The 72,089-nt window shown below is 40.1% G+C and overlaps 2 protein-coding genes across 2 annotated transcripts; both read right to left on the bottom strand.

Moving 5' to 3' along the window:
* Nucleotides 1-3,795: 3,795 nt before the first annotated feature.
* On the bottom strand, nt 3,796-5,798 carry LOC118785566 (ADP-ribosylation factor-like protein 4C). Its single transcript, XM_036540321.1, has one exon. It carries the CDS (start codon nt 5,088-5,090, stop codon nt 4,512-4,514), a length of 579 nt encoding a protein of 192 aa, XP_036396214.1. The 5' UTR covers nt 5,091-5,798; the 3' UTR covers nt 3,796-4,511.
* Nucleotides 5,799-25,536: 19,738 nt separating this feature from the next.
* LOC118785942 (SH3 domain-binding protein 4-A-like) lies at nt 25,537-56,920 on the bottom strand. Its single transcript, XM_036540896.1, has 5 exons — nt 56,815-56,920; nt 43,737-43,944; nt 40,461-42,820; nt 26,517-26,705; nt 25,537-26,075 (listed from the first exon to the last, which is right to left on the bottom strand). Exons 2-5 carry the CDS (start codon nt 43,855-43,857, stop codon nt 25,851-25,853), a joined length of 2,895 nt encoding a protein of 964 aa, XP_036396789.1. The 5' UTR covers nt 43,858-43,944; nt 56,815-56,920; the 3' UTR covers nt 25,537-25,850.
* Between the last annotated feature and the right edge of the window lie 15,169 nt (nt 56,921-72,089).

Below are 72,089 nucleotides of genomic sequence, written 5' to 3'. Positions count from 1 at the left end.
CTAGCATACTGAGGATTACGACAGTAGTCTTCATGTGTTTCACCCAGTTCCCACAGTGCACCCCATGGTGTTTTTCCTTTTTAAAATAAAAATGTTTGACTCTGATATTTTTAACTTGTACTGTTTTATGCTAAAGTATTGAAAGTATTGCTTTATTTTTTCTAAAGTGTCTGCTCAGCTTTCATGATTAAAGTGAGTGTCTTGCAACTGTGAGGAAATCAATCAGCCACCAGGGTCTGGTTGGACAGGTGCGGTTATCCAGGACAATTTACATTTATTCACCGCACACAACTTTGTACCACCCATTTTAAGAGACACATGAGTGCATAAGTCTATCTCAAAAATGGAAAAACCTGTGAGGCACACAAAAAAAGTGCTCAGCTCCCTTAAGTCTGAATTAGCCTCTTAGTGACTAAGCCTTCTGCTCTTCCATCACAGTTTTACAGTCACCAGTCTCAATCATTCATGTTTCACGCAAAGCCTTAGGGAATTTCAGAATCTCAGAATACACGCTATGCACTTAAACCCTTGTGTCTGGAGTCCATCTTCATCGCTCGCTCAGACCTTCCAGTTCATGGAAATCAGAGTGGAAACAGGACATTTTGGAGCTGATAATCATGGTTGCCTCCATCAAGACAATGTCAACTCTATGGCTCCCTCTGCGCCCGTACCCACAGTACGAGGATGCTAGGTAGGAAATGAGGGTGGTGTGCTCCTAAGGAAAACCTCTATATTCATTTTAGCTCCATCTTGGTTGCACTCAGAGCATGCCTTTCCAATTGTTTCTCAATTACTGCATATATGGTGAAACTTTATGTATTGATGTTGACATACAGAGCCTCTTTTCCAGCCTAATGTCCAAGCAAAATAAAAAGGAACCCCCTATTTCCAAACACTAAACAATTTTATTAAAAAGGTGCAAAGAGAGACACAGATTTGTTTTTGAATAGCTAAATATTCCATTTCCATATACTTAATGAACTATTGAGCCAACTAGATCTTAGATCACATTTTAGCCACTTTTTCCCTCTTAAGCACATGCATCCCTGAAGGAACTGCAACCAGCAATGCTGCCTCCAGACATGCAGCGCAAAGTGATCATTTGACAAATGACAAAGCAAAAGCAGAATATGCAGCAAAAGCACAAATACACAAATGGAGGTGGTTTTACCTGCAAGCAGGAACATGTGATGAGAAAGGCCTTTTCACTTGAACATGCGTAGATGTTTACTCCTTGCCTATCCCAGGCTGGCATGAGCTGGAGTGTCAGCTCACCCCAGCTGAAGAGGAATTGCCTTTGGACTGCATTACCCCAGTCTATATCTACTGTGTGTAACATGGCAAACTAGAAAATCCTGCAGGATATTATGCACCAAAATCTACAGGAACAGAAAAGAGGGGTGATTTTGGTTAAAAATGCTCTAACTTGAATTGTTTTTTTTTTTTTAATGATGCAAAGACTCTTCTCTTTCTCTTTCCCGTTTTCAGTGCCAACAGATGCAACATAGTTACACAGCTTGCTGACCCCGCCTACATTTCTCTTGTAAGTGGGCCAGCAACGGTGACAACAGAAGGCTGAGTTGACATTGTTAATTCTCTTCTGGCTTGAGAAAAAATATAATGGAATTCCTCCTAGAATGTGAACTAAGTGAGCCAGCCTAGTTCTAGCTCTATAGTGGAAAAGCACTAGAGCTCATTAGAGCTCAGCGACAGGATGCTAGTATGAGGTCCTCTGGAAAGGTCAGCAGGTCAGTGTCCTGTTGTCCATACAACCTGCATCCAGGCCGCCACCATACTCATCTGCTATTGCAACACCTGACCAGACTACAGCTGGTTAACCTTCAAAAGAGCATTCTTTACCCTGTGGCTGTGATGAGTGGTCAAACCAGGTCAGTACATGTCACTTTCTCCTCTATAGCGGTGTCAGGACTTGGTTTAATTTGATGACCATGAATCTCACCAAATATCATCACTTTCTTTTAATCTCATTTTGGAGCCCAAATGCTGTTTGAAATCTACCTGGTGTGAATTTGGTTTTAGGTATATCCCACCCTTCCAAAAGGCTCAATAAGTATCAGATTCGTAATAGAATAGAATACAAAAAGCATATTATTTTCCCATTGTTTTCAAGGGTTCCCTTTCAAGCATTTTACCTATCCTACATATATCAAACTGGGAAATCTTAGAAATGGTAGAAACGTCAGCTCCTGATATTAGAGTCTTTTATGAGGTTATGTTATTTTAAAAATCAAATCCAATTTTCAGTAGTAGTAAGAGATCATCTATGCTTCTCACTTCTCTTCTTGACAGGGGTATATGCAGCACAGGTATGAATATCACAGGCAGCCACATTGTCTGGCTTGGCCAGTGGTCATTTTGATTTTTATTCAGCGGCCACTTGTTTCGGGAAAGCTGTGTACTGCATGCGAATTCCTCTCAATAACACCTTCCGCTGAGTTCAGTGTTGGGTCTGTGAAGACTGTAGCAGAGCAACTTCCCACTTGACAGCCTTCCCTGCTACCACTCTACCTGTCTGTGAGTCATTCAGCCTGAAGAAGAAATGGATATAAATGCAGTCACCTTTTAAACAATGGCAATGACTTAAACTCTTGGAGAATTCTTGTATGCAATGAATGAAAAAGAGCAGGTTCACCAGGGAACCCACAGAAAACCATAACATGGTAAATTAGCCAGTATATGTAATTCTGCAACAGTTATAATCCTGAAGCTGTTTACAGTACATGCAATTGTTATTCAATTTAAAGGCCTCTTCTCCTTTGTAGTCAAGCTCCACAATATTGTAGCACTACTGTTTGGGCCTTTAATATTTGGTAAAGAGGTACTAACAAGCAGTACAATCACAGATACTGCAGCCATCTAAAACCTGGACTTCACTCTCTTCCCTTCCTGGGAAGAGAGTGATATATTTTGGAAATACCACTCGAGTGGTATTTCCAAATACAAGCAGAGAACGGGGATCTATAGAACTGAAGAGTTATCGGTTCAGTTTGTCAAAAAATCATTAAACCAGGACCCAAAAAACCTTGCTTCACTGTTCTGTACAGTACCAGAACACAAGAGTAGGCCAATGGGCAAAACAGATGTTAATTTATGCATCTTGTTCTGTTGTGGGCTGCATATTATGATAATGTACATGTGTATTTGATCTATATGCTATGACAGTTATGAGTATATGCATGAGGTAAATGTATGAGTGATGTATGAGCAGGGTTTATGCATTCAGTGATGTGAGTGCATGTATGAATTACATATTCTAATACTGTTTGCGTGTATATGTGTATATAGGAGCTATATGTTGTGACAGTGGGCAAGGGGGAAGAGATTTTGGACATAAAGCATATTTATGTGATCAAAAAACAATGTATTACCATATGACATGGTATTGGGATGCACAAGAAGAACACCATAACCATTATGTTTTGAACAAATCAGCATCAAATCATTGATGTCCCTGCTCTCAATAGGTGCTTAATACAACCTCTTCCACTTTTGTTTCCCTTGGTATGTAGTGAATCTCTTCTGAGAGGACCCTCAGTAGATCTCAGGGCAGTTTAATCCACCACGTAGACAGCACTACAAAGCAATACAGCAGCCCTGCTTATTGCCCATTCATTTCAAATTGCAGAGAGATCTTTCAGAGATGTAATAGCCTCTGAGCTCTGAGCAGCACCCTGGAACACATTTACATGGGTTTCACAATAACAAGAAGTAACTGCAAACAGGTCATTTTTAATCATTTTAATAAAAATATTTCAGAATCTTTTTTTTTGGCTGTACTGTACATAAACAGTCTCACATTGCTATACAGTGTAGGACTTCATTGTTTTATTGGAAAAAGTGCAAAGTAGAGTTTGCAACTGATGTGGACTATGTTGCCAGCAAGATATATTTCTGGTGAGCAATTCTCACTATACTAATATAATTCAGTACTTCTCCAAGGTAAGTCCAATTTATAGGCGAAAGAAAATTTTAATGCATTTCGCCCGTCACCTGAATCTGGTGGAACACAAACGTGCACGTTTCCATGGCATCACTCATCCCTATGAAACTGCGATAGAGTAAAATGTACTTCAGTATTGTCAACGTCCGAAAAACTTCTACTCATTTCTAGTGAAGATCAGCAATAAGGAATGTCCAATGACCGTCACAGTGTTATATGAGTACTTATAAACTAAACATTGTTCGGCTACATAATATAGAATCAAGAATAGAGCAGCAACAGACTGGGCCCAGCCCATTTTTTTTCGATTATTTTTAAGACTACTCAATGCAGGTTTTGGTTTACTTCGGTGGAACATCCAGCACCCTCTAAAGCATCTTCTTGCGTGCAATGCAGCATACTACAGAGGGTATACAGTAGCAAAAACTTCCGTCAAACCAAATGAAACGAAAACGCGTCACTGCAAAGTAAACATTTCGTTTGGGGCAACAGTGGCATTATCCGAAAACCAGAGTTATGGTACTCCCGGGTGGCAAGGCGAGGAGTGTCGTTATCGCTTCTTCTTTTGTTTTAAAGATTTTCTCCGTTTAACAATCATTTCGTATAATTTGTCCATACCCTCGTGAAGGCCCTCGCCAATTATGGCACAGGCTGGTTGGACGTGATATGTGGTGGACGGACCAAGCTCTTGAAGTGCCAGCTGTTTTTCAATATCAGCAACGGAAAGGGATTTGGGAAGATCTTGCTTGTTGGCAATCACCAAAAGTGGGGTCCCCTGGTTCTCTGCGAATTTGGTGACTTTGTGCAATTCCGTTTTGGCCTCTTCTAGTCTATCCACGTCCACCGAATCCACCACGTAAATAATACCATCCGTGCAACGGCTGTATGATTTCCACAAAGGTCGGAGTTTCTCCTGTCCGCCGACGTCCCAGAAGTGACAGCTGATACCCTTTGCGGTACCATTACTCAGCTTAATCTTCTCTGTGTTAAAGCCTATTGTGGGCACCGTGTTTACAAACTCGTTGAATTTCAGTCGGTAAAGAACGGTAGTCTTACCAGCGGAGTCCAACCCTAGCATGACAATATGAAGGGACTGAAAAGCAGATATATTGGAAAAGCTGTTTCCCATTGTGTATAGACCGTTTGATCATAAACCGTCTCCGACAGAATATCACGTGTAGAGCAAGAAGTAATATCACGTGCAAACGAATGGCTGTAATTTCACAACATTCGACGTTAGATCCACTTGTCGGATATTTACTGGAAGCCAGTTTCTGTGACTGCTGGAATAAATTCGGTGCCCGTAGAAAATCGCTGAATGACAAATTCAGTGGACCGGTCCCATGGTGCAGTTTTGCGGAACGAAACCTCTCCCTCCTCTGCAGCTGTGATGGGGGGATCACTGGAAACGCAGTGGAGCGGTCTGCGTTTGCACCTCCCGCACAAACCAGTTAAGATCCAATCTTGCTACGAATAAATATTGTATACAGCGGCTGGCTAACTCGTTTATACAGTGATGAAAATGTTGCGGTCGTACAGAGCTGTGCTCTCCTTTTAATCGCCTGTAGCTTCTTCAGTGGGAGGGCGAAGCGGTCTACCGGTCCAGTCAGCACGTTGGCAGTCAACATTGAGACGCGGTATGAAATTACGGTAAAATACAATCCATCGTAAGCTCCGTGACGATACAACGTTCCCCGCTTCGCAATTAATTCCGAATACGGAGTTCTCTTACTTGTTAGATCGTGGTAAATTTTGTCATTTCAGTTGTCGTCAGGGAACCGCAGTCTCCTGCTGACGCTGGATTCACACCGCGGTCGAAGCCCGGCTGCTGACAGAAAACCACGCGCAACTGAAAAGTCTGGAGCTCCGCCCACTCCAACCAGGAAAAACATCCCATGGCTGTGAAGGGGAAAATGATCTGATACAATTATTTTTTCAACTGAAGGTGCAAGCAGTTTTGGCCTTTATACCTAGGAGTAGGTACAGAGTATATACTAATAGGAGATTTATCATTGCGCAAAAGCCTGGGATCATGATCGATAGGAGGAAGCTTTCCTCAAATGTTACACACAACGTTTATGTGGAAGTTGTGTGTCAGGAACAAAAAAAAAATGTAATTATATAAATTATAACATTAGTCATTTGGTTTGACGATGCCCTCATACAGAGGGATTTAAGGAGGATATTGACAGATACATTCCTGTTCAAGCGCCATGTAGACTACGGGTGGAGGCGGAACTGACATGCGCTTGACTTTTGTACTGTTCGGCTTGTATGTTTAACATTTTTGGATTTTGGACAGGTTACTAATGAAACACATCATGTAAGTGTATATTTCCACCTGCTGATAAGGCATCGACCTGAAAGCTGACTCTAAAGTCACTTGGGGCGCTATGCCTACCATTACTGCTACTACTACTACTACTACTACTACTAATAATAATAATAATAATAATAATAATATAGACTGATCATGAGTCAGTAGGCTTTGACTACAGTGACCATAAGTTAAGTAGATATGCCATGTATTCTGTTTTGTCAGAATACTTAAACTGCACAAATGAATTCTCATTTAAGAATCTGTGTTAACCAATGTCAACTTGTTGGGCTTGAAGCAAATTAGGTTTCATTAACAATGATCACATATGCATTCCTGCAGCTCTGTGCCATCATCAAACCTGGAACAGCACTTCACCACACAGAGCAGACCAGTACCTCATAAAGAGGCAAATTATATTTACACATAATTCCCTGGCTGCATTATATTTATGTAAATTATCATGTAGGCTACACTTTTGGAATATATTATAAGGCGGATTGGAGGCTTGCTGAAATATATGACTAAAGCGTTTTTGGCCATTTTCTGGATCCAATTGACAAGCTATGGTAAGGTGAAATTTGGTATTTTCCTTACATGGACTTTGTCGTCCCCTTGTGGACAGTGATGGAATAGTAACACGCTGCTGCAGTGTTTCCTATGTTTGCTTTCGTGATCTAATAGACGGGTGCGTTGCAGTGGGGTTTTGGGGAAATTTCCTGATCTATAGCCTCATACACAATGTGATGCAGTGATGCAAGATTAAATGCAATATATATTTATGCATGAGCAGTTTATTGTTAATTCCATTTCCCAGTGATTATCATTACAAGTGCTGCAGTATATGAAATGGAAAAATAACTAAGGGCAGTCTGTTAAAAATGGATGATGTGTCCTCCAAATAGTGTTTATTAATAAATAAATAACAGTCATTTTTTGGCCCGTTTCAAGCATTTAATATATGATGTCAATGTGTAATTTAAAGAACTGGTTGAGATAAGTTCATAAAGGCTCAATTCTGTGATTTTGCCTTAACTTTTCCAAATGATAATAATTTATTGCTTTATGGAGTGACTGTGTACACAAGTACATGCAAAATATAATCAAGTCAATCAATGGTAAATTAGTCCACTTTTCTCCAATATGTTGGCAAATGGTTCTCTATGGCTGTTATGCATTTTGTTTTACTTCAGTTTGATTAAGTGCATAATGGACCTGTTGGGGCAGCATTAATAGATGTACAGTCTGCATATATGTCTTTTTAAGTAATTGAACTGCAGTGGAATGGGACTGTCCCTTTCAGTACTCACCAGTAACTGAAGCTGATTAACAAACAAGATTTTTCAGTACCCCTCAGAGCTTCACATTATGTCCTGTAAACTCTGGTACTCTTGCTCCTCAAAAATTGATTGTACCCCAAACATTGACCTGAACACTAGGAAATTATATAGTATGCTAATGGAGTGGGAATTTGCACAGATAATAATTATGGGTCATTAAAGCTTTATTTAAAAACAGTTAATTGGGGTGCGATATATAGAACTTTCTAGCTTTATGCTTTTTGATTTAGCATGCAATTTGGAAACATTTATTTCTAAATGTTTATAGTTGACAGTTTTATGACAAGTAAAATGAAGTTTTAAATAATGTCAGGATGGCAACGGTTTCAAATTATCTCCACTAGAGGGCAGAGGAACACTAGCAACAGTCAAAATGTCTCGTTCATATTAAAAATGATCACACTAAAGATGGCGTACGAGCAACGGTGTCAATATCTCATTACAGTATTAAAGAAACCAACCAAACCAACCAAATTAATTTGTAGTGTGCTGTAGCCAAGGCCCATGTGATCATCATTATATCAGGAAGTAATGTTTAAGATAAGACAAAATATGTGTGTGTGGTTGTTGATATTTTTCTCTCATGTGGGGAAAAAACTGAATATCAATTATTTGTGACTACTTCTCATTGCAGATTCCACACACATTTTCCAGCAAGCAGCTGAGATCATCCAGATTGTACGCAATCACTAAACTATGTTTACACTGCTCAGTGATGGAAGTTAATGTGAACAGTCAGTTTATGCCCGGTAGTTGCAAATCAACAAATCTTATCATCTCCAAACCGCAGCAAAAATGGCGCGTGCCTTCTCATCGACTCCCGGCTCACTGGGAGATAATGGAGTCTGTCTGTATCAGTGCTGTTCCAGGAGGTAAATGAGCTGGCAGTGCTTTTCAGCCTCACAAACACGTATACCCAGAGAGGCTGCCATCCCTGCAGCAGCCCCACTGCCTGGGTGGGGAGCCCGAACAGCAGGGGTGAGGGCACTGCCTGAATCCCATCTGTCTCTGAGTAGACCAGCAGAAAGCTAAATGCTGTATTATTACCTCCACTGCATCTCCCAGCATCACTATACTCCTCTTCTGCATCTACAATACCTGCATCCCTGTATTCAACTGTGCTGCATATATCAGCATCACTGTATTCCACTCTCATGCACTTCTGTTACTATCACCACTACCATATTTTATATGTGTGCTAATGACATTACAGGAAATTTCCATTACAGTATAGCTTTGGTCATGGTATACTTTATACCAGCAGTATTTACTACACACAGGCAAGGACTAAATTGCAACAATAAACCACCCTGCTACTGTAAATTGTAGGCCCCATTTAATGCGATGTCGTTTATGAACGGATAAAGGAATGGAAGAGAAAAAATAGCAGTGTTAAAAGGCTTCTGAAGGACAAATATGATAAAGGCCATGTTTTATGCTGAAGTTTAACTGGCCTGTCCCGGCAGCACACAAAGGTATAAACACCGCCGGAGATGAGGGGTGACCAGGGCAGCCATTACCAACTCCTGTTGGCTCCTCTGTGTCACCAATACCCATGCTAACCGACGAGACGGTTTATTACCAGACTGCAAACCCACCACTTCAAAGGGATGATCCTGTTTCTCTCCCTTAGGTGTTGCCTGTACGGCTTGTGCTTTCAAATACAGGAAGAGTAGATGGGGGAACACATTCCTTTCATATGCTTCAAATGTGCAAAGAGGCACAGATATACCACATGGGAAAGATGTGAAACATTCCGAGGGAAATCAGAAGGAGCGGGGCTGCATCACACTTCATTGGCATGTGAGGTGATCCCAAGTATATATCTCGAGTGGTGTTACCTTTTTGCAGTTTCGAAGCAATTTGCGGTTGAAACCATGCAAAGGGGCCTCTGCAGGTGACCCGGGCAGATTGTGCGAAAAAGTGTGCAGTTGTGGGGGGGTCAGGTGCACACGGAACAGACTGATGAATGAGATCACTGTTTCTTCCAGGTGCACATTCACAATACTTTAACAGGATGAGGGCTTTTTGTCTTTTATCGCTCCTCTGGGGTCGTGGGGAGGAGGGGCCAGATCTCAGGGGCAGCCATCAAATTTGAAAGAGTAGACAAACACTGCATGCCACAGAAGGCACTCAAAATGAGTCACCCGGGCGGAACAGCATCAATTCTCTCTGGACATCTCTGGAATTATGATTGTGCATTATCCGTAAAAGACCTGAAGGCAGACCTTCACTTTCAGGAGGGTAATTTTAGAGTAGACTAAAAACTAACAATATCAAACATCCTGCTTCAGGCATCTCAAGTGCATAAATCGTGTAGCACGCATTATGGTGCTGACCATCCAACCCAGTGGATTTCAGTTCAGCAGCTAAAATACTGTCTCATCAAATAGGTACATTCAGAACTAAAGTGACCCATGTTATCTTGTTTGTAAAATGGAAAAAAGATTATTCCCAACCTTTGTTTAAAAACCTTACAAACAGTAACCCAGTAACTGTGAACATGCACTTTGCAGATAGCAGCCTCAGCTCTAGCAGGGCTAAATGCAAGACTGTACTGCAGGTAAAGCTTGTCTGTGAATTTCTAATGAAATAGAAAAGAGGAGTTCATTCCACATTCCCCTTTGGAGCCTTGTAGTTTTAAAGTCATTATGGTCACTGTTCTTGTCTTAACACCCTTTCGAATAATACAATTTCACAAGGAATCCACTTGTTTTTCATAGATTCCAGACTTTTGCCCCTTTGATTATATTCATACCATGTCCCTTTGATGCAGACAGACTGGTTTAAAGATGGAGCCAATGTAATACCCTCAGGGTGAGGGTATCAATATAATGATCATTGCAGGGGCTTTGATATTAATATTTTCACTTCAGAGGAGTCTGAATATGTCAGGAGACAAGTCAATGTTTTTTGTATTACAGAGATTAGGAAATACCATTCAGTAGAATTAATTGTGACAAAATCTCCTCAGAAGACCTCAGAAGTTAGAGTTTAAAAGGGAGCTGAAGCCTCTTAACTTGGTATTCTTGAGCAGGTGTTTATTGTCAGACTGTTCAGGACTAATCAATGTGCACATCACCAGCATACTCCTGAAAGTACTCTACCAGTTGAAATGGGTGGTAGTGTATCATAGTGGTGAGGAGCAGGACTCATAACCGAAATGTTGCCTGTTTGCTTCCCTGCTGAAACACTGCTGCTGTACCCTTGGGCGAGGTACTTAACCCAGAATTGCCTCAGTAAACATCCAGCTATATAAATGGATAACACTGTAAAAATTGGAACCAATATAAGTTGCTCTGGATAAGAATGGCTGCTAAATGCCATTCGTGTAATGAAATCTTAGCTGTATTTTGTTTACATGCTGAACTACAATATCACTACCCTGTTGCAGTGTTACAAAAAAAGAACAAATGAGAAAAAACTCTAGAGAAGTCTCAGTGATTGCTTTCTGTTTTAAAGGCCTGCATAATGAGCTGTTGCCCTGGTAACAGTGCTGGTCGCCCAGCACTCTTGCCAATGGTAAAGCTTTTTAAGCAGGTGAGAGTGTCTTAAAGATATCAAAAAGGGACTTCTCGTTAAATGAAATGCATAACCTGAGACACTGCCAGTAAGGAGCGGTAACCATCCAAGGGGAAATTTCTTCACTTCTCTCCTCTGCAGCGTGGCTGCAGGAAGGTTCTGCTGGGTTTCTCCCTCCCAGCTCTCGTACACATCAAAATAACTGCAATGACATCAATGGCAGTTTTGAGAAGAGAAAATCCATAATGACTGTAACTTCAAGAAGACAGAACTTTCAAAGGTAGAAAGAAGAAGTGTAACAAGAGAGAATGAGAACAATATGTACAAGAGATTAACAAGATAAGATTTTAATGATGGTTTTCATTCATGAGATTGTTTTAATGGCTGCAGAATATTGCTGTTTAGATGAATATTAACCAAGCAACTTAAATGCCTAATACGTTTAATAATTAGCTTCCTTTAAGGGAAATGCAATTAATATATGACATTAAAAATCTGTGTAATTTGCACCTGCTTAAGCATACTTGTACCACAGACAGTATGTCATTTTGTCCCTAGTGACCAAATTCCACTGATATGCCATAGGGTCCAGTCGTCGTGCAGCTTGATTCAGTGGGACCATGTTCCAGACTAAATTGCTTTCCATTTCTGCATGGCCCATTGATTTTGCATGTCTCTTGCTGGATCAATAAGACAGAATTAAGTGAACAATCCAAGCTATTCTCAAACCAGGTAAACGACCTTCCTCTGTCAAACCCTGTTTCTCACAGTAACAAGGGCCTCTTGCTTCTTCAGTTTGACTTTTAACTGTTTATAACCTGCTATGTGTTTTAATTTAATCAACTTAATCATATTTGTAGTGCCATTATCAGTATAGATTTTAGTGTGTGTACGTTACGCCCTATGTAAGTTGTAATGTAATGAGACAATATACCTTTCAAGCAGGTATAATTGCATCAGAGCATTGATTTTTTTTTTTCTTAGGTAACTTGCTGACACAATGACAGATGAAATCTAACACAACTATGACATCTGACAGGCTGCACACTTGTATTTGACACTTAGGGCACCAGAGCGTTGTTCTGTTTGAGCAACCAGACTGAAATGCTGCAATTGAAAAGGGATTTGGGGTGGTAGGATAAAAAAATAGGATCAAGTTATTGGCATTTTTCCAAGTCAGAGATTTACAGAGAGCATATGCATTGTGCATGTAAGGAACTTGCCATTTTCTTCACTGAAAAAGGTACTGAAAAAGTTTTTAGTTGAGATTCAAGAATGCAAGGATGCTGGCATGATTGCATGTGGTGAGTCACTGTCTTATTACTGATATGGCAATCTAGATTTAACCATAAATGTTAGATTTTGCAGAGTGTCAATGGTGCTGATTGCAAAACAGTGAGAATACCAGAGCTGCACACACACGTACCCCGGCTTACTCCCTTACTCCGAAACAATGCTTTCCACAACATTGGGCAATTCCAAACTGGTATTATATCAGGCTCAAAATAGTTATTATTATTCTTTATCCAGCACATTCTAAAAGCTTGTTAGGAATATACACTACAGTACTTTATAAACCAGACATAGTAACACAGCAGGGGAAAACCATTATGTGCTGTTTTTTGTATCTGGTTGTGATAATGTGGAAGGGTATATCTGTGGGCCAACATAAACAGATAAACAATGCACATGTGCACACATACAGATGAACAAAAGTAAAGCAGTAACTCCCTTAATATCAGGATGAGGGTGGCTCTGAGCCTCTTTATCGAGCGGCTGCCATGGGATTAGTCTTTAGAAGGTGGACTGAGCTCTGTGTTTTCTTTTCTCAAAGAGGTATAAAGTGAGATTTCAGATTTTTTTAAGTCTTCCACATTGCTGAGTTTTCCCTTCAGGACACTTCAAAAAAATACTAAACTCTGCATCAGTAATATTGTGTCAACGTTACTGAGGACTGTTTCTCAAGGTCATTTATTCCCCTCGCCATTTCCTTTTCTTCCCGGTGAGCGCTCCTCTTCCCTGAAATCTGGACTATTTGTCTGCAGGTGAAAAACAGTGACAGTGGGGTGGAAAGGGCTCTGATCTTTGAGTCGTGTCAAGCCATGCCCTTTCTTCTTCACTCAGGTTAACACTGCCAGATCTGCATCCCGCTCTGATTCCTAATCATCCAATCCCCAGTAAGCTTCCGTCCTCGTTCTCACTGAAGCAGAAAACAGAGGCTACCGAACCATTCTCATCTCCTAATGGACACTGATAAAAACCGAGCATTACAATGGGTCCCTATCCTAACTGTAAAACTGTCAAGGAATGCTGCTTTTATACCTATAAAAATATTGTAAACAGGTCTTTCAGGTGAATTATAATGTTTTGGCTTTCTTTGTGGGGCAAGATCTAGGCAACATCAATCACTGCAAACAAATCTAAGGTACTCAATAATGCATGTCAAATACAGGGGAAAATGAGTGATCTGCAGCAATCTGTGAAAACTAAATACAAATACACTGATAACACAAACCCAAGAGCAATCCCTGTGACACACCAGACACATTAAGATTATTTCATATTCATTTTGGTACACTATAATGCTGTAACAAACCACCCCCTGGCATTTGTCCCTCTGTATGCCGCACTGTGGGTGGACCTAGGCAAAGGGGTTCATCTGGGGCCATTGTCAGTCTGAAATAAAACTGACTCTGGCCCCACCGGCCCCAGGCTCCGTACATAGCGGTGGTCTAATCCTGGGAGACGCTCGGCTGTCACCTCTCCCCACGACAGACTGCGCTGCCACCCCCCCCCCCCCCATCCCCAGAGCCCAGCCCCCATTACCATGCTGTCCAGCCTGCGACATTTGATAGGGACACCCGATGCTGTCCCACTCCAGTGGGGCAGAGGCAAGTTGGGGGGAGATCAGGTATCATACACTAAAACAGAACAGGGAACAGATGAGTGTAAATTCAATATTTTCAATAAATTATATCTATTAAATAAATTATTAAAAATGTCAGAAGTCTCCTGGATAGTGCAGCATGAAACTACTACTACTACTACTACTACTAATAATAATAATAATAATAATAATAATAATAATAATAATAATAACTGTTGCCTTATTTACAGGAATGCATTGATAGAACCTTTGACCATACAACATGACTATTAAATGTCAGCCTTTAAATAATTTATTAGCATACTATGAAGAGTCCAGCAGTACTGCCCAAGTGCTCCCTTGAAGAAGTGACTGTTCCCCTGTAAATGGTGGGATGTGACTGAGTGCCCCTGCAATAATATTCAGTCAGTGCAATTAACAATAAAAAATGAGATTAAAATAGCGTGCAGTACAGAGAAGATCCACAGGTGGAGACGGTTGCCGTTATCATTTAAAATCCTTTACAGATGGCAGCGATTTTGGACTTTTGCCTCAGTAAACATCACTGAAGGACCCAAGGGTCACTAACAGAATTGTCTTAACGAGGGTTTAATAAACTGCGTCTTGTGAGATCAGTGTCACTGCTGATGACTTAAAGGCATGGGCCATTAGGCCCTCCCCAACAGCTAATGAGACAATTAACAAAGTTTCTGTCAGCGCTTCTGAAAATCTCCTTCATCTCTGAAGCTTTCTGGGGTTTTTTACGCTCCATGAAGCCTGACGTCTTTCCCCTGACACTTCTTTTGCCTTGAAACATTATATAAATGGGATGAAACACAAGTAAATGGCAGTATACAGACACTAGAGTTTTGCTGTTAACTTACATCCATTCCACCGCCCTCCAGTTGTTTCTGAGGGCATTGTGTAAGTCGAAATATCCCTACTAGCCAGACTCACATCTCAGAGGGACGGATCAAAGGTCCTTGGGCCTTGCCATCTCTGCCTCTGCCTGACTTACCCAGAGGAAGTGACTTTGGCATGGACTTAATCGGCACCTTGCTGAACTTAGCAGGGTGACCAGAGGCAGAGAAAGGTCTCCATTTTATAGGAGTCAAGTAAACAGGCTGGATTTCTCATGATTATCTCACCACAAAAATTTCACATCTGATAAATTAAGGCAATTTATCAATCTTTATATCCTGACAGCCCAAACTGCTCAGTTTTTTTTTTTTTTTTTTGGGGGGGGGGGGGGGGGGGGGCTCTCATTTCAATTTCAGGGACATCATTGTAATAGCCAGTCTCATCCTTCTTATAGCATAATAGAAAACAAAAGGCATAGGGACTCAAAGCGTAGGAAATTCAGATAGTTAGCAATTTTCAACATGGCTCAACTTATGGCCTGTGTAATGTAACTGGAAACACGTAACGTTAGATTAAATGTAGAAACCCTAATGCATACAGTATGACTATTGCCTACAATCTAAACCTTGTTGGTTTTCCTCAGCTTTGATGGGTTCAAACTCCCAGATGAGAGGAAAGCTGAGGAGTGCCCAAACAGGAACATTGTCCACAGAGGAAGGCACAGTCCGCTCTCACCATGATCGATATCAAAACACAAAACCCAAAGCAGCTTTAGTCAGTGTTAGCTATACATGTCATGAGAAAAAACATGGCCATTACTCCATGTCACTAAAGGAAAAAGTGCCCCTCTCACGTTGAACTACAGAATGCGTCAAAGGCATACAAGAGGTCTGAAGTACAAAGAGGGGATTCAAAATCAGTACCTACAGTAGGCAATTTTGCAGAGGTATTTTTTTGAACATTTCACTCGGAAATGTGGGTTGCTCTTTCCCATGCAGCCAGGTATTCCCACTCTGATTAGCAAGATGAAAAGAGAAAGACTAATTTATTCAAAGCACGGTTATTCACTCTGTAATCAGCTGTTGGACATTTGATTAAAGACCTTCTCCCCATTGCCAAGTGCCTTGTGCACAGAGTAGCTTTGTGATGGGTCTCTCTTCTACCTTTCAGATAACTTCACTGACTGTGACACAGATCAAGGAAGGGTCAGAGAAGTGCAAGCAAATGTAAATGGGTTAAGATAAAAGAGGTATTTCACAGAATGACATTAGCATATATTAAGGATCCAGGTGATTTTTTTGTGAGATTTCATTCTCGATCAAGGTTAATTGGATTCTGTGGGATACATTTCTATGTTTCCAAATGGCAAAACGTACTTTGACTCACAGTGGTCACATCAATAGCTATCGCTCTCCTTTCAATCTGAAAGCATCCACTTTACTCTCATCATGTGGTTTATGTATAATGGACAGAAACCCGCTTCTCAGCAAGCAGTGTAAACACTCCCCTCATATCCTTGACAAGACAGCAGGTGTGGAGGGGTTACTAAGGAGACAGCCAATCCTCACAGCAGACCATTCAGCCGGTGTGTGTGTGTGTGTGTTTTTTTTCTTCCCCTTCCTCCATCCCTGGAAATGACAGCTGTGGCTAAAGGACGAACGCTCACTCCCTGGGGAGAGCAGTGACGTTCGGCACTTTGAGGAGACAGGACATGATATTGACCATTCGCTATCACAGACTCCCAGCTCCCTCCGTTGCACTATGTTTTCAAATTGCCAGCCGCTTCCTATCACCCAGAAGCTAAGATCATTACACAAATGAGGGGGAGGAGAAACCAGGCAGGAGGATAAATCTGAGTGAGCGTGAGCAAGATTAGTGTCACTCTGAGATGAAAAGTGGACCTCAGGACAAGGACAACCTAGACAATCAGGTGTCACACAATTGCTACACCTCCATTTAAAGACTGAAATGGGCAGTGACCCTGATAGCAGTAACTTCACTCAGAACCCACTGATACCCAATATTTCTTCAGTTCCACCTAGCACAGAGAGCCCAGGTTTTGCGCCGCATTAATAAGGCTTGTCATGTGCACCCCACAGGAAATGCCGGCCAGGGTTTGGGCCATATGATATATCATAATCTCACTATGAAAAATTTAATATTACAATCATTAAAAGGGGGACGCCATCCTTCCTAAGGTGTGCAACAAATTAGGTACATACTTAAATGCACACAAGCATGCAAATCTATTTCTAGAAACATGTAAAAACAGATCATTCCATAGTAGAGCAGGCCATTCCACACATCTGAAGTATTAGGATAGCAGGATAACAGGCCTGAGTCACAATCCTGTTTCAGACAATCAATAAACGAAAAGCCTTCACCGCTGTAGATAAATGCTAATGCACCACAAATGCCCGAAGGCCCTCATGAATTCACACACGTCTCCACTGCAACAGTGCCACACATTGACATTCTGTATTTCTCCTCTCAAACACTGCTTCAATACCAACACAGACATGCCAAATTTATGTTATTCCAAAATTTTGGACCATGTTCCAGTCAATCCTCTACATTACCATGTGTGGAGAGCATGGAGGAAAAACCTTGGCTTCTGCTGAACATAAAAAAGTTTAAAGTCACCATTAGTTAATTCAGAGTGCTTCATTGGAGCAAATAAGAATTACACTTTTGGCATTTAGCAGACACTCTTATCAAGAGCAAATTACATACATTTATTTTTTATTTTTATTTTGCTTGTTACCCATTTATACAGCTGGGTATTTGCTGAGGCAATTCTGCGTTACGTACCTTGCCCAAGGGTACAAGGGTACAGCAGGGAATCAAACAGTCAACCTTTTGGTTACAAGTCCTTCTCCTTATCACTATGTTACACCGCCACATTGTACTGCAACCTGGTACATTTCTCTGAAGGAAGACCATTTTATGGGCAGGTTGGAGAAAGTGTTGGCACTGGCCTTGCATGCTCCTTACAAATGACCCCACTTAAGACTTCATTGCACAGACTGCAGCGGAGGTGATCACAATGGCTGAGCGGGAGCTGTGAAAGGGGAGTAAGTGCAAGAGTGTTGATAATGTTCCCTGTTTGCCAGGTTTCGGGTCTGGCCTCTCTGGCCCATTTAAACACCCACTTATCAAGTCAACTGTTATGATATGGCTGGCAACGGAATGTCTGTTTTATGTATGTCATGTTCCGAATCATTCACACACAGCAAAAAGTGTTTACGGAACATATAGACTGTGAATGCTGGCTACTTGTTGCAAGAACGAACGGAATGTTTCATGACCCACACCCATAGCATTAGCATTGCAAAAGAAGCCAATTTGAAATACATTTCTGTTCAAAACTGAAAGGGTCAAAACAAAGAAACTGTAGTACGAGCACAAGACATGGGCATATAACCTTTAACCATTAACCTCCCACACAGACCCCTGTCTTACCCTCACAGCTGCTTCTATGATTGATCAATTGATTGAGCGATTAACACAGCGAAATTTGAACGATGACTAATAAACACATGCAAGTACTGTCACTGACCAGCAGGGGGCAATTACACAAGGCTTATTATCATTAAGCACTTTTCTTTCTCAGTTTGTTTCCCTTTGTTTCCCTTTGCTAACATCAAGCTAGGCTAATCGATTGAAAACATTGATTGATGTTTTATAGTTTATGGAAATTTTAAAGGCCCAAATGTGGGTGTGTTCATTTCTTTACAGCATTTTAGGTACCTGAAAATTACTGTTTTAAACATACAATCACAGAACTGATAAAGATTTTTAGCTTTATACATACAAAACATACAAGCCTTGAATATGCTCACATAATAATAATGGATAATGATGAATAATGAATCACATCTGGTTCAACTTTTTAACATCAAATACTGAAAAGCTGTTTCAAACAGTAATTGATAATTTAATAACCACTAGATAATGTAATCACTAATAAATGTAATCATTTCAAACTAATTATGTAATAACATATTGTTTATTGAGTAGTTATTATATTCTTACCAATCTGGTAAAAATTTTAATAGATAATGTAACAACTGTTTAAAATCACCCCAAAAGAGAACTTTCATGTTAACACATATATTTTATGTTTCACATTTATTTTTCTAAAATGATTATGATGATGATTCAGTGTTCTAAATTTCAGAAGCATCTCTGATTGTTAATTAATTCAGTTGTTTATTTTCAATTTTGGTGAAAATGAATTATTCAACTGAGGTGAAATTATTATTTGACAGGCTTCCACTACGTTTTGGAAATAAAATGAGAAAAAGAAAAGAGAATTTCTTTTAAATCCTTATATCAACACCATTTGTCTTTTGTCTCACCATAAATTGAAAGTTGACAGTGACCTACTCCAATATTAATATTATTGTTTAACTCAGCATTATATGAGCTGCCTCAAAAGACCCCAGGATAGGGCTGTGAATGAATTTTGAAGTAGGTATAATGTGATGCTGTTAGGCCAAGATACCCAACATATAACATTGTTTCAAAATAGAGAAAAGTGCAGCAATAAAAATGCTCAGCTTCTGGAATTCTCACTATCCACTAAACTCTAAATCATCATCTTTTAAATATTATGTGATAAAAATAATATGATAAAAACACTGTGGGTGAAATTTCATATTATTACAAAATAATGAGTTACTAGATTATCTGATGGTTATTATATTATCTGCTGCAACAATTTAGCTTTCAAATCCATGCATCAACTATGACCAAAAATGCCTTTTTCATCTCTGAAACATATCTAGACTTAGACCATTGCGAACACAGGCTAATATAGACAAGCTAGTTCACACATTACAAGCAGCCTAAGCTATTGCAAAGCTCTGGTCTGCCTAAAGACACCACTCAAAAGGTGAATGGTACAGAACGCTGAATCCAGAATATTAACCAGAACTAAAAGGAGAGAATCACACAGATATTTTCTTCGCGGCACTGTCTGCCTGTGAGTTTTAGAACTGATTTAAAGTTTTAATGGTTTCCAAAGCACAGAGTGGTTCAGCATCTCAATGCAAAACAGATCTTTTACCAGCCCAGATGCAATGTCAGATTATAGCCAACTAATATGACCACAAATAAATCTACAGAGAAGTCAAGAGGCTACTCTTTGGAATTCCCTGTCCAAACATAGTGGACAGCCATTGTCAATACAAAATTCTAAAAGCAAATTGACTACACACTCTTAAAGTTGCTTTTGAATTACCTAATTTTTGCTGTTATCTTATTTTATTATTCTTTGCTCTTATTTGTTGTTTTTAATTATTTAATATTTGTCGTTATTACATAGTAATTTTACTATTTTTGTTTTTGAAAGAATTTGTATTTATTATATCGTATTTTAATGTAATACTTGATTGTATTATATTTGATTATTTTACTACTCATTTTAATATTTTAATAAGCACTTTGGGCTGATTCATGTATCAAAGATGCTTTAATAAATAACACCCTGAATATATGAAAGGTATATTTTATTACACATGCTAAACTATATTATTATTATTATTATCAATGCTTTAATATTAACAGAAAGCAAACTAATGTGGAACTGGAAGGGTGAGGGAATGAAACGAACTCACTTCTACTGACTTCACTCAGTCCAGGATCTGTCCCTTTTATACCATCACATAAACACACAAAAGCAAAAGGATTTCAGATTGTTTGCCTCTACTCTCTGCCCCCCCTCTCTGTTGACACAATTGTCACATGGCATCTGTCAGTTGATGCGTGATTCACAGGCAGAGGGTCACCCTGTGACAATGACGTGACCCCTACGTTGGAGGTTAGTGGGGACCTGAATTGACACGTAACCAGGCGACCGGGAGGCACGCTGTCTCATGTCTAAATCCCTGTGGACAGAAAGAACCAAAGAGACCAAAGTATGGCCTCATAGGGCACTCAATACACTTGCCATTGTGATGTGCACATAATTATGAAAGTTCTAATTCACCCCATTATGGGAAGGGAGCCATGTGACAGCCAATTACGCCATCAGAATGATTTATTCCTCTCCCGTCTACCACAGGAATGTGGCTAATTGTGAACCAAGCAGGGACCAAGAGAAAAAAACAGCAAGAGATTGAGCAGCTACATCAGAAAACTTTTTCACAAGTTTAGAGGATATTTCTTAATTTTCAAGTGTACTTCTGCTCAGTGGGAAATGGACCAAGTGAAAAATGCTTTCCAGGAAGTACATGGGGTAAAAAGAGAGAAGCGAATCAAGACCACAGTGATGTTCTGAACAACGGGACGTGGCATTTTCCCCTGGTGTTTATGGAACCTTACTCACATGATAACTGTAGCCATGACAACTGACAGCCCCTATTCAAACTGTAGCCCCCAAGTGGCGAATGACAAAAGAAAGGATAAAGAAAATAAATAAATAAGCAACATTTGCTTATCTATTCCATTGTGTTTTTTTATATAAGAAATGAAAGCCTGTTTTGAAGTGAGAGCTCAGAGAGGACCCATATATACAGGGGAGATGCATCTTTTGGGCTTTTATGAGATGAGAGAATGTATGTGGAATAGTGATGAGTAATAATGTTGCAGGGAAAGGTGTGAAATTGGATTGTCATTCAGGGAGAGATAAAAGCAGATGTGGGACATCTATTACTTCAATTATTTTCCAGACCATTATGTATTCACATTATATGCCCTGTCAACAATTTTCCTGTAACATTTTTTTCTATAACCTGGTCAGAAAACAAGTAGATGACTGTAAAAGCATGAGCAGCAGATTTAATCAAAGTAATAATTTTCCCTATAAAGATTGAGGTGCTATCGCCCTGAAGACAGTCGTGTTAAAAATAAAACCACAAAACCCCATGCACCTCGACTAAAGCAATTGAGAGATAAAGCACATTTTTCTGTGCTGATTAAACACCTACATTGATTAATTTTGACAAGCTTTCCAACGGACAACACCGTTGCCAACAGCCATAAGAGATTGACTGAATTTCACTCTCCCCCGCTTTCTAAAGTGATATCGAACAGACTTGCAAAATCTGTGGTGCCAAAATGTTTGCATTTTCCAGTTCCTTGGTAGTTGTTCACTATCCATTATCCAAGCACACAAATGGGGTTCAATGCATCTGCTTGCGTTTGGCTTTAGATTATTTTCATTAATTCCAGTCCTTTCCTTTTCCCCCTCATTAATTTGTGTATTTAATTAAGGCCTATTAATTTCATGGTGTAAAAGCACTCTCGATAGGCTTTTTTAAAAGGCTGTAAATTATTCCGCAATTTAAATATTGCATAGGATTGATTTTTTTCAGCATCAGCGTGATTGAAATGGTAAGGAATGCACCGATGATTTAAGCAAAGGTCTGTTAGAAAGTGTCCCAGCAGGAATGGTGCCCCTCCCCTCTTCTCTCTGCTGAGGTCTCAATACCAGAGCACAATCTAACTCCACTTCCAATAGAGTAAAACTCGCTGAACTTCTGCTGAACTCACAACGTGGCCATCATACTGTATGTCAAGATAATATTGATAATATTGATGTAACTGTTATGTATCACACTCTTTTTTATTTTATTTTGGAATCAGAAAGACATCTTAATGAAGATCATGCAGCGCATAGGTGAAAACTGAGCTACAAAATGCATCTCTTTAACTTTGACACAATATCACAGCAGCATTACATGGTATATCTCCTTCACAACTTTTATGCCATAATTGCCCTACCGATGGAAGAAAAAAATTGTAAGAACTTACATAATTCACAACTAAACAAAGGCCAATGTTTGTTTCACACTACGTGGGAGAAGTGTTGGGGTCAGCCTCACCGACCCCTTTCAGCTGGGATCTTCTGTTTCCTGAGGTATATAATGAATGTGGATTAAATCAGTAGCTTTGTTTGCGGAAAAGCTATAGACCTTAAAACACCTCTAAGATGACATGTTGATGGGATTTTTGGATCCCAATAACAATAAACAAAATAATGGTCATGAAGGTGTGAAGAGGGTCCATAATCGTCTCTGCTTCCATCTTCCACTGATGACATACTTGGAAGCCTCTCCACTTGGCAATGCATTTTCGCGACATATCATGTACTTATTACTGTTGCAGTCAGACTACAAGTGAGGCACTAGTTGTGGCAAAGATTCTTTTCTCCAGTGTTGTGACCAGGACAATGTAGTTTCACAGTCAAAATGTCAAAATGTCGGTGCACACCATAGTGTACAGGAACTAATGCATACACAACACAACGAAGGCGATTATTTTGTTCGTCAGTGAAAAAGTTACTCATGAGCTCATCCAGTCCACTGCAATGATTACAACAACCAACATACCACCATGGAAGTTAATGGCTTTGTAAGGACATTAAAAAACATGTAGGGTCAAATTTTCAAAAAGCCATGTTTATTTTTTTTTACCAAGCTTCGGTACAAAATATATAAAATCTGTTCATAAAAAGTGATCTTAAGTGGTAGGATTACTGAATTGAAGCCAGGGATTTTTTTTCTAAGGAGCTGTGGTAGGAGGTGAGGGAAGCAGAGACCCTTGAGGCTGTAAAAACGACCAGAATTATTGTCTCCTTTGAAAGTTTTCATCCATCCTTACAGGCCCTTTTTCATCCTTTTAATGCCAGTTAAGTAAAAAAAGGAAATGGAAAAGGACCATCGCAAGATGAATTCCTGAAGCTAAATACTGCAAAAAAAGCATTGTGCTGTCAATATAATCAAAAGAAATGTTTATAAATATTCACACAGGCCTACACATGTAAATGTGAGCATATTGTGGGGAACAACAACAGCATAAATAGCGTTTAAAGTCGTAATAAAAAAGACTGGTGAAACTGCAGTGAGCACCCAATAGCACATATGCACGAAATCAGCCCTAACTTCACATAAACAAGCAACAGTTTGCTATGCGAGTGAACACTTGAGTTTGGGCCTCACAGTTTGGGTCTGTAAAGTGAAGGACTTTCCCTTACTGCCACAGGGGAGAAATAACAATATGGTTCTGGTGTCATAAACAACTTTCCCAGTATTCATCTAACTTATATCACCCTGCACAAGAAGTTTCCAGAATGAAAAACTCCCATGCATGTATGGTAGGTGAAGCAGTGAATTTGTAGAATTTTTTTTTTTATTGTTTGGTTTTGAATGTCATAATATTGAAGATGGTGGTGGAGATAACATAACATAAACTAAAATATTATCATTGTCTTGTATAGGAATGTTTGGAATTAAATTTACAAAAGGCATAAAATTGCAGGTTTGTGACTTGAGTAAAACTAGTATTTTTAGGGGAAAACTGATAAACCTGAATGCCTACTGATTGCATTTGCTTCATGAGACTTAATATAGATGAGCATAGAAAAAGTAACTGCAATTAGAAATAATAACCAATGTAACAAAGTAACGTATTGTAAGTTGACTTTTCCTTAAAATTAAGTTAGAAAGGTTGCCGGGGGTTGCTCTACATTGTAGGAAGCAATCAAATTTTAGGTACAATATAAACTAAAGCTGCGACCTCACATCTTACTGGAATGCAATTATTATTATTATCATTTCTATTATTATTGTTGTTGTCATTATTGTTATTATCTATTTCAGAACTGTGTAAAGTCATGCAGGTGTTTGTTGTAATACGCTCAAACAGTTCACAACAGTATTATTCTTTGGGTGGAGGTGGCACACTGGTAATAACGTTAGGCAGGTTTCCATAATGAAAACAGATTCTGTAACTAAGTGGTTATGTTCCCAACATGAACTTCCCCTAAAAAAGGGACTGTGCCACATGGTTGAGGCTGTTCCAAACTGGAAAAGGCCGAATCTCACTCCCCTGGTTTGCCTAACCTGCCCACTTAGTGCTGACATCACCTGCAGCTCTGTAGTTCTGTAGCTTTTACAATTGGTGATGCCCTGCCAAGCTTTAATGACAGAAAACATGTACCTTCATCCCTCATATTCAGATCTGATTAATTCAGATACACACAGCTTTGATATTGCTGACATGTAACATTCTAGGAAATTACTCACCTACAAATGTTACATCTATTAATGATAGATGCAGACATATAGACCTCAGAAATGTGCAATATTTACAAAAAACACAGAAAATCACTAGCAATATATGTATCTGCAACAATAGTTATCTAGCTAGGAAAAGTAACCTCCATTCCTGGCTAGCTAACTAGCTCACCTGCCAGTTTTCTCTTGGGAAAAGTGGAGTATGTACCATGTTTACATTTCTGTCACACAGTGGAACAGGTCCATAAAAGCAGGTCAGGCAGGTCAGGCAGTGGCTCAGTGTGGAAACTGAAAGGAGACTTAAACTTTGCAGTTTGGAACCAGACACCTCCGCAGCGCCATTCATCTCATTAAGACGGCAACTGGCAAAGGATGGAGTGAGTGCAGTGACAATTGCTTAGCTAATTTTTAAAGAAAATTATCTGAGTAACCATTGTGAGTATAGTTTGCACAGAATTAACAACTGAAATAATGTTTTCTCTGTACACTTCCTAAACTTCAAAGGAAAGGAAAAGGTTTAAACAAAAATGTGTAAAAGTGAGTAAAAAATATTAAAACCCAGTTTCTGATTTGTGTTTAATGGTTCTCAACTATGTTAGCATTATACAATTCCGAAGTGATTTCCAAAAGTCACCGCCTCTGCTGTTTCCATGGTTTTGTGTAAAGCAGTGTCCTTCTTTTTCCATCATGAATAATGGCGTGCAAATATGACAGCAGACTGTGTCCTAAATGCGTTCCCAAATAACACCCTTCCCTTTTTTCCTGAACCTGTGTGATGTCATTTGAAGTACAGGCTTGTTCACTCACTGCCTCCGCTTTCTTTCAGATTGGGATGCAGCCTGACAGTGTCAATCACAATGGAAGGGTAAGAAAGTAGAGTGAAAGTCTAAGACGGGGCTTAAATGGTTAAATCATCCTGAGGGGTGGGGATAAAAAGCAGAGTCCGGACAACAGGATTGGTTTAGATGGCAAAGTCGTCCTGTGCGACAGGGCTGAAGGCAGAGCTCCGGAGTGCATCCAGGCAGTTAACGAGGATGAGCGTGCCCGTTAGGTGCTTCCAGCGCTTAGTGATGGGGCTCTTCATCCTGTCCAGCCCGATGTGCAGCTCCTGGATCACATCCCTGTAACTGTCCCCAATCTGGGCAGCCCACGTCAACAGAAAGTCATAGGCTGGCTTCCACATGGCCTGTGACAGGAAAAAGAGATGGAGATGCAACAGGATTTTAGAACAAATGGTCCCAAATACCTCATCAAAACTTGGAAATTGGAAATTGATTAACATGTGTATATGTACACACACATTTTTTGATTTGCTGTCTTGGCTATGTATGTATGTATAACTCAAAAAAGCAGATTTCACGTACTACCTTATGTGAAGCCAAGACAACAAATAAAAAACCCCTTAAAAAATAAAAGAAACCAGTGCTGTATAGAAAACCCTGTTAATATACCCAGAACAGTAAAAAAACTGGCTGAAACAGATGAAAAGCACATTAACCTATAAAGCAATGTATTATTATAGTAGTAGTGTTAGCAGTATTAAATAAACTACACAGATTTTTAGTTCAGAAAGTTCTGGTCATCAGGATGTCCCAGCATGCTCCTGAGAGTAGAAGATTACCCTCACCTCACTGTCCAGCACACCATTCTTGTCTCTGTGGGGAGCTTCATAAGCTTCCATCTGCTGCTTGGACACCTTGGCCAGCTTCTCAGCCAGCTCCCTCCAGCGAGTGGCTACCTCCACAGCTGTGGTCAGCAGCACAAAGTCCATGATAAGCCTGGCCACCAACCCCTGACAGTCCATCTTCAGCAGGGCCTGTGGGGGCAAGGGGATGGGAAATACTGATCAGGTCACGTCACAGAAATCCCCTGCATAGTGCCGACTTGACAATTAAATTTATTCTTTATCACATATCTGCAAGCCAAAAAGAGAGTGGACGATCTGTCTTATTAGAAAGGGACAAGCACAGAAACAGCCAACAACAAACATTGTGCAAACCAACAGCACAAAAACCGGAAGGTCAGGGACGACATACGTGATATTTTCGTCTCATTACTCAGATGGACTTTGGGATAGTGGAATAGGCTGCCTGCCCACAACACTTATCCAAGAATGCCCTGCTTCATTAAGATAATACAACCCAGAAATTTCAGGAATGCATCAAGGCATCCAACTCTGCCTTGCCCTCTTTGGAAGTGCACATATATCAGAGGAAAGTTCAGTCTTTGTTAGTCTCCTCATTAAGTGATTTGACACCAAAATAGAAAACTACTGTTTGGAAAAAAGTAAAAATATCTCAGACAATTACCCATTTCCTTCTTGGAAATCATTCCCTCAGAGTGGATAATCCTCATCTCCCCAATAAATGAAACCAAATGTCTGGATTGTACTGCACGATAACACAGTGAGCCTTAGGAAAAGACTGCTAACTTGAGCAACAAATAGCCTAACAACTATGGTACTTAAAGTGTTTCCCCCAAAACCGTTCAATCAAGAAACACCACCTAAGATAAAAAAAAAAACTTAGCTATAATTAATTTAAACTGCAGCTTTTAAGCTTTGATCTTTAATCTTTGCACCCATTTGCAAACATACCATAGATTTATCCAGTGACTATCCTTGGATGCTCCTGTGAGTTTATCAGCAGACCCACAACTGGTGTTCAATCATCTGTATTTTCTGAGGCTGTGAAATTGTGAGATTTTAATCATTCTAAACTGGCTTGGAAATTATGGGGGAAGATATGAACTTGAGATATGAGCAGTAGGTGGCCAATGCTCCTCATATTGAGAAGGTGTTAAAGGTGGGATCTGGAGTGTCATGCAAACGTTATTTATTCCACAAAGCAGAGAAATCGAAACAGCCTTCACATATCCGGCACAAAGAATTTAATGTATGCACAAGGAACATTTAATAAACACGTCACAGCCCTACAGCCTCACTTTCTCATGAAGGTGTCCCTTCACCTTCAAATATGCCTGCTTTAAAACTGTGGATTTAACTGAAAACTGTCATTCAAACCATAATTTACTGATAATTGTGAATATTAACACATGTAAATGAAAAAAACACACATACACAAATTAAACAACAATACTTCTACACATGCTCGAGGAACTGAAAATAAAGCCCATTCTGGTGAAGCAATGCACATACTGTAGTTAAATAAATGCCTTCATTGGAAACTGGTTTTACATTAACAAAGATAAGTGCAGTGTGGGGCAGTAAGTAAACAGCCTTTAATATACAAATGAAATTAGTTTTAGCCTTTTAAGCTGTGCGAATGCATAATTCAAGTATATTTTAATATAGTCAAGGGTTGTGCTTCTATGCTCTTTTATTAAGCATACATGAAAGTTCTTATTTATTCAACTCCCCCTCCCTACTATCACACTCCTGATGTAAATACTGCAAAAAAAAACCCGCTTTCGCACAATATGCTGATCCCAAAAGAGTAAAAATACAACAGCCTGACACTACTCCACAGTCCCCCCCTCCCTCACCAACCCACCACCTTTACTTTCAAAATTTCATGGAAAAATGCTGAACATCAAGGACAAAAAGGCCTTCACCTAATTTTCAATAAACTCCCAGGGGAGTAGGGGGAGTAATGGGTTCTCAGTAGGATACAATTGAGCATAAGGTATTTGTGCTGATGAATCATTAACACTTAACAGGGCAAAACACAGCCTCTTGAAGAAAAGCTGACTCATTAGTCTCCCTTCACATAAACATTTGTTACTATGTGAAAGTATCTACAAATGCAACCTGTCGTCACCTGTTGTAAATTGAGCATCACCTTGCTGAAACCTATTCCCTCAGTTTCAATTCTTTTAAACCCTAAGACTTACACTAATAGTTGCATGATGTAAACTGTGTCTTTCTGCTGCAACAAGACTCTGTAATGAACTCTGAGGCACAGTGTAGAAGTCCAGAAATTTCAGGAATTCTTGAAAGAGCAGAGGGGCAAAGCATATGGCCATTTTGGCCTTCACTTCAGAAATTCTATAAGATCACTGGTGTTTTCACAGTTTTCACAATGGGCACTTGGTGTTTTAGAAATTCATGTTTTTATTCACAGAACAGTTCATTTTTTTTTGGTTTTATAGACATCCACACCCTTATACTCATTGTGCTGAGCAGGTTTCTGTGCCAGATTGTTTTAGGAGCAATCCTATATCAGCAGTGTCTTACCCCACCTTTGAATCCTTAACATTTAAAATCCTGAGGGCTGAATATATCCAGCTCCACAGTATTGTGTTTAGCTCTAGCATAATTTGGTGCGCTGGATGTTTCTGCTTGCTCTGCCTCCAGCAGTTATTATCTTTGATTTTACAAATATGCAGTGTCTGAATATGTTTTATATTAAGCCTTTCCAAAACTCATTCCTTCATGTTAACATTTGCTTTGAATTCATGTTTCTCAACTAATGTTCAGAGCCTTCAGAGGAAATACCGAGTCCACTGGGGAATCTCAAAACGTCTCCCAGAATATTATGCAAGTTCTATGCATAGTGAGCATTAGACCCCACACCGACCACACGGCATAATTCACTATCGGTGTCTGGAAGTGTGGCGGACAGATTTTATGGTGCAAATGAAAACCAGAGTATATATTATTGGCCACAGTTTCTCTGTATGCTGGGATGTTGCCTTTGAACTTTTTGCACAGCTATTCAGATTTTTTTTGTTTTTTTGCAATTAACAGAAACACATGTGAAGCAAACCAAGAGTGACTGTTTCTTCAGCAGGGTCTTGTGAAATCTGGAAGATTAAATTTATAACTCCGGTATGGGATATCGCCTTTGTTCACTCACACACTCTTGCACACTTACCCTCTCCACCTCCACAAACACAGGGCTATCATCCAAGCTGAGATTACAGCGTGATGGTGAACCTGGCACTCTTGCCATCATTTACTATTCACATATTTACCTGGCATGCCGCAAAAACCCAGCTCTCTTGGGAGACGGGTTAGCAGAGCCATGAATTATTCACCAAAATGTACTTAACTTCCCCTCACCTGAGAAATGTGAATGGGAACACGCAATGTAAGTGAAAAATGAGAGAGTATAAGCAAATCGCAAAATGTAGGTCTAAGTAAAGACGCAATTGCTGGAAACCCCACCCCGCCCACTATTCTTGGAATCGTTTAGTATAGATTGGAAAGTTCACCAGCGAAATAATCTACCCAATAGCAACATTTCAGATATTAACAAATGTGGATAAATAAGGTGTTAGGTATACAATTATTGTATGTGTACATTATAGCATACATAACTTGGGTTTCAGCTGTTACTCATTGCAAAGCATGTTTAAATAAACCATATGAAAGCCATCAAGTTAAAGTATTGTATTTGTTTTTACTAACACATGGGTTTCTCAATAGTGAAAGAAGCTCAAGAAAGGAGCTACAGACATAACCATAATGCCTGTTCTGCTTGCCTAGCAGTACGGAGGCCATGTGATCCCCTAATGCCTTTTCATCCAAAACTGATTCTTGTGTTAAGCAGCTACCCATGCACAGGAAACATCTGCAGGGCTGTGATTTTCCAAACAGACCTTGGACTTCTTCCATTCTCCACAACATTACAAGATGACATTTCTTATTGCCAAGGTCAAAATGCTATCCTCGGTTCATGATTGCATAAGATTTAATGGCACGATATATCAGGAAAGGAAGTCTTTTTCTTCTTGCTTTTTACAAATTGCTTGTGTCCAGTTCACAGCTACACTGACTCCAAGTGGACCTTTAATAAAATACTGGACACCTCGTCACCCCTCCTCCTCACCTCTCCTCACAGCTTCCTCCGTTGACTCCTTCTCAGGTCTCGGATGGCTGTGCAGCCTCCAGTCCACTTAAAAACTCTTTCATTAACTCTGCCCTCTATCTGCCCCTTGTCCAGCTGGCCTGATCTCAGACCTGTGTATAGCAGAGAGGAGATAGAGAGTAGAACTCCACCCTCATCTGGACAAGTATCACTCCCTCCTCTCCTCCTTCTCGTCTTTGCTGCTCATTTCTTAGCTCACCGCCAAGAATTTGTTGTCTTCTCCAGCTGGTAAACTGCAGACATTTCTCCATCCAGTTTTTATTTCCCAAAAAACTGCTAACAGAGCAGGTCCACCACCTACCACCACCGGCATTGTCTTCAACACCTTTCTCATTACTTTTGTCACTTGTTTAGCTCAATGCACACAACAAGTAACCCTTCTGGCTTATATTACCAAAATACCCACCCAGTGCCCCTCTCCTCTTTTGTCTCCAAATCCAGTAAGCTGCTCATCAACATCACTGTCTTCTTTCCTTTATGGATTGAAGTCTGGGTCCCTCGCCAATCAGTAGGTCTGATCCAAGCCTGCTGAAAGCAGAAGCTGAGGTCTGTTCATTCACATTGCCTTAAAATAGTACACCCTTACTGTCAATACCTGGGCACGTCCAACATAGTAGCCATCAATATACAAAACGTTATTTAATCTTATTTCATCAATGAGGTTGTGAATGTAAAGGTGTCTATGAGAAAGGAATGAGACATATGATCTTGGTTCTGAGCCACTACATTTTTCTGTGCTAAGTCTCAAAAAAAAAAAAGAAACTGGACATGATGAAGTTCAAATTTAGTCACACAGAATTGCATACCTCTTTAGTAAACACCTGAGACAAGTACTATTGGAGGCTGGTAAAGCACTGGTGAAATATTACATTACATATAGTGTCATAGATGTGCTGTGTAATTGTACTGTAAATGGACAGAAACAACTGCACACTACTTAGTCTCTTGGAAATAGTTTAAAGACATATGTGTTTTGTATCACAATGGTTTATGGTCAAATCCTTATATACCAAAGTAAAGGAAATGATTAATGATTTCATTATTCCTAAAAACTGGCCACTTTAATTTATGTCACTGTTATATTCATTTCCTTTTAAAACTTAAAATGTAATGGTGATGTTATAAAGACTTCACTAAAAATCTTTGAAGGACCTCTGAAGGGTAACATTTGCCAATGCACCAGAGTGTCAAAGATAAATGCAGTCACTGAAGGTCAAACAAACATACCTTTGAGTATATATCTAAGTTATCTGAACAACTAATTATGTGCATGTGTGTGTGTATTGACAGCAATTCTGTAACTCCACTTTTCTGTAGTGGAAAAGGCCAGGTTCCTCATTTGTATCTCTGAACTGAAACAAAGCATTCCTAAGCAGCTCAAGCTGGCTGCCTATGTCCATGTGTGACTGTTTTAATGAGCACTGAGTGCTGACTCAGGCCTCCCACTGACACTGTCAAAACTGCTAAAAATAGAGCTACATACCTGCCCATCTGGACTTCCCTCAAATCTGAACCCCCCACCCACCCACCACCACCTCAATTTCTCACTGTCTCTCATCCACTCTCTTGCTCAGATACTTATCCAAGGTTTTTGGGCTCGTTTCCTTCAAAATGCACATAATTCAGCTTTAATTAGCTGACATAGGTCAACTCGAAGTGAGAAATGAATGGTAAAATTGGCATGGGGTCAATTTAAATGCTAACATCCATTTGTAACCTCTTATTTGAATCATGATGACAAGGGCTTTTAGGAAGTAAATGGGAGAGGTTGCCAGGTGAGGGGTAAAATATGTTTTCTTCCGAATTCATTATCACTGTTTCGTCTGTGGGGTTGTTGGTTCCTAATTGATAGTATGGCTGCGAGTGAACAAGCCTTCCCATCAATAACCTCTGGCTTCAGGGCCGCATATTAGTGAAGCAATCTTTTTTCCCTCAAATCTAACACATTGTTACTCAAAACTGTGAGGTATATATATGAAATATGTAAAATATTTGCAAGATTGCTGCTGAATCCAAAAGCAATAAAGGAAAAAAACACATTGAAAAACTGCATTCAGTTACAAAGCTCGCATGTCATGAGTCCAGGCACTCGATTTTGAGAGGTTACATTATTACACAGGACTAATGATTTTCATGATTTCTACACTTGGGACATTTTTATTGAAAATACTTCCTGAAATAGTTTTGCAATCAAGACAGTTTCCTGAGTACTGTAACTATGTATCACAAACAGTACATCAATATTTACACAGTGAGTATGTGTCTGATGAAACACTTGAAATGTTAAGAATTCTTATGTCTTTAATCCGAAAAGAGATATTAAAAAACACCCTGCCCTTTCTGTGAATCCAGGCTTATGATCAAATGAACATCACTCAGCTGGTGATCTGAAAAAATAGCCCACCAACACAGACACCATACAGATTGATTGTATTACAGCAGACAAACACAAACAACCCTGCCTCTTCGTATTCCACTGATACAAGATCCTTGCATGCCCTTATTCCATTACTTAGACCTGTGGCTTTGCAGAGCACGCCAGATCAACTCACTCATGTGTGATAGAAAAGGTTTCATTTACACATAAAAGAAAAAGTAGGACTGTATCCATCAGTGTGGCTGTTGCCATGATGGCATTGTTTGATCAAGCTGTTTGAGCATCTGTTTGATCATTCGGTTGGCATGATCAACACTAGCTAGGTCACATTTATACAAATGAATTACTAAAAGTATGTGGATACTGTTTCAATATGCATGTTTGTCTTTTTCACAGTAATGAGCATCTAGTTTTTCAACAAGCGATATAGTTCACAAAAACTACTAAAACACTCTACGACAGTACCAGCCAAAAAGAAAAATCCAATACATCCTTCAAAACTTCACAGTAACATTGGACGAGATGAACTAATTGTTTGTCAAATGCCATTGCTTTGAGGTACAAAGCATTTATTAGGTCCTGAGCACTGCTAAGGCCTCTGGGTTCCACTTTCCCTTCACAATATCGAGACAAGCTTGAACGCATAAACCAAATGCAGGTGTATCCATCCATCACTGACCCTCTTCATTTGTTAGTCAAAAATCCTGTTATGTCCCCACTGCAGTTCCAGATTGTTCATTCCTCCTCTCATCCTCTGCTCCCGAAAAAGGGGTTAGAAAACAGGTGACACAAAGGCATAGGCCTATTCACTTAATTCACCGCACTGAGACCTCACAGGAGAGCAAAGGTGCTTCAGAGCAGTCTTCACAGTCCTCTCAAGTAGGCAATATCTTGGATGACATGTCTGTAAATGGAAAAGTCAGTTTGGCATTTATACCATTTAGTGTGTTGATTTTATCCTAACAGGGACCTGGTTGTCAGTTTATTGCTTGAACTTGACAGTTATGAGCATAATCATAGAGCCTACAAATTAAAGGGAATTGGCTGAAAAGTTGGAATGAAAATACTTTCCACTTTTCCTCCATCTGATACTATCTTAGGGTTAGTCACTGGAGTACAACTCTGCCCATTTTTTATTGTGATGAGCCAAGCAAAAAAAATAAGTAAATAAATGTACGAAACTTAAGTTAACTTATAACTCATAACTTATCTGACACTGCTCTGATAATGGCCAGGGATAAGGACAGTGAAATGCATGGTGATGTTGTGCCAATTGGCAGGTAAAATGCTTAGATTAAGGGAAGATTAATGTATTTGTTTTCTGTTTTGTTTTGTTTTGGCTAATACTGAAGTGTTGCTGGCTAATTAAAGAGGCTGCATGTCTGAACTGTCCTGAATTCTCAAATGTTCATTCCTCTCTTCTCGAAGACTATTAGTGTGTGACACAAACAGCTATTAGCAGTTTTACTAACCTAACCCGTCACAGCTATAGCTACTCGTACTCGTACGTAGATGCGCAAATGTCATACATGGGCACAGGCATCTTTACACTAATTCGCACCACTCTAGCAAGGGATAGCGTTATAAAAAATCTGATAATAGCAGCTAATTTTTCACATATAGATAGACACATAACACATGCGTTGTGAAATAAAAGATAGAGAAATATAAACAAACATTAGTCTCCTACAGAAGTGTGTATCTTTTAATTTAGTTTTCTATGACATTGCATTGTGTTCTGCAATACAAAACCTAAGTAAGTCATTTCAGCCAGGCCAAGACACATGCAGGGTTTGGCACAGTGTAATCCTAGTCTGCAGAAAAGGAGAATAACAGGCCATTCCTTCTGTTGAACGGTTATCTGTATTCCCAGTTGCGGAGGTGGGTACAACTATGGTAATAAGCAGTAAAGAGGTTCACAGCTGCATTTGAGTAAAACAAAATATGTGAGCCAGACTGCTCTCTAGAGAACCATGTTCCAGAGATTAAAATGAACCAAAACCATTTTCCACCCATCATCCTATCCATATATATAAATATAATGCTTTAAATTTGAATTCAAATTTAATCCCATTAAATGTAATGCTTGCATCACTAACTATTAAAGAGAATAGCATACCAGTAGTCATCACACCCCAGCATTACACGGGTTTATTTTTGTCACTAAACTGCACTAAAGCTCAGGTGCAGGCTGTTTCGGTAAGCAAGACCCTCCATTTCAGTCTGCACCACTCTTCTCTTCAGCCCTTCACCACCCTCCATTACAGCCCACACAAAACTTCAAACTGTCATTTCAGCCTGCACCAAACTCAATTTCAGCCCACATCACCCTCAATTTCAGCCCACACCATCCTCTATCTCTATCCCACCCTCTTTGTTTTTTCGGGTCAGGCTTAAGGTAATGCTTGAAACAGATGCAAAATATGCCAAATCAAAATTAATGTGCAATAGGTATGCCAATGTGATATTGTTCATTACATTACATTGGAGCTGGACTGACCATAAATGTCTTACACTGAAAAACCAACATTATAGCTTCATGAATAGCTCATTAGCAGTTACATTTCACCCAGTACATAAGAATGGGTTGCCACTTATTCTAACCATAACCAGAATGTCCAGAGAAGTACATGTGATCTGTTAAGGGATGTAATTGGGTTTTTTGTAGTTATAGCCAATTAAAGAGCCACATTGAAGTTGGGCTGTGGATAGGCTAATTTACATGAGATATACACAGCTTATATATTACATGATCAGTTCATATTCTTTCCTCCTCAAAGTGAATACAAATGCCAATACACGCTTGAAGACTGTCAGATTCCGTGTGCACATATGCTATGTTATCCCTTTGATTTCCTTCATATCCTTTCATTTAGCTCTTCTTCTGAAACAGGCAGCCAGAGAATGCTGCTGAACTGTCACAGTAGAGACACACACTAACAAGACAGGAGACACTGGAGACAGGTAATGTGACAATATTTCCAAAACGGTCTCAGAGCGTCACTCCCATTAACGAAATTGATGTGACAAATAAATAACGCTGAATATTTCCACAGGATATAGTACTGAATTTGCATTTTTATGAATAAAAAGGAAATACTGCAAAACCACAGTTCAAAATAACTTTTCAAAACCTACGAAATGAAGATTTATAGACATCATTCACTGTTTCACTCAAAGCTTGGCTTTTTAATCCTCCTCGCCTCATTTAGCCAGAAGGAATATATCCCAGGTTATGGCGAAATCCAGAGAACTGCATCAATCATGTTTCCAACCTTTTGCACTTGATTTATAAAAAAGACTGCAACCACTACTTTTACCTCAAAGGTCCATGATGTTGTCATGATGCAATCCTCCGCCAGTATGAATTAACAGGCCTTTTGAGAATAAACAAGATGTAAGGCCATCAAAGTGGCCGCCTGGAATGAAAAGATAAGATATGGATCTCTCTTCGATCTTTCACTCAGGTAGACCAAGGAAGTATGAAGGTCTGATGGCACTATAAATTAGCACAGCCATCCACGGAGGGGACTATGTCCACAGAGAGGCTTAGTTTATTGTGTATACTTCATAGCCCTCTTTGTCCATTTGTTTTCTATTATATATTATATCAAAAAGTCTCTTCAAAGCAACAGGGGAAACAGTATTGACCTACTCTGTGCTGTTTGATGATATGTCTGGCTTGCGAGACTGCAAAGAACATTGTAAATTTTGAAAACGGAACTATACCGACTTGTCTCTGCCTAGGAGACAAAAATAGAATGTTGGACCAGCCTAATAAAGGCCAAAAACATGCCATCAACTCATGACATTGTTTATTACCAATACTGTAAACAGATGTTACAATGTATAAAGCTTGACTCACATGTCACAACAGTATGTTAATGAACACCAAATGTGGTGGTGCTATAACCAAAAGTTAGTAATGGCACACTGTGCACTGTAGCCTACAAATGTAGATAAAATGTAGCTTATGCACAAATGTCAGTCATGTTTATTGTAACAGTAAGCATCAATCACATTGCTGATTTCAGCGTTTGCTCTCCTAAAGTCTCCCATGGAGGAGACTGTTGAAGAAAACTTACAATACAATACACATCTGTGAATCTGAAGGTATGTTACCCCATTTAGCATCTTGAATTCTTAAAAATGACTGAAGAAAAAACTCAGATGAGCTTAGAAAGGGAAAGAAATTCTGAGAAATTATACCTCAACAATATAGGGGCAAAAGGAACAACGTGAAAAATACATTAGACTACATCATTAGCTATTGTCCACTGGAGATTAATTGGATTTCCTCCCTCGTCCTGAATACATTTAACCCCACTGCTTTCTACAGCAGGTATTTTCTCTCAGAATGCACTTCCCAAACAGAACCACACTGCCTCACTGCACATGCAATCAGTTATAGATAGCATTGCAGTGGTGAGCTTTACAAAGGCTTTTGACGCTCCAACACATCTCATATATTGATGTTAAGTGTAACCACACAGTTGATGCAGATTTGAAATTGCAAAAGGCAGTTCTGCATACTCAGGATTTCAGCAGCTCACATAAAGTAAGGATCAGGTTTCAAAACTGGGAAATTAAAGAATAAGAATCAGTTCAACACAGGAAACCTTTTATACTTATGAATGCAACTGAACTCTGAATTGTAATAAACTTAACAAGACTATAAGCAGAATGCATGAGATATACACAGCTTTAATGAAGTACATATTAGCCTCACACCTTCTATTTTTTATAGATATGATTTTACACACAATCAAACGTTAAGGTCAATATTGATGTGGTTATAGAGGTTCTTATATTTGACTTGGTGTCCAAAGAAAGGATTACACCTGGCCACTGAATCAGGGATTTTTATAGTGTTGGATTACACCTGACCACTGACACAGGGATTTTTATAGTGGTGGATGGAAGTCGTGTGTCTAGGATTGGTTAAATGCATGGGGATTGTCTGATAACTTTCCATTCGAATGTTTACTTGGAACTTCAATTTGGGCTCATTCATACATTTTATACTCTATAATATCTTTTTTAAATGATTCTGAGTGCTGTCCTCACATAGGTGACTGTGTTGCTGGCAAGATCACTGGGACATTTTCCCAAAAATTCCATAAGAAACAAACTTTCTGAAATACCACAACTGGCAGAAATGGTTGCACATCCGTATGGAGTCACATAATCTCTGTCTCCCTAGTACTGTCCATGAAGGAATGCTTACAATTCACAACATATTACTGATCCATTCATATGGAAAAATCACAAAATTAAATGTTGCTTTACTCAGGGATGCTTATTATGGATGATTAAAAACAGTATCTTAGAACAGAATTTTCTTTACGACTGTTTTTCCCCCTACCACAAAGAGAACGTAAGCACTATGTTATGCGCCCCAAGAAACATCTTACATCCGCCTCATTATGCTTACTTCAGAACAAATGTTATAATGCATGGAAGGAATTCATATCACTGTCACGAGAAAATAGCAACATATGCCAGAATGATGACAGAAACAAAGAGCAAAAAAATAAACCCTCATGTTCTCAGACAAGAGTTCACAGAAGGACATCGTTAATTTTGAAAATCAATTTATTTCCACAATGGAGAGCCATCTTCCTATTTACCTCCAGGGCAGAAAATGGCTTTGCTGTTAGGTTGCTAAATTTGTCAGATGTAATAACAAAGCAGAGATAACAGGCCTTTCTCCATTTTGCTTAAGAAATATCACAGGGACCTGACAGACGAACAGACCGCAGAAGTCTTCTCATTAAAACAAGAGCTCCCTTGGAGATCGACTAGTGCACTCAAATGCACACAAGCTTGTTATCCTTTAAAGAACAGGGGAAGAAAAAACAGGAAAACATATGCACATTTTAATCAAAAAGCTCCACGTTTGGATTACATGAAGAAGTGAAAACAGAAACAGGACTACTGTTATTTCCATTATTTAAAGCTGTACACACAAATTGTACCATAAACCAAATATGCAATTTTCTCACTAACAGCTACAGCCCAAAAAATCATAGTAATGCTACTCTGACAAGGTACTCTAAATAATCCAGCATGACCAACAGATAAGTCTCACCATGTTAGGCTCCTCCAGTATATTTTAAAGCCTTTTTCCCCCAACCACAACACACTTCCCTTTCATTGTAACCTATGAAAGTCCCTGTATAAGAGCATCTACTAAGCAACATTATCAATATTTGCAAATGCATGAATTAAAACTCATGCAGTGTCACATGACCCCTGTCAAAGAGAATCACTGGATCTATCATACATGGAATGTTGCAGCATTTTTTTTCTTCTTTCCCAGAGTTGTAAATTCTGAAATCTAATTTATTTAAATAGACAACGTAACTAATGTAAAATAAATACCAAAGAAAAAATAATTACTAACAGACACCTTTGAATTAAATCTGTCATTTTCAAATTGTAACAGCCCATTTGTACTGGACTAACTCTGCCGCTAAATTGACTGCTCTATTTCCAAGAGGAGGTCACATTCAGGTTTCAGACAGAAACACTCTGTGGATTTAATTAAAAAAACAACTCTGTTTGGCAAAACATAACCACGAGTATCGCTTCCACATTGTCAAAAACACTTGGAAAAAGGGAGAGAGGGAATATTCAATGCAGGCTGTGCTGTCCCAAATTTCTTGTTAACAGCCTTTTGAAGTATAAAATTTCTCTAAGTTACTGTTATCTCTCCTCATGTTCTATTCATGGTCAAGGTGTTGTGAAGCTAAGGCTTTTATCATAGTCTCAGTACTCTCATTTTCTACAGCACCCCTCTGGGGAAACAGTGAGATAAATAACACGGACATGAACAGATGACAGTGCTAGCCCATCTGGTGCAAAGCTCCACCAAACGCCCGCCTCTGACTGAACGAAATAGCATAAACACCACCAACATCAGAGTGCACTAAACACCACACTGATTACCAATGACATCATTGAGTATCTGACCAATGACATAATTGAGTATACTACCCTGTTCTTAAGACCACTTTTGTGTCACCTGACTGAAAAGAACCAAAAATGTGAGCAGAAATGAACAGAAGAGCCTGATTTACAGAATTAGCATGCATCTTTCACCTGCTGAAATTCACATCAAAACATGCATTGTCCCAAAACATTCTACTGCATTTGACAGTTCCCATAGCCCACAGACCTGATGCCTATGAAACTCTCTACAGATCTTGTTGGCTGGACCACAACTTCAAACAGCACCAAGTGACTTCTGCCACAACTGTTTCAGACACAAAGAGTCAACACCCAAAGGTACAAGCAGAAATAGGAAAGCCGCAAACACACACACTAACATACAGCTCTATGCACAAAAATAAGCACTTACTGTCATGAGCTCCTTCTGAAATGACTTCCTTTCTTTGTTTTCTGTGTTATTGCAATCCTCCTTGAGCTTCTCTAATACAGATGCCACCCTCTCAGGCTCGCTGTCCAGCTCTGCCCAGCAAAAATATGTCAAAGGTAGGTTGCAGTAGCCAAGGGCATCAGCAAACGCCCTCCAGTTTCCAATGTTCTCCATCAATACTGTCCTCACTGAGGCATAGATGTAGGTGAGGAACTTGCAAGGCTTTAGGATCTGGTCCAACAGCACGGTAGTGGTGAGATCTGGCCCAGAGAAATACAAGGGCTTGACTTTCCCCACAACCAGAACATTTTTTGCATGGACAAGTCCAATCTTGCCTTGATAATATCCAATATACCACTCTTTGGTCCACAGTTGTCCTTTTAGTTTGATTTTCTCCTCACTCAACAGTGCAATCATATCACCTTTCTTGTACTCCAACAGGTATTGGTTCTTAGTTTGCCGGATCACTGTTTTTAGTAACTTCCCAAATTTCAAGTTGGTGATACAGCGTTCCTGAAAGGTTGGGTATTTGGTAGTAAGGGCCAGAGGAGACAGAATGATCTTACCCACTTCCTTCTTCTTGAGGAACCTCCTCTGACCTGTTGTCTTCACCCGTGTTTTTGGAGGAGGTTGTGGAGTCTGCACACAGAACTGCGCAAGGATGTTGCCTTGGTCATCTTTGACCTGGACTCGCAAAGTGAAGTCCGAGATGTCCTCTGAGTTCCGCGAGGTGATGACGTAGATGAGCCGACTCACCTTCCCCAGTCTGACCTGAAAGCCCTGTACCAGCTGAGCCTGCTCATTGGCATTTACTTCATAATTGGACATGTTAGAATACATGCTGATCTGCAGATCCTGCGGCCGTGTCAGCACAAACTGATGCTTCCCCCACAGCTGCAGAGCCACCGGAGGAGTGGAGTGAAGCTGCTTCCCCACCTCGCTCACCAGCAGCGTCTTTGGTGCACAGTCATGCCCAAAAATGGCCACAACAGTTTTGAAAGACGGATGTATGTGCTTAGGCCCGTAAACACCCAGGGTGACTTTTTTGACTGCGTGGTCCCAAACTGTTGAATTTTGTAAGATATGGTGAGCCTGCACCACAACCGCAATGTACATGCAGGGCTCCAAGTTGTCCAGATGGACCTGGACTATGTCCCCGTATATGTAAGCCCTGGGGATGGGGGCGTAGGGCCCTTCCTTGCAGTCGCTCCTGACGCACACCACCTCCACCATCTGCCTGCTCTCCTTCTTCACAACCACTGTCACTTTCATCTCTAGCGTGATGAAGCTCTTGATCTCCATGTTGCTCAGTTTGATCTCCACCACAGGGCTCACGGTAGAGCACTTGTCATTGTTCAGCTCCAAAGGAGGATCCAGCAGGGCCTTCATGGAGATCTGCTGGTGGTCCCCGGGGGCCACGTGGCCCTCTGGGATGTGAATACTGATGCTGGTGTCTGGTAGCTGGACCGCCCCACCAGAGCTGTCCAGTTTACACACAATGTTAGTCTCTACAGGCTGTGTCTGACCCCAGCCTGGGCTCTGTCCCAGGGAGTCAAGGTCGTGACAAGACCTTGCTAGCTTCCTGTGATTTAGCCATGCAGTTCTGAAGTCCTCCCTGCTCTGGAATTGCTCAGGAGAAGGAGCTTTTAAACCAGTAAAGAAGCCAGAGGAGGCTGGCATAACATGAGACTGAGACTGTAGAATAGACAGCTCAGACAAACTGTAGGATCGCTTGCTCCTGAAGAAAGGGTTGTCTCTGCGAAGGCTCTGCATGACCTCCAAGTTGGGGCTTGTGGGTATTAATTCAAAGAAAGTGTTGCCGTAGCCATTGGTCACAGTGGAGCTGGAGACCGAGGGCGCTAGGTTGTCAAAGAGAAGCAAATCCACGCTGTTGTGCATGGACTTCTCAATGCTGTTCTGGTCTAGCGAACCCTGCAGAGCTTCACCAAGGAAGGGGTTGGTGGAGGAGGGGTTAGCAAAGGGGTTGCCACTTGAAGGATGAGTGGGACTCAAGACAACCCCCATCCACTCCCCGAGGAGGTCCTGCTCTTTAGCCTCCTTGTCAGAACAGTTGCCGAGATTGTCGATCATCCCGCTGTCACTGAGCGAGGAATTCCGGCAGTTTACTGGCTGGACGTAAGTTGCAGGAATGTAGCCCATCTCCCTGTTGTTGTGGGCATACCACCATTCTCCACCCGATGAGTCCAGCACAAAGAGGCGGTCACCTTTGGAAAACTTCAAGGTGGTAAAGCTGGAGGGACAGTAATCCTTGATGGCAACGACTTCTCGTGCCGTCCCAAAGGAGGCTGAGGTGTCCAGTCTTAAGGCACTGGGAGAAGGCACTACAAACAAGAAAGAGAAAAGTAGGCTTAATTTTATAGAGACTGTGTACTTTTGGTTTTAACGACTTAGGATTGTTTAAAGCTAAAATTCACTGAAACATTTCGCTGAAATTAAATTCACTGAAATAATTCATTTATACGTTCAACTATTGAACAAAATCTTAAGACATTCAGGACCTGATAACTTGGCCCTAGTTCAACAGTAAGGTAAAAAAAAAAAAGTGACAAGACTCTCAGGCTGGGATTCAAAACCACAAAGTCATTTAAAGGAAAAATGCAATTCACTAAAAACACATAAATGAATGTAGCAATATTAAATCAAATCTATCTTATGCTCATAAGGGACAGCCTTATGTTCACAGGATCTCATAATCCAGGAAACAGCAAAAGGTGTGGCCATAATTAAGGGCTGGGGCGCGGAAACTTTTATCAGCAATAGCAGCCCTCCATTGACATGTGTATTCCACATAATATAATGATTCAAAATTGTTTTTTTTGAATACAATTGTAGCTAGCTACTATATTCACTACAGTGCACCTTATAAAACTAAAAGATTTCTAAACACTCTCTCTGATCTCATCCTAGACAAGAACAATACATTGAGTCAATTTTGAAAGAAAAATGCTCAAAAAATGTAATTATACTCACATATTGTCAAAGTATTTGATACATTTTAACTATTTTATTGCAAGCTGGGGAAGGGATAGTTCACGTCCAGCTGAATGCAATATGCGGTGTCAATCATTGGAGGAAAAACTGTTTTTATTATCCAGGAAACTTCACAGAGATTTGACACTGGTCTTATCTGGGTCAGTTCATTTTTGTTTGATGAAATTGCACTTTTCCTTAAGACAACAGTGATCACACTGAATCCTGGCCTACCTCCCTGTGACAGGAGCTGTGAGAGAAATTGACCTTTGACATCTGTGAGGCTAGCCTCTGACACTCCCTCAGTGAGGTCGATGAGAGTTCCTTCAGACTTGCAGCGCGGGAGCACATTGTTGTTGTTCGTCGCTCGGATTCGGTGAGCTGCCATATTGCTTCTTTACGCCCCTTTCTTGCTACTGGCCAAGGTCCATTTTTCCAACGGTGACAGTGAGGCTTTGGTGGTTTGCCATTTTGTCTAAACAAACAATTCAGAAGAATGCTTTATGCACACCAAAAAAAAAACTATCAGCGGGATGCAATCTTGTTATTAAATATTAAGAAAAATACTATCACAAAGATACATGATGTGCTTATTGTTCAATAGATCTGCCTGTTCGGCATCTCACAGAAATGCCTAAAAGTTATTTAAGGGCATGATTAACAATCTGAGTGAAATTCACATATTTTTTTAAACAGAGATATTTGTTGTGGAACTTAATGAACGTGTCTACCTCCCTGTGCTGAGACTTACTGTCTCACACAATATTTGTAAAGCTGGATGTTAGCTGTGACTAAATTCTGTTTTTAAAAATTATAAAATTATTTTCTCAAAATTGAAGCTCCACCAGGATCTTTTAATTTTTTCTCCCTTTATGTAACCCTTTATGGAACTGCCAGTCGCACATTGCGCTTGTCTCACCGCAACGACCTCTGCATTCATACAGGAGTACTGAAGTGAAATGAATGAACGCCTCTATTAGGCATGTACATAGCCCATAGCAAGTGCTTGCTGAGTCACAGAGTTCCTGAGAGTGGTGAAATGAGAAAACCCGGGTCCATATACTCGCCCCTCCCCTGGGTGGAACAAAATCAATTTGCCCCACTGCTGTAGGCTCCCACATCAATGCCAGTTTATGACAACTGGGAGTGAGCCTGTGCTGTTGGGCTCAACCTGTTCTCCAGACACCTGATCCACTGTGCCACTCTGGAGCCCAATTAGCCAGGAGTTAGATGTTATTTTATTGCTATAGCATAGCTTATGTAAGGTCTACATTTTCGATTATGCAGCAATACGAGAAACATATAAAACTGTGATCCAGGTCCCACTGCTGGTATTAAAGAGTTACACAAGAAATTGTAGCACAATGCAACAGTTTCAGCTTGAAAGTAGGCATTCATCAAGGAAAACATGAATGAAATTGCCACAGATGCCAAGCTCCAGTGACCTCATCTGGAATAACACACAACTCTATCTATCCCTACTCTAGAACACAGAACCACCCACACACCAGGTATATGTAATTTCACTTTCAATTATTTCAATTATTCTTAAAATGTCAGAAAATACCACTCCAGCCAAATACTGTGCTGTGGTGGCAGTAAGCCACGAAGACTGAATTTCTCTTCTGTCCTGTATCGCTCCTGCTTCACATACTCATTTGTATTTCAGCCAAGCGTAGCTGTCGTCTAAGGCATGGCAGAAGTAGCCAAGAAACTATTCCCTTTGTCGCAGTTTGATGAAAGTGAAACAAGAAATGCGTCGCCTTTGAAGGAGGCTGCTTCCAAAGGACTGCCTACCTTTCCCAGTATGTTCCTGGACTCTTCCAGCATGTCACAGCAAAACGGCTCAATGAGCACTAAAACAAGCCTTCACCCATGACCCACTTTCCAAGCATGGGATATGTGAGTCAGCATGGCAGCAGAGGGTGAGCGGAGAGCCAACCGCAGGGTAATCTTATCACCCCTTTCTGTCCAGGCCAACTCCGCTGCGTCAACGCAGGCCCCGATGGTGCCACCCTGATGAAGACGCAGCATCGCTGTCACGGGGTTTGCTGTTTACTGCTGTGGAAGTAATCACATACTGTATGTGCGGAGGATGTGCTAAGTCCAGCCAACTTCCTGACATAATGAGACCGAGTTCCGTTCCAGTGTACTATGTCATATGTAATGAGAGCCCTAAGTTTGTAATTGGCTAACAAGCTTTTTCAATCACGGCTGAACATGTGAGGGTAAATGCTGATTTTTCAACTATCAAGGAGTTGTTTCAGCTTTCCTTAGGAACAGGCTTTTCTTTTCTTATCCCTTATAGTTTACTATGGTTGTGAAGACTGAATTCAAATGGTCGGTCCAAAAATCCTCCCATATAAAAAAACGTGATTTTCTGGATAAATACAGTGCAATAGCATGCAACAGAAACACTGAACAGTAGGGACAGTCTATGTATTTGGATAGCATCCTTGCAGTTCTCAGTGCTTGATTTGACTGAGATTCCATGCTAGCTGTGTCTGACCTTCCCCTTTGCAGAAGGGGGCTCTGTGGGTGCAAAGAATGGAGGGGAGAATCAATACTGCCACACTGACCAGGCACCATTCACTCTGATAGAACCCCAGATTGGTGTGCTTCTCTCTTTCTCTTTCTTCCCAAGCAGATGACTATCATTGCCTCAGATCAAGATTAGGAATTTACGGCAAAGGCATTTAGAGATTAATCCACTGAAGCCGTGGGCAGACATGATGAATTGGAAGCCAATGTGCCCTGCCACTACACTCTGCCTGCAGACTCCTTAATGTTTCTGGGGGAAGTCTGTTGCAAAGTTTTACTCCCTGTTTCAGAGGGTCATGTGACTCCTGTTGGAAGGTGGAACACTGTCTCACTGCACTACCCACCGTAAACCCAGCATTCTAACCATTATATGGGTTTAAGAGTCAAAAAAAATGAAGACAGCCTGCAACTCTACTGTTCTGACCACTGCAGAAAGCTTGTTCCAGCACAGTGTTGCAGGAACAGTAATTTGATGATGTCTTGAATATAAAGAGCTGTTCCCTTTGCTGCCAAGTAAGCTCATGCCAGCATTTAGAAATGGTTGTTAGCTGTTACTGATAGCCAGACAGTCATAAAGGAAAGACATGGGAGAATGACCAAACAAGAAACACCAAATGAGCCAGTTACCCTTCAGCGACGCTTGATAAGCACCTTACAGTACATGATTAAAAGGAAAATACCTAAATGCTCTGACCTTAAAAACATAAAAACAACCATTCATCAGAATGTGTTAATTAAGCCTTACTTATCCATATTACTGCTGCCCTCCTACCCTCTACCCCATGATGACAACTTAATTACATCATTAAGGCTAACAGGGTCAGTCACATAACACAAGTAATAAAACAACAGCATTATTTATGAGAATCTTATAACTGTCAAACCACTGAGCTGTGGGTTTTATGGTCCCGGGTTTGTAGACCTGAGAAAGAAATGCTTGGTGAGTAAATCAGACAGAGAGTTGACTTTTTTATATATGTGTTTTTTACGCTGGCAAGTGAGGTGCTTGGACAGAAATAGCCGAGATGACTAGCTGTGCAGCCCCGCATGACAAACGGCATTGGACTCAAGGGGCAAACTCTGCCATGTCCTTTCCTCCCTGGCTTCTTCCTCTTTCCAAATCTATGTACTGAAGTATCTACGGAACAAAGGGAAGTGGAGGTGAGGGGCGAGACTGCTGAAACATAAAACAAACACTGTACAGCTGGGGATGAGGACTCACTTGATTTATGGAGGAGAAGAAATCCATTAGTCACCATCTCTCATCACAGGTAGAGCCTTCCCTATGCTAATTCAGACGTCCCCCACACTCCTTCACATTGGCATTGTGGACCCTCTTTTGGGGCCAGGCCCCCTGGACTTCTGTGGCCCCAAATTAGCTGCACATGAGAAAGGGATACCTTCATACCACTCTTTCTGTAGGCTACTCACAACACACAGACAAGAAAGTGATTCCACATTCAAAGAGTATTAGGGTGGAGGGATTAACGTGGGCTCAAAGTCTTTCGACAAATTACTAATGCTATTCTTACAAGGCCTAAATCCATTCCCAGCAAACACACAATATAGTAATTAACTGGAGTTCTACTTCCACTAATGGTTTCTCTGATCGTGTCTTACCCGCTACTTGGAGCAGCCAGCCAAACACACAGCTTCAACAGCTATGACCTTGAGGGACAAAGGCACCTTGTAAAGAACCACGATAATGATAATAAAAATACTATAATACGATTTTCTTTACCTCAGTGAGCATCTGCTTTCACAACATGGGGTAGATTATTTAAAAGGACCGGAAAGAATGAGGTAGTCCTGTCTTTGCATTATGAAATCAAACATTTTTTTTTCGGCTTGCAATGATTTTTTTCACCCCCCCAACATGAATGATTTTTTTCTACAAAATCTACAAGCTGAGCCAAAAAAATGAACTGTTTTGAAGGCACTGTTATTCCACAAAATGAAATGGGCAGTGTGATGAAGTTGCTGCAGATTGTAATCATCACAGGCAGGCACTTCGCCAGCATCTTCTCCCTCACAGCATGTGCATGTCTCTGAGATCATGTGCGTTTAGCGCCAGCGTGAGAGCTAGTGTCTGCCGAGTTTCAGGGTGGCTGTGCTCAGAATGTTTTTCTTCTGTGTGTGTGCGCGCGCGCGTGTGTGCATGTGTGTGCGTGCATGCCTTTGAATGTGTCTTTCTGTGTGTGTCAAGCAAACAGACTCAGGTTGTCTGCAGAAAACTTTTTTTTATGATTTTTTTACAACCCTGTTTTGGAAATGCCAACTGTGTGCTGCGCTTGTCTCACCGCAACAACCTCTGCATTTGTGCAACCTGTGCACTCAAGTACCGAGGCAAGGTGAATGCAGTGCACTGACACACTCGCACGCAGCCAGCGGCCATTTTTTGCACTGTAAGTCATACAGGACACTACAGCTGAGTATGTGCTCATTTAGAGGATATACGCTATTATGGTTACATAATTTGAGCATCTAGCAGGCACCTGATGATTCACACAGTGTCTGAGAACAGCAAGGCAAGAACACCTGACATACCTGGCTGACATACCCACTCCTATACCTGGTGGAACTGAGCCAATTTGTTCTGCCACTGTGGGGTCATTGTCACCAAATGACTCACTGTGAGGTCACTGCTGGTAAATGACACAGCTGGGATGAAAGAGCTCAGCTTGCACTCACATGCCTTAACCACTGAGCTACTCAGGAGTCTCCCTCTCTAGGAAAGTTATTAATGGCAAACAAATACATCTGCTATACCACTCCTTTTTGTAGGTGTATTTCTAACATTTCTCTCCTCAGTCTTTTGAAAAATTTGTGTACCCTACATTTTGCTTACAGACACCATAAAATAACTCAGCAATCTTTATACAAGCCCATACACATATGTTTTTCCTTTATCAAGGTTGTTTTGTTTTTTTTTTTAAACGCCAATTGCTGAAACTCTGGACAAACAATTATTACAGGCTGACTGTGTAATGTATGTCTCTAGCTAAATACAAAGAAACAAGTAATCGAACTCTCTTGATTAAAATGTAATGTAAGTTTGACTCCAGACTGAGTTTACATTGTTTTCTGAATGGCACAGGGCTACGTCCTGATGCTTGAAAAAGGGCACCTGCAGCACAAACAGCAGTGTATCTATCTAAAATCTCCAAGAGCTTTTCCCATGAACTTATCACCTAATCTCTCCACCCTAGCACCATATCACGTTCCTTTCCCTTATACTGTAACACAGGCAGTTTCCGTTGTTTGTGGGTGAGGTTACAGATTAGTGACAAATTTGAAAGGTCATCCCAAAAAGGACAAATTCTTCCATTACATGCCAAAAGAGACAACCTATTCAAAGCTAGTGTGCTTATGTAATAAAATCTCATAGGCTATATTGTGTTAGGATGTCCGAAAAAATATGCAATTCTCAAATATGACGGTCATGTGTTCAGTGTCTACAGTGCATTATTACAGTGCATGTAGCTTTATTATTATGATATAAAGCTGAATTCTAGCATTATTTTACATATAATGTGGTGATCTTACAAAGTGTGTATCTTTCACCTTTCATTGAATCTTAAACTTGGCACAGTAGCATCAGTAAAACAGCAGTCTTACACAGATATGCCAACACAGTCCAATATCTACTTATGTTAATGCCTTCCCATTAGTCTTTATATTTCACATAAGGCATTGGTTATTCCCGATACCTCTTTTCTGATCTTGTTAGGAATTTGCAATTTAAAGAAGTGGTTTGTATAGTGATACTTTTTTAACTGACAAAATTTCAGTTGTAAGAACACACAGACTGCAATAAGAAAACAAAAAATAATTATTGCAGTAAAAAAGCAAGTAATGTGGATGAAGTAAAACAAAGTTTACAATAATTACAAATGAATAAATACCTAAATTAAAAAATACAGATGTTTTCAATGTTTTTCAAACTCCTTTTGCTCCTTTAAATGCCTGAAACAACAGATTTACAGCTGCTATTTTAACCTTTAAATATTAGCTATGTTATTCATGTACATTTTAATGCAGTCAACAAAATACTCAACACATAAATGGACAAATAAACCTGACAGCTTCATAAGAAAGACAAGATTACTTTGAATACCAATATTATAAGCAAGTAAACAGTGGGTCGCTAATTTGAGAGTGAGCTCAAAAGAAAGTTTACTCATGACAGTTCCTGCATTTTCAGAATACCCTTACTCAGAACCACTTACATAGCTACTGAAACAATCTGGGATAGGGACATTGCTTGAGGGTACAACAGCAGTACCCCGCTTGGGAGCTTAACCAGCAACTATTCAGAAGCCATGCTCATTACCACTGTGCTTCTCTATTGCATTGCTCTCTGTGCATGTTTTCCATGAAGCACATGCATAGTACATCAAGACTGCACGCTGACATTGCCTCTTGATTCCTAAAGACACTACTGTGCGCTACTTAGTTCCCTCTCATACCACAAAGCATACATACACATCTATACAGGCAGTCCACCCAAATCCATTTGAGGGCATGGGGACAGCGTAAAAGAAATACGTAATTTAAATAAACAGTCCTGTGTATACAAAATAAAACAATATATGAAATGGAGGGACCTTCTCAAATAGGACAACATTATCATAGCTGCATTTAAACAGCTACAGATCAGGTACAGTTCAACTGTTCTTTGGCTACTTCATATTTACTATTTTGATCACTGGTTTATATTTTAAGCGTAATCCTACTATTGCCATCCAAAGGTACACATGGGACTGCACCTCACATTTGCATTCTATTATGATATCTGGGCAGTGGTCTCCTGTACTCCTCGAATGTATTCCTCGTATTGTAAGTCGCTTTGGATAAAAGCGTCTGCTAAATGAATAAATGTAAAATGTAAATGTAAATGCACTCATTACATTGCACATAGATGTAGCAGCAGGTCAGGCCTGGCAGCTGCAAAAGCAGCCTGGTGTCACCACATGCCCAGCATAATTGTATTAACTGATCACTGTAATTAACTAATCACTGTAATCAACTAATCCAATCCACAAATATGCATCAAACACACACAGGCATGTATATCACAACAAATAATGGTAATATTTTCATTTAAATATGTCATCTGCTTTTTGGTTTTTAAATACCAACACTATTTTAACATTGTAACCCAAACTAAACAATCAACTTGGATGACAAACATCAAAATGGAGTTTTTTTTCTTCTTTTTTTCAAGATCCAAAAGGTAAAGACATGTTTTGACTTTCCCATCTGTCAGACCATGATACAGAACTACTGACAGCATCTGAACATTTCCACTTTCCATAACATGATACAAAGATGTAGCACAAATTTCAGGTAGGCCCAGTACACAATCCTTATGATTAAAACAACCTTTTAATACCCTAGAAAGAGATAATACCATTCGCTGTTGGCCTCTGGGAAAGGGCAGATAGAGAGAGAGACAGGGAGAGAAAATATAAGGTGAGCTAGGGACTGCTGTTCCCATGGTCTTGTAGAGTTGTGAGGGCTATTCATTGCTCACTGTTCATCATGGCCAGATTCTAGCCATTCACATACCCTTCCAGTTCTGACTCATGCATTTTTATGTTTCATTCAGGTATATGAAGAAGGAACATTGTACCTTACTGTGTTTTTTAAGAAATGAAAGAGAGAATAATATTTAAAAATACTGGGCTCGGGGGTTCCCTTCAGAGCTTTGATATTGGTTTCATTTCATCTTATGTGTGTAACTGTTGCATTTGGGGGTTCGCCTGGGGCTAGCCTAACTGAGGAACTGTGGGTATCCTTCTAGCTACAGAGCTCCACTTCCTCCGTTTTTATACATTTGAAATGTTACCCACAAAAAATGATCCCTATTGTTACACTCACATTTGTTCACACACTTGTTCACATTCAAAATTCATCTGGCAAGAATTTACCAGGATGATAATGTCCTTGAAGCCCAATACGTGATAACCCTGTTCATTGCTCAGGGGGACACACAATGAACCAATGAACCAATGAGGTGGTTTCCCATGCCTTCCTTACCCTGGCCTGTGTGAATAAGGTTATCTGATAAGCCCAAAATCTCCTTATGAGCAGTGCCCTCTGTCCTGGAACCATGCCCCAGTCAGAACCCCTGATCCCTTAATCAGACAGTCTAGAGTAAGAGCTATAATAAGCTCTCAAACATAACACTATCAAGCTTCCTGCCTGTGACCAAGACTTAAAGCAAGCCTTAATCAAACATACGACAAGATCTTATCACTCACAAGGCAGCAGTGCAGATGTCAATTAAACATCCTAGCATCAGTACGTATGAGGCAATGTTCTGATTCAGCATCCAAAAACCACAACCATCTTAAGAGCTCACAAAATTTCAGGCTGCAAGATACAATTTTTGAAAGGAGAGGGAAACGGTTCAGTACAGCACTGTTACCAAATAAAAATGTCAAAGGAGCTGAGTGCCAGGGTGCTGGGCCAGGCAAATTATTGGGTGTCAGCATCTCCACATCCATTTGATGTCTTGCTGTCGCAAGCAGAGGGGGGCACAGGGCTCAGGGGCTCCGAGACCTGACCTTGAGGGTAAAATCATATTGAACTTGTTGCGAACAAGGAGCGCTGACAATGTTTTATTTTGATGTTTGTTTTGTTCCTTTGTAGGTGGGTTACACTGAGAATGCAATGGATTCTGACATGGAAAAGTAACCATCTGGGAGGGATTGCCAGTTTCTTCACAAGTTATACATTTTACTGAAGAAATACATACAGCCATGAAGCAAGTATCAGCAAGTGAAAACTTTACTTGTTCGCTAAGATGAAAAGAAAATGTCAAAATGACAAAAGAAAAAATACTGAACAACTACAGATCAAAGGTAATGATGATGACGGCACTTGGAATTCAGACTCCCATTTTTGCCATACTATTTTTGAATATCCATCACACAGGAAACCACTCTGCTCACATGAGATCAACAGCTGATACCTTTTCTGACGTTCATATGAACGGCTTGCAGTGAAACTTTTGCTGCATGGCTTTATCATTCTGAATCTAACAAAGCACACACACACACACAAGATTTAGCCAACAAGACAAAGCCTAAAAGCCCTTCTTGATTTCAAGCCATACCTGATTCAGCACTGTGGCCTTGAAAATGAAGAGATTTGACTGCATGAATGAGGCATTTTACTATAGTGATTTTAGAGGCCCTGTGGGACTGGATTGTGTGATATTTCCCCTCAAACAACAGATGGGCTCACTTAAAACAGCATTTGTTCTAAGATAAAAGATGCTAATTCATCAGACTTAATTAATGGTAGACGCTACTTGGCCACCATACCATGTAAAGCCGTATGACATAACTGCTACAGTACATGAGTGAAAGCCTAAAGGATCTGACTTTTGGGCTAATTTACTTTATTGCTTAATCTATTGCTTCTCATTTAAATTTTGTTTTGTCCAATACTCACCAAACCACTGTGATGTGTGGAACATTAGAGATATGCACATGTCAACTATATAGCTTTATGTTCATGAGTTTTTGTACCACACATTACATCAGAATACTTGTTATGGCATTACTTTTAGGTGAACATGTACCTTGGGTGGCACTGATAATACTATTTTACTATGTGTACTGTTAAATCAATACTTTCCCCCACCAAAGTTTCCTTGATAAAAATATCAAGTTACAGGTAATGCCACACCAACAGTGTTGAATGCATTTGTGGAACATGACATAGTTTAGGTACTTTGATACATGAGAAATGAGCCAGTTCAGTGCTTAAATTGGAGAAAGTGATTAAGGCAACCCCTGACTGCAGTGACAAATGCTATATGAGTACATTTGGTGACTTAAACCTCCTCTTTTAGATACAGCAAGATGAGAAAAAAGTGCTGATGTACAATGATGGATGAGCTCTAGTAGAGATGAATGGCTAAAGACCTTCTATCCTACGCTGTTTTATGCCCCTTGTGGCCACATAACAGTTGCAGAATCTGTATCTAAAGAATGTAAGTACTCCTTCAATTATGTATAACCAATCTAATGAAACAATCAGTGTGACCACCTCTAACACTGTCTTCTACAATAACTGGCTGACAGCTTGATGCGATCCACAAAGCAACTGATGCAGCAAGGGCTTTTCTGTTTTAATGCTGTAAAGACTTTCAACATAGAATGTGACTGCTGTGAAAGTTGTTTTCTACAGTTGTATGGCCTGTCATCTAGAACACACGTGTCTGACTGCTTTCTGTGTACGCGCTGTATAGAATACAGTTAAAAACTAGTGGGAATACTACGATGGCTTTTGGGAAGGAATAAATAAATAAATAAATAAGCATCCATCAAAATGTTCAATATTACGATTGTATTGTTTAGAATGTTTATGATTACCCAGTTCCCTTCAAATTTTTTAATTACTGTAAATGCTGATCTATGTTACAAAATATGCTGTTTTAATTCAAATAGTCACTTAAATTGCACGGTCAAATAGAAAAGTTATTTTCTGCAGACAGGCCCATGTAAATATCCCATTCAAAAATGTCTTACAGATCTACTAAAATCTTGCAGATTCCTATAGTTTACCTGCCTCAACCAGGTAACGGTGTCATTTAATATGATTTATTATTTTTCCTCAGTTCAGAGAAGATGCCAAAAGCAAATCACCCTCAGTGTTAAAGGATATATTTCTATGAAAGGACCATAAAAGACAAACTCCCTCTTTCAAGCCAGGCTGTCTAAATAAAACATGCATACAGTAGTGCATGAATAATTCAACATGAATTTGGTAGACGTAAATGAGAGCAAGGCATGGGGGGCACATACACAGCCACACAGACTTCTCGCATGCTCCTGTCTTATTCTGTATAGCATGCTTTGGTTAGGCTGCAGGGGTGTTTATTAGCAGAGGTAATGGTCCACAGTACTATATTTCATAACATTCCCGGAAGCTACACATTAGCTTGATTTCTAAGTAATGAAAAAAGACCGCAGCTGCTTATTCTTTGTTTATAACAATAGGCTACAAAACAATCTGTCCATCATGAACGGCTATTGTTTTTTTTTTTTTTTTTTTTGTCTATAAACCTCCTTTGTCCTATAAATCACTGACAACAGCAAAAGAGAGCCCCGCTGCTTACAAAGACTACGCATGTAGCATTATTATGAATACCAAATGGTGAATTATTGTCCACACTTGTTAGCCTTTTATTCACTATCCAGTGAACTTTTATGCACATATTATTCGTACATCGCATTCACGCATTCTTCGTTCACCTCAGTTATAAACTATAAGCCGTATACTGTAGATCGCAAAATTCAATAATTAATATGAGAATAACATAAGAAAACATATCTACAGTCAACAGAGAACATTTGTTTCATCACATTTTGTCATACAACACGTTTATATCTCCTAATCGTCATAGTCAAACGTAGGTCATTTCTGTCGCGTAAACGTGTTGGAGAAGCAACTTAAGTCTCCCGTTATCTCGCCGTTAAAAACGCGGAGAAGCGATTGTTTGAATGATGGATTGTCTTCCAGGAAGCGCACAAGTTGATCGGCTGACGATAGCCTATCACGCTTTTGCAAGCTTCATCACGTATTAATTAAAGTTAGTTAGACTATGATTAGAAACGCCGAATATTACTTAGTTGGATACCAACAAAAAGTGTGAAAATAGTCGATACAACGCACAATGAGCTAACCTGGATATAATCCTGAGGATATCTGGTAGTTTTATCCAGGCACCTCAGTAGCCTGTGTGTCAGGTTTTAATTTATTTGGGAAAAAGTCTCTACTGCCGCCTAAAAAGAGGTGAAAGGGTTGCAAGTGTGCCATTGTGCGCAGCCAAATTGAACATCCAAAAGGAATGTACAAGTCAGAAGTTTGCGCACTTCCATGGCAACCACCGACATGCACGGGAGGTCTGTCACGAAGGAATGACCCCGGACAGGGAGGGAAGGGGGGTTCAGGGGGTATCTTGATTGACATTACCAATATTTCACTGAACGTAACAGTACGTATCTAAATAATGAAAATGTTTTTCAATGATAGAGTGATAGAGTAATGCTGAATCAGGTTTTCCGAGACTGGCGGCTGAATATATTATTTAGTCTACGTTTTAAAAAGTAACCTAGGAAGACTTAGGTTCTACATACCACACTGAATTGAAGGAAATTGATAGTAATATCGTAACAGTTACGTTTCACCCGTTCAGCGTGATTCACTAAAGAAATGTTATACATGTGTCTGTGAAATAAGTTTCTTAGTTAACATTAGACACATGAAATCGGCATCTATCAGGACCTAGTGTCTCGATAGGTGACTGACGGTAGGGGTTAGTCACCCGTACTGTCAGCGAGGCTATATGTAAAGACAAAACTGTAAAACAATGCTAGTTTATGGTGCAGTGGTGATTCTTTGGACTTACAGCCGTTGCGAAATTGAAGACATAAGTGTTTTTTCCTCCGTTTCTTGCATGTAAACTAGCTATCCTGAACGTCAGCATTCGCAGTTACCATGAAATATTTGCGATGAACCGACGCTACACACAATCGTAAGCAATTTTCTTCATCTTCCAAATTTACAAAAGTCTTCGCATGCCGGGATGAGATAGCTAGCCCATGTTTCCTAAGTGCACCAGGTAAAAGAAAGATTTACCCGCACATAACTGAGAACAAAAATATTCCATGAAAAGCGGGGCTTCAAAGACGAAACTGTTAAACGTGACTACATACAGCCTGATTAGACATATGTCCAGAAAGTAAACATGCAAAAACTACGCTAAATAACAACTGTATATCACCTGAGTAAATTCCGCGAAAAACCGGTAAGTAGTGCTGAGAGCATCCAGGACAGGCGATCGGAGACTTCGTGTCAGGTAGGCTATACTACCCCAGTTGTTACTCTCCTTTGTAAGACTCTCGAGTCTTGAATACATTGTGCTTGCGAGAAGGCATTAGCTTAGTGATGTCACTGCAAGGGAGGGAACGCTGGTAACCAGGAGATAGCCTATGTCATTTCGTAGAAGTTTCGGATTACATTTGGGAAAGTAGGCTTTACGATGCAATTTGACGTCGAGATGTTAACAGATATTGTGCTTATTTATGTATATCTGTCTGTTTAACTTTTTTAATATGTACCAAACCGTCTGAATCTGTGGATGCAAGCGGGATCTGAATCGTAATATAATTTGCTAAGTAAAGTCTGTAATGGGTCTATATTTAAAAGTTTAATGGACATACATTGTTAATCTCCCTAAACTACAATTTACCAGACAGATGCTATCACCTGAAGTTCAAACGCTATTTTAGTCGTCTGTTCCCTGTGTTGACTGTACAAACAAATCTTATCTTTACTTACTTAGTCCTCTTCCTTCCGAGTGGGTCATAGTACCAATAGAATTATATTTAGCAATGTAATTTGTGGAATGATTATATCTGAAGAATTAAGATAGACTACGCTAGCGTGGACTTGTTTTTAGGCTACTTCCGCAACTGCATTGATTTGTGTTTGCAAATAAAAATTAATGTATAGCGAAAGGATATTTGTTAGTTTATGTCTCGATATCCCTTGTAAATGTGGCAATGACTTCAATATGCAAATAGAAACGTGAGGTGGGATTGCAAGTTTTATAGACTACTTGCTGCATAATGGCAAATATACGATTGACCTAGACTAATCTACAACGTTCGCTGTCTCATCCACGTTGGCTGTTCTAATCGTTTATCTGGTTCCCTACAATTTTCTATTAAGAGAAGACAGCGCTCCCCTTGAAATAGAACACAGAGGGGCAACGCAGATTCGTGAGTGGGAAAAATCCATAACTTCCATTTAGGTGTTCTATTCGCCGTATTTATAACCCTTCAGACTGTCATATAAATGGAGTATCCTTTATATTACAAAAAATGGACTTCAGACTAGAGCAGAATGCTTCAAAAGGCCCAAATCCACATCAGTTCTTTGTCAAACAGCTGTAGGAGTGTTATACAGTGTGTGTGTGTGCGTGTGTGTTTCTATATTTTTAGATAGATTATATTATATATTATACATTATATAGACTATATATAGTCTATGTCACCATATCTACAACTGTAATTCTAAAATCCAATTTAGACAAAAATCTCTTTGCCCTTTCAACACAACATATCCTAGAGGTCTTATTGCCAATGAATATGCTAATTATAATTACATTAATAAGTGGACCCTAATCACATTCACTCAGAGATGACTTGTGCCTTTAATTAATGCTGAGAAACTCAACAGCAAAAAACTAATGTTGACATTAGTTGAGGCCATATTTGATAAAATGTTACCCCATTAGTCAATTTAAATTAGAGGGTGAGGTCCACAGGATCCCTTGGGTGTAGAGTGAAGAAACAAGTGAATCTTTTTATTCATTAACTCAAGAATGGCATTTATGTAAAGCTGGTCTGTTGAAGTAATTACACTTTCAAATTGTAATACAGTATCTCAGAGAGGAGTGCCTGCATCCATTTTTTCCCAGCTGACATCATCATGTGACCAGCTCAGAGCTAATCAAAAAAAATTTTAGTTCTGGTGATAACACAAAGAAGATGGCACAATTCACTGTGCTGTCAATGAAGAGCATAATTTTTGCACAGAGGAGAGAGCCCTTTCACAAGAGGGGAGGTACTGCTCCAGCTACTGCTGAAAGCCTTCACTGAAAAAGTAAATATGCATGTGTGAGTGTGTATGTGTAAACGTGCAGATACTGGAGTTTTGGTGGTTATCTTGTGAGGCAGGCCACCTAGAAATCATGCCAGACAACTCACCAAGAAAAAAATATTCATTCAATAAGAGCAGCCAAAATAAAAGCCCCCATCAGATCAGTTTTTGTGCTGCACCTACTTGCACTCGGCTCATCTGCATGCTTTCTGTTGCAAAGCAGATGATGAGATGTACATGTACACTGATGGAAAGAGGAGGTTACCAGGGAATCAAGGATTGTATTGAGTCATCCCAGACAAGAAGTGTTTTTTTTTTTTGATAAGGGGTACAGTTCCTCTGAAGGTTCTTGCACATGCCCTAGGAGACTTTTTTGACAGGCTCTTGCGTGATACAGGGTTTGGTATCTTTTGAACTCACACAAAAGGAATTTGCATATGCAGAGGTACGGTGCTGCTCCTCATCATCCTTGGCATAATCTCTTCTATTTAAAACGAAAGCTTGGGGTACAACTACAGTATTTTAGGAGGATGTATATGATTGCTTGGAGGAAAAACAAAACAACAGAACCATTCTAAGCTCATATTTTCATCAGTGGGATGATTGTCCCTGAAAGAAATCAACAGTGATAAAAGACAAGAGAATAAACCCATCCAAAAGCTACACTTTTTAAAATTACATTGTAGTTAAATACTTCACAATATTCATTACCTCAGTGTAAATTGAGGTAAATTGAGCGTAAATTTAGATGACTCATTTACACAGCTGCATGGAGAGCTGTTTCATGGCTGAGCGCTACATGTTATGATTCATTAGTTCTCTGTGACTTGGTGTCTTGCTCAGGTGTTGGGAATTTAATGTATGTTACTGATGATGTCAGGCAGGAAATGTGCAGTTTAGCAGACCTAAAACTAGTAAATACAAAGAGGATCACACATGATGCCACTGTGATTGAGGCGGGGTGACAGGAGGGTGAATGCAGTCTAAAATTACTCACAATGATACCACATTCATTTGCAGTGGGATAGTGTTATTTATCTCAGTAGGTTTATCCAAAATAAAGAAGAGGTCTTCTGAAAGTGGGAGTAGGGGCAGGGGGGAATTAGAGATGGGAAAAAAAGAATGAATATACTGAGAGATAGAGAGTAAATGAGCAACAGTCTAGGATCTGGAGAATATGGTATTAGTGTACAGGCACACAAACAAACACGCCATTGAGAATTTTTTTTAGTGTGAATGCACTGTGAAGCATTTCTCAGCTACCCCCTCCAGCACTGTGGGGACCAGAGCAGATACGCCCCGGAGAGGATAACTTCTCTGCCATGCTAATAAGCAGTCCTACACATTATCTGTGGGTTGTGAATACACAACTCGCTTAGGAGAGCCTCAATCGGATAATCCTGTTGCTCTGTCAATTTACTGTCTAAAAGAAACAGAATCTGATTTCCAAACGTTACACTGCTAAGTTGCTGAACAAGAACAGTCTTGCAGTAAGAGTGTTGGAATAAGGTGTACACATAGAATAGAATGTTCTTTATTGTCATTATACTCAGGTACAATGAAATTTTGCATGGCTTCTCCTGATGTAGTAACACACGCTGTACTGTATATACAAATACATATTTACTTTTTTTTTTTTTTTGGTCTCGCCTCATTTGTATTCCACCTATTATTGCTTACCTATTAAGGTTACTTCAGGGCATGTTAAATGTTTAGCAGGTGTAGTACTTGGCATTTTGCAGTCTATGCTCAAAAAGCTATGACAATAAGAGTAAAGTATGCCAGTTATGTATGCCAGGAAATTTAGAGATGCACAAGCAGCCATGAACTAGAACAGACATTTATTCACACAGGTTTAATTTCAAGCAATCTTAATAAGGATTTTTTTTTAAACTTGGAAAATTGAAAATTTCTCTTTTATTATTGGACATCCACTACTCCTCAGGGTGCTATCCTTTCCAATTCATAATTCCTTGTATCCATCCATGGGAGTTAATACAGGGGTCCTGCTATTACAACCTCTCCCACCAATCCTGGCGGCAGACTTTCAGCAGCTGTCTACAAGTTTTTCCACGGTTGCATAAATGGCAAGTTGCAGCCAATATAAGCTGTAGAATATCTGTTCTATTTCTTTACACTGTTGTTCGCATTGTCGGGGATATTGATCAGGACGATTGTCCTCAATAAGCCATTTTGCAAATTGCTAAGAAAACAACACAAGAAAAAGCAAAAGTTTACATCTTCCAAGCCATTCTCCCAAATAATATAGTTTGGTGGAAATTGTATGCCTGACCCTTACAGGGTTTATTAAAAAGATACAAAAGATGCAGATATTACCATGTACACAGGATTGTTACTGGTAATCATATTCCTTGATGCATGTTCTTGGAACGTGTAAACATCTCATTCGAAATATGACTGTAACCGGGATGAGGACCATTATTCAGAGTACTGTGTGCATGTACTTTGGTGAATTTGGTCAAATTATACCTCATCCATACTGAAAATGGGGCAATATAGGAGAGAGAATAGGCTATCATTACTTGTAGCCCTCATCACACCCACAGCTTTGTGCAGGGTTGTGCCAGGGTAACAAATAATGCCAGGATTGTAAAATTAGCAATTTTTAGATTCCTCTGCCCCCCCTAACCGTTTTCCGATAGTTAGCAGCTACCGATTGGTCATTGCGTTAAGTTTGTCTACTTAGGGCCCTCAATGTTAAGCTGAAAGCTAGACAAAGTCGTAGTCCTTTTAAGTTTAGATATACAGTAAGCATTCAGTGAATAGTGATCGTTTGTAATGCAGCCAAAATTTGATTCTCACCCATGTGTTATTATTAGTCTTTTTTTCACCCAAAGGCTAACATTGTTTTCCCTTTAACCAAAGGCGAAGCATATCAAATGATGTAAGCAGACTGATGAATGTGTTTGGCCAAGGAAGAGGCCCCATTTTCCTGATCCTCCTTTCCTGTCTCCTTTCATTTTCTGGGAGCAGCCCCTCCCTCTCAAAGCCCATCTTTCCACAGGAGTTTACCCATCACCATGGTGAGGAGATTGACCCCCCATCATTACACTTATTGGTATTCTCTCGAGGCAGAAGAAAGAAGCAGAGCCTCATCGACTAGCTCTTTATGTACCCAGGCCCCCCACTCTCCATTCAGAGAGACATGATAAAGGGATGAATGTGTCAATGAGTAACACTGTTTGCTGTTTACTGTAATTCTGAGTAACATTTCACACATGAGTAAATAAGAGAGCTTTTCTACTTTAGAGTTAGTTTCTTTACTTTGTCAATGAGCAGAAACTGCCAACAAGCATTGGTATCAAAGAAACATGGCCGTTTGATTCTGACGTTCTCTCATATATAGCAGGTCTGGAAAAATAAGGCATGTTGATACCATGACAGATATGAACTTTAGTGTAGCCAAATTTGCATATGTTAATCCTTTGACAAATTTTTCATTGGACTGAGGGGCGCATGAAGAAAGGAGGCAACAGGTAGCAGTCTATAAAGAAGTCAGGTCATGGAGGAGAGAGCGCAGTGAGCCAATCAGTGTTTGAAAGGCTGCTCAGAGAAATGAATGACGCTAAACTTTTGTACTCATGCATCCAGAAAGCAAGGACATCAGACTGCATCTGAGCAGCTGAAGATTAATGAGATACCACTGTGTAGTCTCAGCACTCTGATATCTGTCTGTTCCATAATAATAGGGATGAGAATTCCCAGCCTGTAACACAAAAACAAAACGTGTCGAGCTCTTGGGATGTGTCAGGGATGATTGGTCCACATAGCGTAGACTTGGCTATCATAAAGCCAAGTCAATGTGGACTAGTACCTAGTCCCAAGCCATCACTTTGTGTTGACCACTGGAGCATCATAAGGTCCCTGGTGCTCCCCCAAGGTAGGGTGAAGGAGCAGCAGCACATCTGCGAGAGCAAGATAAATGACAATCAAAAACACATCAGAAACGCTTAAATTTAAACGAATGTGATTTCTTGCTGAGGTGATAAAATGTGTCTTAAGCAGTATCAGTTGTCTCCCAGACTAATCCCTGACTCACTCTCTCTTCATCAGAGGTTTTCGCGGTTTAACCACGTATTAGCTGAGGGGCCTCCCGGGCTTAGAGCCGTTTTTATAGGATCAACAGGCAGCTGTCACAGGATCACTCCAGACACAAACAGCCATTAACGCAGCTTACAGGAGCTTAAGGAGATTCTGGTTTCGAGGCAAATGATTAGATAGTGGCCAACAACGGAATGGATTCAGGGAGATGAAGTTACAGTTGCTGGCTCTGGTGCATGGTTTGGTAATTCATAATGTTACTCTCTAATTGTAAATAGAAGCCTTTTTATTCAATGATTTGTAAGATACAAATAATGATGGTAAAAAAGTCTTGGAAATCCTCAACAGAGGAACACTAGAAGACAGCATAGCTCTGAGACAGCACTAAAGCATATTTGCAAGTAGAGTAACTGGGTGTTCAAAGCCTTGCCTGCCCAGAGCCTGAGAGACCCTATGGACCACACTCCCCTTTAAAGGTTTAGGCATTTACTCTCACGTGTGTTTACTTTTACTTTTGATCCTTCTCAAAAATTCTTGCCATCCTAAGATGTCGCAGAAATCTGTGCGTATTCCAGTAAGATGATGTTAGCGTTTAGCTGCTGTTTAAGCAGGTTCCTGTAATAATGAGAATAAGAAAAAGAAAACAGCTTCGTTTGAGACCCATCAAGAACAAGTTTTTGAGATGTGCAGCACAATGAGACAAACAAGTCTTGTGTTTAAGTTTCATTCCACTGATGCTGCCAACACTGTCTGATGTTTGCTTTGCCTTAAAGCAACATCAATGCATTTGTCCCTTATGGATGTGTTGACCTTTGAATAAAATGTTTTCACCTCACCTAATTGTGTGGTCAGTTTAACCTCACCTTTTTAAATTCCGCACCACATTTTGAGTATTTTGAAAAACCAATTGCATTCCCCGAAGTCATTGATTATGTAAATGGAAAAATTTATGAAGTACAAAGTCGCCAGTTTACAATGATCCAGTTTACCAAGATCTTGATAATACAATGCTACCATTTATTGTATTAATTGTAAATATTGTGCTTTCATGTTGGGCCAGGTGTACATTTGTGGTCTCAGCCTTGTGTTTGACACTCTTGTTCATATGTGGATGGTGGTGTCCTTGTTTATGTAACATTTTATCTTGTTCTCTTGGATGCACTTTGAGCTTAACTTTGGATTCACTCTGGAAAAGAGCGTCTACTGGATGGCTAAAAGCTAAACGTAACATTAACTACAGTTCTTTTATACTTTGGATACGACCATCTGATTACTGACAAAATGTAAATGTACAAATGTATGCTATATTAAAATAGAAAAAATGACTTAATTATATGTTCATTTAGCCTTTTTATGAAAAAAAAAATTCTTGCCCATGCCCAGGCACACATCTCTTGCTTTTTATCATGAGGTGCCAATAGTCAGTTTGAACTGGTGTCTCCAAAAACACAATGTGTCATTAAAACGGTGATGTATGTATTTCAATTACACGTGTATGAAATTAAGTATTTTTGCCACCACATCAACACAGCTGGCTATATCCCCTTGCCACAAAGGTCCAAAGCTATATGGTCAAAAATTCAAAGACCAAAAGAATCCGTTCCCACAATCAGTATTTATATTTACCGCAGCATTTGACTGTTTTCCAACAGTTTATGGGAACACAAACACCGAGGGGATCGATCGCACCTAGAAACTACACACAGAGAACTTAATGATCCCACACTCAAGTAATGAAAAGTCCGCTGATAAACATTAACATCCCATGCTTTGCTATCTTAAAAAAAGTTTCTCAATCCACTTTATGCCAATACACATCAAAAGAGCCGTTTGTGTTCAGAATTCAGCTTTGATGGGTGCTGGCTGCAACATGAAATTAAACAGCAGTAGGCCATGTGTGAAGCTCGTCTAAATGGGCAAATGAAAGAGAGGTTCTGAGAAGGCTGAAGTGTTTCCAGGTCCTTTTTTTAATCTGAGGATTGCTGGAGAGCCTCAAGAACATTTTCCTTTTCAGGTATCTCACTTGTCTTTTGTTTAAAGCCATGAATCTACAAAAAACACATAATACACTGTGTTATAGGCAGGTTGAAGTAGAAAGGGGTCTTTTTAACACAAGTATACATACAACAGCTATGGTAAGAGCCTCTGATATCCATTCTCTACTGACCACACTTCATCAAAGATTCAGTTACCTTCCAGAACAATCAATTATACTGATTTTAATGTTTTGAATCTTAACTCACCATGGCAACTTAATCATTTTAACATCTCTTCTTTGGTTGCCACAGAGGCAAGAGCCATTGGGTAAATACCTCTTAAATTCCCCGCGTGCTGTTTGGTGAATGACAAGTAGGATTCTTAGTGACAGTATCATTGTAGTTTGAGAACAGTGACTGTGTCTTTGTAAAACAGAAAACCACACAATGCTTTGAACTTTCTTTCATTTTTTCATTTTTTCTCTTCAGAGAGAATCTGCTTCAGAATTTGACAATGTCTGGCAATGTCTGCCCAAGTGAATTACACCTTCCCCCACCAAAATACAGAGTCATTTTATATTCCCTCCAGAAGATTGTAAGAAGAGCTGGGCCTTTTGAAGCAGATAAGACTATCCATACGACAGATCTGGGGAGATTATGAAAACAACCGCCTTGCTATACAAACAATGGTTTTGAGCACCATTTTGTGCTATAAACTAAATGACACTTACAGTGAGAAGTCACCGGATGGTCTTCTTACATCACAGCTTCAATGTAACGGAAAAATCGAGGTGGGAATTCCAATGCAGGTTCTCAGACCCAGCTACAATATCCCACTAAACTAAACAAGTTGACCAGTTGTCCTGGGTTTGGAATCATTTCTAGATTTTTATCCCAATATCCCTGGATCCAAAAATAGTCAAAAGGAGGAAAAGGGGAGTGTGTTTCTTTAATGTGTAAAACATAAAATAATTTTCAACAAAGAGCTCCAAATCAAAGATTTTCATGCTTTCAGTCAGAGGTTTCCAAAATAGTAAAACAAAAAAATCAACTGAAAATTAGTGTTCTGTAAATGAATAGGCAAATTACAGGCCAGGGAGAAGGACTAGCCAGGAATTTTGGGCAAGACAGTGGAGGGGAGTAGGGACGGGGGGTGTGGGTCTGATATGATCCATTAACACTAACAAGAAGACAGTGCAGCAGGGGGAGGTCTCTGTCAGGCAAGTGGAGCTGCACCAATGTCTGATGGACAGCAGGCTCAAGGGGTTCTTTAGGGCTAGGACTCCAGGGACAATGGCCCGATGCTCCACTTTCTGACAGCTTTACAGGATTTTCAGCTGGCATTGGTAGAGATGACTCATAGCACATGATAGCGCTTCTTTTATTTCTTCCCTCATTTGTATAATATAACGTGGAACATTTTTATCCTTTCAACACTTCTCGTTTGTACGTATGCATTATTCACTCTCATATGGTTTGACCAGATGGTTTAATTAAAGTCTGGACTTGAAAAATAGTCACATTAAATGTTACATTGGCAGTAACTAGAAAGGCCCGGCTATAAATAAGACATAAGTGTGATAAATATTTTGCAGTTCCCCTTTCTTACCAAAGGGAAGAAAGAAATCCAGTATATGCAATGCACTCGCTCCTGCGCGGCTTCTGCTTCGGCATGTATCACTGTGCCCGGCTGCTTTCCCATGGCCTAGTGAGATCAGAGTCTGGAGTGAGTAATATGTTATCTCTGCGAGAGGTCAGCTGGACAGACACTCCTTTGTGTCCACGCCACTCTCCAGTCCGGTTCAGAGGCACCCACACCGAGAGAAAGAAAAACACAGCTGCACTGTTTGGGGGGGGGACGACGACATGCAAGAACCTTGAGGAGCCTCCACATCACACATGGTTCACATTACGGCAGATAATTATCTATTTGGGTGGTACTATGTTCACAAAGTTCCATATCGGCTGCTTTTTGGTGTTTTCCCTGGATACGGTGTGGCTTTGTTCCAGTAAATGCGTGTTTTGGCATTCACCTAATACCTTCGTAGCACTTCCAACTGCTTATTAGTCCTTAGCAGGATTGCCGTTGTTGCTGATATAAGCGCTGCCCAGGTCAGACAGCATGTATTAGTCTAAATCAATCCCGGCTTCTTTGGAACCACTTCCTCTATATGTTTGACAGGTACTGTTGCAGTTTTCAGTTGGAGAGCAGAACTATAGGAGTTAATCTGCTGACACCATTTTTTGAGTCAGTACATTTTAGCAGATTAGCTTTTTGGGTTTGTCATGGATATAGGGCCCCCTGTGGGTGAGGGCAACATGTGTCGGGGGCTTGGCTCGGGCTAAACCACCACAAGAATTATTGGCTCTAATTGTAATTAAATTGGCTGGGCTCCGAGCCTTGTTTTGGAGACACCGAAAATTTTATTAAATTGGCGGAATCCATCAAGTTGGGCTGAATTAATCCCTGCAATGTGGCTGTGGATTCTGCTGACCAGGGCCCCTTGTTCTCTGAGACAGACCATTAAACTAACATAAGAGCAGTGCTTCATGATAAATTACATCAAGGGGCTTAAGTGGACTTATTATGGATCCTTAAATGAGGCAAAGTGAATGTTATTTTGCCCTCTAAAAAAGGTTTCATGTTCATTTCCAGGGGCTGGATGGCTATTTATTTTTTAACTTTCAAGCTGATTTATGGAATGATCTGACCCTCTCCGTTTGACATGCAGCTGTGTAATTGGAGATGCAAGCAACTGTAATAAAATGCACTGTGGCTAAGTATTCAGAGAGCGGTCCAGATCTCAGCTCAGTGGCAGATCAGCCAGAGCTATCTGATGGCTAAAGGAGGCTAACCCGAACCCTAATGGCAAACATAAGTAACTGTATATACCGTATAAAATACTCCACAATCTGTATGGTACAGTATGTAGGGGAGACAAGTAACACAATTAAAAAAAGACTGGCACAACATGTATGCAACATAAATACTACAAAAACATACTTAGTAGCATGCTTCTTACAACATGGGCTGAGATCACTAGAGGTATCGGCACTAGAAGCAAACCAAACTTGAGATGTAAGGTACCGAAAAAGAAAGAAAGGGAATGGATAACCTGACTTAACACAAGCTGCCCTTGGGGCCGAAACATACGGAACTGCCCCACAGACAACCAACAGTAGAAACCCTCTGAGTGCACCACCACAAACAGAATAGCCAGTGCATCACTCCTTTCACAAGGGACTCAGGAACACAGGAAGCAGTTTGGGAAAGGACCTAACCTAGCTTACCCTAACCCTAACCTAACCTTAGACATAATCGTTTTGGTCTTTGGTTCTGTTCTTTCAGTGTCATGATTTCTTTGTTTCACCTGCCTGTTTTACCTTAAACATGAGGGGCTAAGGTCATCCTCTTTTGTTGGAATAGTGTTTTTAGTTGAATATATACTGTATATGAACATTTATTTGCCTAGCAGAAATTCTTACTCCGGGTTGTCTACTTTACAGTTCTACAAATACTGAAAACCATTACAAAACTTGGGTAAATGTAAAACAGCAGTGCAAAAAAAGTGTTCAGATTTATGTAATTCTTTGTTCTTCTTGATACAACATCAGTCAAATTTGTAGCATTCCAATATCCCCAGTGTTCTTTTTATGAGCAATATTCTCATTTCCTCTCATCTTTCTCATTTCCCAGCTCCCAGGAGACAGAGAATGTGATGTAACTCAAGCCTTTCTCTTCCCAGCTTTGAAAAGAATCTCAGTACACGGATACAAGTCCAGACATGCCCAGACCTTGCAATAACTCTTGTACATGGTATGATTTACAAAGCTCCCTCTGTAGTGCATACATTGTACTGCATGGAGTATAAGTTACTTGTGAAACGATGAGATTTACCTCGTAGCTGTTTTCGCAATCCCATGACTCAGGGGACATTACATGTGGCATTGAGCGGACATTCTTATCCAGAGCGACTTGCATAGTTCACAGTTTTTGATGTTACTCATTCACACAGCTGTATATTTAGTAAAGCAATTCTGGATTCAGTACATTACCTAAGGGTACAGCAGTAGTGCCCGGCGGGGAATCGAACCAGCAACCTTTTGATTACGATTCCTGCTCCTTATCACTATGCTACTCTGCCTCCCCACCTGTGTGGGGTATTCACTACACTCAGACCCAGGGCAGTGAGTCTAAGTGCGGTGAATACCCCATGCAGTGTCCTGAGGCTGCCAGAATTAACCGCACGCTCAGAGAGGGTATATTGCCTTGCATATTGCGCATTGAAACTCAGAGGGGTATACTGCCTTGCCTTTACGTTTCTACTCCAGGACTCAGGCATCAGAAATGGGAATGGTGCCTTATCCCGCCACTTATGCCGTTATCATTGTGGAGTGTTAGGGTGCTGGTGGGTCATTTTGTTGCTAGGAGATGAGGCGGAAATTCAAAAACCCATTATCCTGCACTGCTATGTGGACTGAGGCTTGTCAGAAAGTCATTTAATGGCAGGATTGGAAGGCCACATTGTGAAGTGAAAGCCATCAGAAAGAAATGTTGCATATTAAAATGTCCGGGCTTCTGAACAAAGTGACAGGTATTCTATCAGGAATGGAGTCGGATGACATCCATCAGCTGGCTGCTTTCTGTACATGGGCTAGAGTTCCTCTTACAATCGCAATGATTGTGCAAAGGATTCAGGCCATGGTTGGCTGTATGTCATCTCTGCGTCAGATGACATTTTAATTATTGTTGACTCTATAATGCGTAATCTGATGGTGCAATGAACAAAAGAAAATGGGCTTTATGCATATTTTTTCCCCTGGAGCTAAAGCATTGGACATCAGGAAACTAGTGCAAGTGGTGCTTGCTGAACACAAACACGCCACAACCATAATCATTCATGCAGGCAGAAATGGCATACGGCTGACGCTGTCAGAGATCCTGAAGGAGCGCTTTTTTTGTCTGTTTGATAAACTCAGATCATCCTGGAGGGAAATAATTATTTTTGGGCCTCTGCCTGAGCAAAGACGTGGCAATGAGACATTCAGTTACTTCAGTGTGCTAAATGACTGGCTGAAAGGATGATGTAACATGCTACAGATAGACTTTATTGGCAAACTGAGCATATTTTGGAGAGACCTGCACTGTTCAGGAGAGATGGACCTCAGTCTAGGTGGCGTGAGACCAGCATTCTGGCTGAGAAGTTTTTGTAGCACTGTTAGAACTGAACAATTAAAATATTTTCATTTGAACAGCAAGTACAATGACAAGCTGTTTTACAAAAAGGAGACAAGGTGTGGGGAGTTAATACTGAGGATGTAATTATATACCAGGCCAATTCTGGGAAAAGACACGATTACAACACCCTTGTTTTGTTACTGTTTTAGTATTGTAACCAATAAAATTTTAAAACACAAAAAGCATGCACACAATCCAGCAAAACTGTACCGCATCTGCCAAATATCTGGGAAAGACAAGACCCACACTTTTTTTACTGAGGGGAGGGGGCTCTAAATCTAATCACTCTCAACCTAATCCCCTTGGCAAGCAACTTAAAATCAATAAAAAGGTGGTCAGTCATTGATACAGTATAAATGTTTTTGCAGAGCAGTTGTATTTGAATAATAATAATAAAACAAAATTTATAAGCAATCACAAGCAAGAGAAGAGAGAGGCCATGAGAGCAAAGGGTTGCTAAAGGGTTCAAAGTAAAGCAACAAAGTAATTCGGAACACACATACACACATAGCAAGCGGATCCGTGCAAGCAAGACTGTTAGGGGTAAAATGTTGCATAAAGTACATTGCATTAAAAGTACTGACAGCATACGATATCCAGATTTCCTCACTATAGTAGTGGTAGTAGTAATGGTGACTGTGCTGTGAAAAAATTTTGGTATTTACAGTGCAGCAAACATTTTTCCAGGAAAGGCCAGATCATGAGAAGTTCATTTGGCACTCAATTATAACAGCCAGACTCTTATTCGTGTGAAAACAATGCTCTCTTCAGGTGAATACATGATGGTAGGTGAATTCCTTCATGCTGTAAAATTGTGCCCCTGACAGTGAGTAATACAGTGTAGTGCTGTAATCTATCAGATGGTATAGATATTGACTACGACATCGCCCTGCAGTCATTGCTGTTCCTGGTGCGGAGGCTGTTTTTCTCTCTGTCCCCCACTGTGTGGGACTTCACAACAGACAGGAGGGAGTTTCCCGATCACACTTTAATCAACCACATGGGGCTGTACTGCTAATACCTGAATCTTCAACTCCCCCCACAAACAACTTCTCAGCAACCCAGATCAGGAGAGATTTGGGCAATAATCTCCATACACATTGGCACAAGATATGAGTTTTTATTTGTGTTACTGTGACAGAGCTGCTTCTGTGAGAAAGCTATTGGGTCCTATTTTTCATATGAGCCTTATAATAAGTAGATACACTCCTCAGAGCTCAAAGTGAAGACCAAATCTGATTTTCCACCTTTCCTTGAGCTGTTTTTCAATAGCAGTAAACGTACAAGAAGAGAGACCCACTTAATTCTGTGTCAAAGAGAGACTATATTAATATTTTCACCAAAATGAACTTAATCCTCCATTTTCTCTTTCATTGGAGCCACTGTATTTTCTGTGAGGAAACTTGTTCGAAAGGTCAGCAGATGCCCCCAAACTAGCCCACACTGATTTGCTATTTCAGTTTGCTCATCCCTTTAATGTAAACTAAGAGGGCTGCATTTCAAGGGACTCCATTGGTTGGTTGTATATGAATGAAGGCAAATTTCCAAGCTCCAGGCTTCATAATTGTCCCTGTTCTCATGAGAGCATGCAGTCACATGTAACCTTTGGATGACACTGTCCAGTCCATCCGAGTGGGATTAGGAATGTGATGACATCATCCTAATGCTGTTGTTCTGGATGGGTACAATGTATAGCTGACAAATTACGAATGCATCTGTACATGTTTACTCCAGACATTTGCCCTGAGTACAACTGGGATAGCGGGTATGCTGTCTGCCAGATTTCAGGTTGGTAGGGCATAGCCCATGTAGCTCTACAGAGCACTGAGAGCTGGGCCCTTTTGGGGATTCCTATATAAATTTAAAAATGACCCTGAGCTCTCCTGTGCCGTCTAACCTGAATTAGACGAGCAGAATGTGGATATAGTTTCATATGGCCGCAACAAGAAGTGCCCAGACTTGGACAATTCTCACTTTCTTCCCAGTCTCCCTAATCTTCTGCTTCTCTGCCCTAATGTTTCTGCCACATTAAGTTATTGCAAATGTTCTGGTCTGGCCATTTATTTTTCACACCATTGTTCTCTCCTCATATTCAGTCAATAGCGACATCTGTTC

This window comes from Megalops cyprinoides, chromosome 11 (assembly GCF_013368585.1).
Source record: "Megalops cyprinoides isolate fMegCyp1 chromosome 11, fMegCyp1.pri, whole genome shotgun sequence".
Classification (NCBI taxonomy): domain Eukaryota; kingdom Metazoa; phylum Chordata; class Actinopteri; order Elopiformes; family Megalopidae; genus Megalops; species Megalops cyprinoides.
This window is presented reverse-complemented; position numbering and strand designations above follow the sequence as displayed.

Excerpts from the sequence above, each read along its gene's own strand:
- LOC118785566 (XM_036540321.1), bottom strand. The coding sequence starts at position 5,090 with ATGGGAAACAGCTTTTCCAATATATCTGCTTTTCAGTCCCTTCATATT.
- LOC118785942 (XM_036540896.1), bottom strand. The coding sequence starts at position 43,857 with ATGGCAGCTCACCGAATCCGAGCGACGAACAACAACAATGTGCTCCCG. Across the intron at positions 42,821-43,736 it reads TAGCCTCACAGATGTCAAAG|TGCCTTCTCCCAGTGCCTTA; the intron begins GTCAATTTCTCT and ends TCTTGTTTGTAG. Across the intron at positions 26,706-40,460 it reads TTCAGAAGGAGCTCATGACA|GCCCTGCTGAAGATGGACTG; the intron begins GTAAGTGCTTAT and ends TTGCCCCCACAG.